The sequence below is a fragment of the Manacus vitellinus genome, unplaced genomic scaffold, assembly GCF_001715985.3.
Source record: "Manacus vitellinus isolate BGI_N305 unplaced genomic scaffold, ASM171598v3 scaffold_7_pilon, whole genome shotgun sequence".
Lineage (NCBI taxonomy): Eukaryota > Metazoa > Chordata > Aves > Passeriformes > Pipridae > Manacus > Manacus vitellinus.
In genome coordinates, this window is record NW_021940813.1 from 17,853,376 (window position 1) to 17,925,464 (window position 72,089).

The 72,089-nt window shown below is 36.3% G+C and overlaps 1 protein-coding gene across 4 annotated transcripts; it reads left to right on the forward strand.

The window, feature by feature from the left end:
- Positions 1 to 8,132: 8,132 nt before the first annotated feature.
- PNPLA4 (patatin like phospholipase domain containing 4) lies at positions 8,133 to 30,191 on the forward strand. 4 transcript variants are annotated; one of them, XM_029964795.1, is made up of 9 exons: positions 8,133 to 8,151; positions 9,231 to 9,532; positions 10,447 to 10,573; positions 15,218 to 15,402; positions 19,348 to 19,442; positions 19,623 to 19,758; positions 22,543 to 22,608; positions 27,342 to 27,494; positions 29,406 to 30,191. In XM_029964795.1, exons 2-9 carry the CDS (start codon positions 9,374 to 9,376, stop codon positions 29,535 to 29,537), a joined length of 1,053 nt encoding a protein of 350 aa, XP_029820655.1. In that variant the 5' UTR covers positions 8,133 to 8,151; positions 9,231 to 9,373; the 3' UTR covers positions 29,538 to 30,191. The 4 variants fall into 4 exon arrangements, with proteins under 4 accessions (XP_029820655.1, XP_017939787.1, XP_008925052.2 ...); XM_018084298.3 differs by lacking the exon at positions 8,133 to 8,151 and adding an exon at positions 8,268 to 8,499; XM_008926804.4 differs by lacking the exon at positions 8,133 to 8,151 and having other exon boundaries at positions 8,944 to 9,532.
- The last annotated feature ends 41,898 nt before the right edge of the window (positions 30,192 to 72,089 follow it).

The following is a 72,089-nucleotide window of genomic DNA, read 5'->3' on the forward strand; positions in this document are numbered from 1 at the left end:
CATGAAGTGCAAAATAGACACTTTGAATGATGTGCTAGGAACTGAAATGAGACAAATTGTGAGCAGATGGAGTGACTTAACAGTACTGTGCCATTCCCCTTCTATAGTGTACATTTTCTGACTGAGTTTTCTATTTAATGGATGGTTTCAGGTTTTGGTCTCTGGCTTCCAGACAGTAATTCATCTCACCTCAGAATCTAAAGTGATGGAGGACTCAGCATTTGGCAGCCAAGTGACTCTACAGCATTGCCAGGAGAGAGGCTGCTTCTGCAAAACTTCAATCATTTACCTCTGAGGTGGTCTTCTTAGACCTTCCTCAACATCAATAAAGAAAAATAAGCAGTTTTAGAGAATGATTCATTTAACATATTTCAAAAGTCTACTCTGTGTTGAAATCAATTCCTATCCAAAAATGCCTATTTCTTTTCACTGACCATTGAAGTAGCTTAGAATGACTAGCTCAAATACCCATGTCTAGACTGTATCCCACGCCTGCATTCCTTTGACAAATCCCACCCAAGATGTCAAAAACTGAGAGGGGAAAGTATCAAACTGTCTGGTTATATGAGATGAAACAAGCAAAAAATTGCTGGGCCTTTTATGAACTGTATGGACATTTATAAAAGATAACTATTAATATAAAACCACACGCATACCTTTGGATGCAAAAAAACCCCCTATATTTGGGGGATGTTAAAGAAGCAAGAGCAACTCTAGATTGCCTGAAAAAAAATATTCATTGTCACTTTGATCTTTGGCTTCATCTATAAAAAAAATCAAGCAAAAACAGAATAGAAAAAAAAAGAGCAAAAATGCAAACCACTACCCTTCCTGTCATTGCTCCCAATTTCAATAACTATTCCCATGTTCTGTTCAATAGGTCATAAGATTACCAGTAAATTTCTAAAGACAATTTTCAACATATGAGAAAAATCTGCTTTATATTTTCAGATTTACAATGATTTCCTGGTTTGTTTTTTCATTGATTTTTTCCCCCTCAAATGAATCCCTTTGGAAATATTGAACTTTTTTCATTTGTTTGGGGTTTGGAGTTTGTTTTTTTTTGTTCAGAAAATATTTTCATTTCAGATTTCTGTTCAACTCCTTGGCTAGATCAAGGTTACTATGGAAGTGGGAACTGAAAAAGGAAAATACCATCATTGTTGATAATATTGATTTATCAAGACTAGACAAATAGCAGTGCCACCTTCTGCTCAGACTTTTTAACTATAGAAACTCCTAAGGGCTAGATTGGTCCATCATTTATGTTTTTTTTACAGTGGAATTACTTTCTGGAACTGACACAGTGTAGCCTAAAAAAAAAGTTTAAAAGCAAAATTATAACCAAATAGCTGTGAATGAGTGAGATCACTATCTTCCATTTCAATCTTATTTTTTCATGCAAACTATTCCCATCATAGAAATGAGAAATTTAAAAATGTTTTAAAGTTAAAGGATTGTCCTAGTTAAGACAGCTGAGACCAGTTCATCACTGGATGGGTGTAACCCAAAACTGTGTATTCTATAGCCTTCCATACCATTTCCCAGAAACTGTTTTCAGTAGACTACTTACACCCTCTGCCCAGAGCAGCCTGATTCCTCAGGCTACAAAGTAGGTGTTAAGAGGTCTGTTAAGAGATAGAAGGGTGCCTCCCTGTTCCTCACACCCATTGTGAAACTCCCCGCCCTGAGGGAAGTACTGAGCATTCCTGCCTGAAATGGAGAATATATAATCTTGGAGTCTTGGAACTTTTTTACCACTCCTGGGATCCAGAGGAAGACTGCAGATCACCACTCACAACCAAACTGCAGACCACCACTCTCGACTGGACTGCAATCACCACTCTTGACCAGACTGCAACAGCACTCTCACCAACAGGTTTTCCCCTCTCCTTCTCCTTTGGACTCAGGGGGCCCAAAGAACACCACTCTGTTCATGCCCCAGGGTGCTGGGTTATATATTTGGGTTTTGTGGGTTAAAACCAATTTTTTGTCTGTATAATCGTACTTATTGTATTATTTTATTAAATTGTTATTCTGATTTATAATCTCTCTTTTGAGTTGAGTCCATTTCCCCTGCTGGTTTACCTTTAAACCAGCACAAGGATAAAGTGGGAAAGCAACTGATTTCAAAGTCCTTTGATTTGTTATATTATATTCGAATGTATCAGTTGCACTTGAGGTTTCTCTATGCACACTCACTCACAACACACATATGAAATGGACTTGAAAACTGAGGTATTCCTGTAATTTATGATTTGTTCTCCTACAGAAAATAATTACAAAATAATTACACATACAGATTAACTACAAATACAGAATAGTTTCAGAAAATAATATTATTTCCAGATGAATTGATAAAGGGCACACAAAATATTAGCATATCTTATTTGGAGGAAATGTTTGTGCTGACATGTTTAGTAATGTATCCAGAAGCTCTTATTGTAGGGATAGTGGGATCCATCTCCACAAGAACTTTATAACCCCTCAGTAAATCTTGAGTCTGATTTCATTCATGTGTCAGGCTGTTGCAGGGCACCTGCTAGGACTGAGCCCACCACCACAGATGTCAGGACAGGAAGGTGCATCTAGCCCACACATAAGGCCCTGGTGAGGACTTCCCTGCTCTACCCGAAGCCCTTGCCCCTGTCAACAAGTGTGGGGCAAATGAGACTGAGAAAGAAAAAGTCAGTATGTCCTTTGGGAAGAAATGGCCATTTGTAAGAGTGGGGATGTATTTCCAACTTATGACAACTTACTTATTACCCAACAGATAACCACTGCTTAAGTCATTTATTCTCTCAAATGTCAGCTGTGTTACACACATGTACACATAGACACACAAGCCTATTACAAAACTTTCTGTTGAGATCATTACCAGTGAAAAAAGCCTTACAGGGCCTCTTGGAGACATTATTCTAGAAAGCTGAAATTTTAGATTCCCCATCCGTCTTGCAAAATGATTACAACATTCCAGCAATATATGAGTCCCTAAATGTAGGATACATGCTAATTGTTGAAGCCACCTGACAGTGAGGCTTCTAATTCAACCACCTCAGGTACCTGAAAGAAGTCATTCAGTGGGTGAGTTGCTTCATCTTAAGATACAATATAAGCTGATTCAGTTTACTGCAAATGAATGTCAATGTTTGCTTACATTAAACAAATAAATGAAAGTGTGATTTTGGCCAAAATTAATAGGTCGGGAAAACCTGATCTTTCAAAAAAAAAAAAATCCAGAAAAAATGGATCTTGCAAAATGAAGAATTTCAATTCTCACTCCAGAGCAATGCTAAAATTTATATTTGCTTTTAACAGAATAAAATATACCTTGACCTGCAATTTTTTGCTTCGGGTAGAAAAATTACCATTCTGATATTTATCATTTTGAACAAACTTCTTAGCACATTTGCTGCGTGTGACAAAGAAAAGCACAGATTAGCTTTCTTTTCCAGTCTGAAGTGGTCAGCTGTATACCACAAATGACTAGCAAACTCTCGTCTTACTTCATGTATCAGCGGTACAATGATAATGAATATTGAATGCAACTTTAGTATTACTAATAGATGATAATATAAATACATAAAGACAGGACATAAACTCTCAGAGGCTGTAGGGAGATGTAAAGCTGCTGAAAGGCTGACCTATACAGTATCTAAGTGACAAAATCTGATCAGTGTGATTTAAATAATGCTGCTCTGTTCAGTTGAAATAGATGAGGTCTTTGGAAACTAAGGAAGAGCTATCCTCTTTTTGATATTTACGTGTAACTTGAATACTTGAAACTGCATTTCACCTTCATACTTATTTACAGCCAAACTGTCTGGTTTTTGGGGTTTTTTGAAGGTATCTTTCACAAAATATATATTTTAAAAAGTACTTTTTCCTGAAAATTCTCTTTGTACACCTTATATGGAAGTACATCTTATAAAGATTCCAGTCATGACTCAGTGATGAACCTTGCTTTTCAACATAGTGAACTTCTTTGTGTTTTTGCTTTTCCCTTTTTGATGGTATATTTCAGTATTCTGTCTATAAAATTTGGAGATCTTTACTAGAGGTTGCTAAATCTAATTTCATAAAATTGGCCATTAGTATCATAGCTGGTTTCCAAGATAGCTGTTGAACTTTGCCTTCTGAAAACCTTGTGCTAATGTTATGCTCTCTCATGAGCCTCAACAAATCTTCAGCTTTGTTAACACCTTTCCCCACAGTTCCAAACTAATCCCACCTGTCTTCCACCTTATGAAGTCGATGGTCTCCCTCCAAAACCAGATGGTTTTTGTCTGGAAGTACCTCTGTTCTTTTGAGCTTACTTTTTTGGGTGACAATTCCCACATTTGCTTTATTTGTGAACTGTAATCAGTCCTCTTTGAGTCCCTGTTTGGGCACCTTAGCCAAAGTGATTCTGTGAGCAGGACACACTCAGCTTAGAAGTATAAAAAAATGTATTGGTTATCATACATAAATGGTCACTATTAGGTTAGACATTAATGTGCTCACCACCTTTATAAGACATAAGCATATACTTTGCCCTGCTAACCAGATAAGCAAAAGTCAGGAAGGAGAAAGGGCAGCTCCTACAGCTCCCTGGAGCACAGCCACAACCATGCCTCCTTCTGACATCCTTTCTTTCTTGATGATTTTATACTTGCACATTTCAGTGTTTTCCCTTGTCTTACCCTGTCTGCAATTGCAGCTTTCTCATCTCACAGGAATGTCCTCTTCAGACATTCTGATGGCTTCACCCCAACTCCCCAACGTAGCAATTTCCTCAAAAGTCTGAGCCATGGTTAAGTACCTGGGTAACTTCAGCAATGGATCTGGTATCCTTAGACACAGACACCTGAATGGACTTCTAGGCAGGAGTCACACTCCTCCTTTTTAGCACTGAGATGAAGAAAATTAATTAGTTTTAAGTGGTCACCAGTCAAATCCTTAGGTTTGAGTATCAGTTGCTCAGCACTAACCTCTATTCTCATGCTTATCCCATAAGAAAAGCTTATCCTTTTCCTTGTGATGCACCATAATACATTTCTGCAGATCTTAATATACTGCCATAAATCATTACATTTTCTTGAACATTTCAATCCATGTATTAGCATTTGGATACAGGCCAATTTGAATTAATGTTACAAAAAACCTGCATTAAATCCTTTAATGACAGCTATCCATAACAAGAATCTTCCATCCTCCCAACTAAAATTTTATTGTGCAGAGTTTATAGAAAAGAGACATATTTTTAAAATATATACTTCTGAATTATACAGATAAAATCTTTCTCAGTAATAAAAGAAGACTCAAATTAAGTTTGACTCGATGATTTTCTTTATATGTCTCATTTTTCATGTGGGCCTTAAATCTGTGAAGTGAGAATTCATTCTTACTGCCAGAGACATGTTACAGTAGTCACAACACTAGCCAAGTTAATTGTGCTGACCAAAAATATAATAAAGTTAAAGTGCTGTTACCAAAAGTGTCTTTTGCTTCTGTAGCTTAGTCTGTTAACGGAAATGATTTTACACACACTTTCAAATGCCTTGTAACTTAACTATACTGGTGCTCCAGAATACCTGTTCTGACAAATACCAATTGTAAAATCATTGAAACATTTATGTAACTCATGTAAGCCTTTTTTGATACATTTTATTCTTAAGAAAATGTCAGAGTATTACAAAGAACTAGAGGAGCAAAGAATGAAATATGTATGTCATTGTCTAAAAATTTTGAATATAGATAAATTTATCTAAATGTGAACATGCAGAAGATGAAATAAGCTTTGACACTTAAAGGATAAGGGTCTGATTGAGTCTACCTATGAGAAAGAGAAAGGATTGAGTTGAGATAGGGAGCCAAAGAATCACAGACTTGCAGAATCAATTAGGTTGGAAAAGACCTCTGAGATTGAGTTCAACCTACGATCAAACACCACCATGTCAAATAGACTATGGCACTAAGTGCCACGTCCAGTCTTTCCTTAAACCCCTCCAAGGGATGGTGACTCCACCACCTCCCTGGCCAGCCCATTCCAATGTTTAACAACCCTTTCCATGAAGAAATTCTTCCTGATATTCAACCTGAACCTTCTCTGGAACAGCTCGAGGCCATTTCCTCTTGTCCTGTCACTGGCTGTCTGGGACAAGAGGCCAACTGTCTCCTGGCTACACCCACCTTTCAGGCAGTTGTAGAGAGCGATTAGGTCACCCTGAGTCTCCTCTTCTGCAGGCTAAACAATGCCAGCTCCCTCAGCTGCTCCTCACAGACCACGTGCTTCAGGCTCTTCACGAGCTTCATTGCCCTTCTCTGGACATGCTCCAGCACCTCAATGTCCTTAAGAAGTCTTTAGGCCAAAGGAGACACAAGTATTTCTTTTTTATGGACATAAACTAAAACACAAGAAGTTTCACCTCAACATGAGGAAGAATTTCTTTACGTTAAGGGTGGCAGAGCACTGGAACAAGCTGCCCGGGGTGGTTGTGGAGTCCCTCTCTCTGGAGACATTCAAAGCCCACCTGGACGTTGTCCCATGTCACCTGCTCTAGGCGACTCTGCCTTGGCAGGGGGTTGGACTACACGATTTCCAGAGGTTCCTTCCAACCCTAATGATTCTATGATTCTGAGTGCCAGCTGCTACATTTGAGATACCATCTCATTTTCTGTCCTTGGCAATGACTTGCTTTGTTTATACTTGTCACTATCCATGATTAAAGGTTTAATTTACACCAACTCAGAAACTCAGAATGCTTAATCCACATTACCCATTTTCCAGTTCATTAATAGATAAGACACAGTACAGAAGGAACAAGAGGCTAACTAATGTACTTGAGTACACATCTGAAAGCATGAGAAAGGTCCTCCTCCCGTGTTTGTGATCTCTGTACTTCCCACAGCTGTCAACCAAGTATTAATTTAGATGCAAGCGTGGTTCTAATGATAATACTGACCACTACAAATTAGAACTCTGGCTATAATTAAGGCAAGATTTTTTTTCACCATTAGGGCTCATCTGGTATTCTCACCTAAAAGCTCATCCTATAAATATAGGGGAAGAGTGCAGGATGATGTAAAAGAGCAGACTAACTCCATGATGAGACCTTGTGGTTTCTGTAAGACAATCCCAGGGCTCTGTTTTGTAACTATTGCTCTTTAGCAGTTGAAAAGCTGGTTAAACTCTGCATCAACGCTTTAGACAACAGAAGCTGCCAGGACAACTGGATGGCACTGGTGAAGGAGTCTAATCTGTGTTAAATCTAACAAAGTGTTTTTTTCCCCAGTTTAGTTTTAACCTGTCAGACTCCAGGGAGAGTTCAGACATGATCACTTCTCTCCCACAGGCATCTTTGTTCTCCCTCAGTAAAGCCTGTGCCTCCTTCATCCGCTGCTGGCTGCAGGATCCACCGCATCTTGAAGCTGTGATCCATGTTTGCTCTGGCTCTTGCCCACCAGAAGGCTGTAATGACACAAACACTCACAAACACTCACAAAATGGAATGGGCTGTCCAGCGAAGCGGTGGATTCTCCGTCTCTGGAAGTTTTTAAGATGAGACTGGATTTGGCACTTAGTGCCCCAGTCTAGTAACCGTGGTGGTAGTGGATCAAGGGTTGGACTTGATGATCTCAGAGGTCTTTTCAACCCAACTGATTCTATGATTCTATTCTATGATTCTATGAAAAAATGGGGAAAAAAAATTAATCTTTATTGCCACCCTGAGGTCACTCCGCCAGCTCCAGAACATTCTCAGACTGCGCTGGGCCCAGCACAGGGGCGGTGCTGGGGGAGCGGACACCCACCCACACGACAGCAGCGACAGCCCCCGGAGGGGCCGGGCCGGGCCCGCCGGCACACCCACAGTCAGCGGCCTCCGGCCGGGCGGCGGGGCCGAGCAGGGGCTTCCTCTGCCGGGTACGGCCCGCCCGCAGCCACCTCCCCGGGCACGGCCCTCCCCGGGCACGGCCCCACCCGCAGCCGCAGCCTCTCTGGCGCTCAGGGCGCCCCGGGGTCCCCGCCGTCCCCGCTCGCGCTGCGCAGGCGCGCGGGGGCGGTGCCAAGGCCGGGGCCGGGCGGCACCCGCCGCGACCTCCGATCCCGACCCCGCCGCTGCGCCGCTGCCCCCGCCGCTGGGGCTGTCTCCGGGGCTGCTGACGGGGGAGGTGGGGACGAGACGGGCAGGGTGCCGCCTCTGCCTTGCGTAGGCCGCGTTAGAACCCCCCCGGAGGGGCTGGGGCAGGAGCCTGCGGGGAGGGAGACAGGGAAAGACCGGGGTTGGGGTTGAGGATGTCGAGTGCGAAGGGACGTGTCCCGCGTAGGGAGCGCCCGCCTGCTCCGAGTTTGACAGGCGCAGGGACTGCCCCTGGCGCTGGGCGCCCGCGGGTGTCGCTGGACGTTCAGTGCTCGTTACCTTTCAAGAACTTGTCTCGCCTTTCAGATCTGTTCTGCCTGTTTGTATCGGCTGTTTGCTGGGCAGGAGTGGGGACAGGAAAAACCCAACTGCGGCGTAGGTCTGATCTCATAGCACACGAGATGAAACAAAACCTCTAAATCGGTTACTTGGTTGGGATGAAGTGGGAAGTTGGCGCAGTTCCGCTCAGACCTGGTCTGCTCAGGGTCACACCGGTTTTGTTTGTACTGGGCTTAGTCGAGAACCTCCTTTTCGTCTAAAAGAGAATATTTCCACACATTATTCTTTATGGTCGAAGTCTTGCTAGGTGTAAACCAGTCTTACACTGGGTTTGTGCGTAAACCCTGCTATATCCTTGTAGCATAGAAGATTACAAGGCTTGCCGTGTACCAGCCAGCCTGCTATGGGTTTTTTCTTACTAGAGTCCTGACATCAGTACTTTGTTTTTTGTGAACAAGTTGGTTGAAGTTGCAGGATCACTCCTTCAGCGTTTTTCAGCAGAAGTTGAAGGGGACACTATATTCGTGTTTGTTTGCTTACTTTTTGCATTATTTTCAGTTTTAATCCTTCCTGTTTCTGAAATGAATGATTGACTTCATGGGCAGCGGTGAACAACAGGGTTCCAGATGGAGGCTGGTGAAAGCAAGAGAGAAGCTGCTGAACAGAAGTTCTCCTTGGAACTGTTCCATTATCTAGTGAATCAGCTGTTAATGCATTTGTGTGTTTTAAGTGAGAGGGGTGTGAAGAGGACCTTGTTACAGTATCAGGGTTTTGATGTGCAACTTACCATTCAACTACACTTTTTTTTTTTCTCTAATGTCTTTTTAACAGGTTATACCTAGAAGAAAGTTTCTGCTATTTGCTTCTATGGAATCCAAGCTCATGTACTGATGCTTCCTTTGTAACTTTATGGTAAAACAAGACTATCAGTTTGGTTACCACATCATCTGGATCCAGACGTCACTTTTAAGAAAATGTGGACTGCTAAAAGTCTTTATAGTGCTCAAATACTGTTGCTCCGGTTGAAAGAAGGCCGACTGTATAGTTGCACCTTTCCCAAAACTCATCACTTCTGGATTGGAATTCCAAACTCTTGCACTGTAAGACCACCACGTGCCAGAGTTAAATTCCAGGTAAGTATTTTTTGTGATGCTCTGTAGATATAAGTGATGTGCATCAATACAGTGAAAAAATAATTTATTTTAGAATCTACAGAACTAAGGTTTTGATCTTGCATGTTATTTATGCAGATGCCTTCAGTTTTATATAAAGGGGCAGGCAGCAACAAGTACTGGAGTACCGTCGTTTCAGAAGAAACTTCTTGTGTCTGATAGTTTTAAGTTGGGGAGAAGTGGTAATTTTCTTCAAATTACACTGCAGGCAATACTGCATGATAACTGACAGGCTGATTAGTTAGAGTGACAGTCGTTTAGATAAAAATAGGACCAGAATTCTCTGGTAAATGACTTACTGATGCAATATTGTGCCACAAAGGTGGGGGGAATGGATTGGTAGGGGAGGATAAAAACATAAGAGTTTGATTGTAGAAAACCGCATATATATATATATATATATGTGTTTATATATGTCTTGCCGATACCATCGAAGGAGTCTTTCTGTTGTGCCTTTTGCAACCAGACTTGTCTATCTCTACAGAGGCATTGGCCTCTTTAGCCACCAGTGCACTTGTAGCAAATGTGGGTAGAGCCCTTCCCAAATCTTCGTTCGCGAAGCCCAGCCATGATAAACAAAAATAGTGGGAAAAGACATAAAACTAATTTTGGACACTCACTGTTCCAAGTGGCAATGTTTTCCCTTTTCAGCGTCTAATGAAATTCATCTTTAAAATATAAATTGCTGCATGTGTAACTAGCAGAACATTGTGGTTTAAACTAGTTTAGTGGGGGCTAAGCAATTGAGAAATTCATCTAGATGATTTTACAACTATTTTATTTGACTTTATTAATCTGTTTAGTGTTAAATAATGTCATCTTATATTTGCTGTTTTTTCTCTTTTTAATAATAATATTTGACTGTATGATTGTAGGTTTCCAAGGTGAATGATAAACAATCAGTAGTTGATAGAAGAACGGCTGCTAGTGCAGAGGGAGCTGAAATACCTGTTGGAAAAAGTTCCAGTGGAGTACATGATGGAAGTCATCATTCATTACAAGGTATTGAACCTTTTGCTGCCCTCTTCTTAAGAAGTCAGCCTTCCCTGCCCAATGTAGACAACTTGTATTAAGGGTCAAGATGGTCTAAAATCTTAATTTGAAAAATATCATGTGATGTGTTTGTTTTTAATTTTAAGGAGATTATATGCAATTTTTATACTCTGTGAAGATGTAGTTTTCCTGTTTCTTAATGGCTGATTAAATTGTGTACTTATTATTTTGTGTTATTATTATTTTAATGTTTTTTACTTCAATTTCATTGAACTATTATATTCACTGAAGACTATAAATGGTTTGTGATGATGCTAGTGAACTTCCTGTTATAAATGTGAAAAAACAGTTAAACATTTCTGTGTCAATGTTGATTTTTGATTCAGGTAAATCAGTAACCCTTATGACCTCTATTTTAGCAATGCTGCCTAGCTAGAGAGTTCTTTCTGTGGCTTTGCTTGTTTTGTCATTCTTCACTAATAACTAATCCTCAGATGTGCTGTTATGCATCATACTTTTTAGCTCCTGTGCTTCAGGGTATTTGGTCATTTGCATTCTATGTATATTTAGTTTTTGTTTGTAAAGGTTTTTTTTATTCAAGTGCTTTGGGCATTTTCAGCTTTTGTTTACAAATGGAATGACAGGGTGGTAGTTAATGACAAGTTAAGACCCTGAGATCATACAATGTAATTATGTTGCTCAGGAAACAGCCACATGAGAAACTGTTGTGCTATTTCTCTTGTATGACAATCAGGAAGACAATACCCGTCCTGAAAAATCTGTATGGTACTGTATCGTAATTCTTCTCTAGTCTTGTCTCCTTACATATGTTCTCTTGAAGGTTTGCATTACAAATGGATGAGATACTGCTGAACAAACAGAAATGCCCCCAACCTCCTGTAGATTTTTAATCATCGGTGAATTTTTTTAATTTATTTTTTCCCTGCAGATGTGGTAGTCTTTTAAAGAGAACTCTGAGGTTTATGTTTATCCCTGAATGCTCCTGCGTTGTCTGTAAAGTAATGAGATTGAACTGCCCCAGTCTTGTTCTCATTTCTTCTTTCACATATCTTGTCTTACGCTTCTGGGTTTTTTTCTTGGAGCCAACAGAAGCATTCCTATTCCCTTAGCCAGTTGAAGTCCTCATAGTCTGAATTTTGTCAATCATGTAAAATGACAGCATTTTTGAAAAGCAGTGGCAAAAGTGTTTGCTATATCCTGTTTATGTCATATCTCTACAGTGTATATACTGTCCAGCTGAAATGTACTTATGCATTTTTTAAGATTCAATGAGTTTTTTTCTTAAGACATGGTAATATGATAATTTTGCATTATAGGTATCAATATCTTTAATGGTCACAATTTATGTGGAACCTTCTAAGAATATTTGTTCTGAAGTTTTGTAGAACAGATGTTTCGTACCATTTCTAAGAAACAAAGCTTTCTGCTCTTTGCGCAGGCAGCTCAAAGAAGTGGTCTGTGTCCAGACATGACTGTGCTCCTATTTCTGTTACTCTGTTAGAAATTGTCAGGGAATAGTCATACTGCAGACTTAATTAAATTTCTCTCTGTTTCCTCTTTGGAATTATTATAACCCTACTATTCTTTTTGATCAAAATAGCAGTGATCTACTAGATCATCAAAGCAAAAGACATTTTAGCATCATTCTGTCTTTAAAATACACCATTATAATTTGCAAATCAAGTAATGCCATGGCATATTTGCAAGAATCAAAAGAAATGGGAAAGTTTATATTCTTATAAAAGTGAGTGTTTTCGAACAGTGTTCCTTGACTTGAAATCTTAGTGCTCTTTTTTCTTCTTGTGTGTTTGTCTCTCACTGAGTGCTTTTGTCAGTCAAATAACTGATGTGAATACTCATTCAGTAATCTCTCTTTTTGTCTCTTGGGTAGGGAAATGAAGGAGGCAGAGAAGTATGGGATCTAAGTGTTAAGAAATTAACTCTCATCAAAGAGTGAATGAATGCCAGGTATCCAGACACTCAAAGAGAACAGTGGTTACTCCCAGTGACTGATAACTAGATAGGACTAAGGCTCATATAAGAAACTACAATTTCCTCATGAAGCCATGTAAGAGAAGGCATGGATATCTGACTTTAGTTTTTGGTCTGAGATTCAAATAGTTTCTTCAGTTCACATGGCCTCCTTTTCTGTTCTTACTTTACACAAAATGTGCCAGCCAGTTCTGTATACAGTGAAGTGGATTTCTGTATTTGTAGAGAATTTTTTCTTTTTGAAAAAAATCAATCTAAAATTTCTTGCTGTAACTATGCTTTAGATACTTCTTAGTTCTCATATTTTTTGATTTGTGAACATTTAATTATTTTCCAGAAGGGAGAGATACTTTTTGGAGTATTAGCCTTGTAGAAGATTTGGATGTGAATATGCATGAACATAATCATCCACATGCTAATTTTTATTTACATAACCCTATTATCTTACACTGTGTTTCTTAGTTATATTTCATAGGTCCCTTAGATGTAGTTATTTGCATTTATGAACTCATACTTCACATTTTTTTGACCAATCAGCAATGTAAATGTAGTCCTTATTTCACAAATGTTTCATATAAATAGTGTCTTGACCTTGAAGTCTGTTTTGGACAGAAATGGGAGTTGATTCTCCCATACTTGCTTTTATACCTACATAATACTGCATTTGCTTTAACCAGATTCACTTTTTGGTCAGAGTGGCCTGTGATGCAAAGGCACCTTTGCTTCTAATTTTTAGAAGTCATGGAGAAAGCTGCAACAGTTGGTTAAACTCCCAAGAGTTTAACTAGACTGAAAAAAAATACATCATGACATCATACTTCAAAGTTCAAAGGCTGTTTTAGTTTTCTTCCACTCTATTTAAAAAAAATAAAGTCAAAGTAGGGTTGTGTTTCTTTATATTCCAGTAACGTCTTGAGTAAACTTTTTTAAATCTTCTATTCAGTACAGTGACTTTTCTTTAAATTAAAAGATCCTTTTTAAAAATAATAAAGAAATTTTCATTTGCATAATTCTAATGCCTTTTTCTCATATTGTCACAGCAAGAGCCAACCTCTAAAACTTTCTATGAGTACAAATGTGTTAGATTTGTTACAAGTATTCCTACTTACAGGTGTATATGCAAGCATTTCCAGTGCAAAGGGGGTAAAGTACAGCTGATAAACTACTTTATGATAGTGTAATGTTTTACTGGAATGACTGATGCACCAAATATTCCTTGGCACTATGATTTTCTCTCTCTATGTCAGTGAAACCTGGTTAGACCATCAGGTCTGATTGTAATCATGCCATGGGTAAAGCAGCTGAGTTGAGCATGTCTTCTTATCTACTGGTTTTGAAAGCTGTTTCTTACCCTTATCTTTCCTGCGCTTCCCATTTCAGAGTTGAAGAGGCATCTTTAACCAAAATATGTTGCTGTACATGTTTGCCTCTCTTCATCAGGACTGATTGTTTCCATATATTGAGATGTACCCAAATATAGTAGCAGTTTATTTTTAATTCAATACTAAGATAATGTGTACAATATCTCATATATCTGTACAATATAATCTGTGGAATACCTTGCTCTCATAATTGTGGTTTTTTGCAGAAAAGAACTAATAAAATGTACAGCATTATATTTTATTTAGTTAGTTAACCATCCCTAATGATCTGAACTAATACTTCCTGTTTGCGTTTTTTTTTTAATTTTAAATTCTACCCTAGACATCTTCATACTATGTGTGTGTTTATACATTTAATGCTTTGTATTTTACTTTGATTATTTTTTATTCCTTCTTATTTAAATAGTAGCAACAATATGTTGTGTGTTTTTCTTTTCTAAACTAGCAATTACTTTAAGAATTTGTCAATAATACTAGTAAGTAAATGAGTTTCAGAGGTGACAGAAAAAAATTCCTTTTTTAGAGAATTATAATGGATTTAAGGCTCTGTGTGTGTAAGGGAAGTATGATCCTGGAATCATAGAATACCCTGCATTGGAAGGGACCTTAGAGGTCATCTAGTTCCAACCCCTCTTCCATGGACAGAAGCACCTTTCACTAGACCAGGTTTTTCAGAGCTCCATCCAACCCGTCTTTGAACACTTCTGGGGATGGAGCATCCACAGTTCTCTGGGCAACCTGTTCCAGTGCCTCACCACCCTCACAGTAAAGAATTTTTTCCTAGTATCTAATCTGAACCTACTGTCTTTCAGTTTGAATCCATCCCTCTTGTCCTGTTCCTACGTGATGAGACAGTAACCAGCAGTTTTATAATTAATTTGACTTTTTTAGTCAAGGTGGCTAGCAATGTTTGCTCTCCAAAGGCATTCTTTTATCACTTTTGACTAGCCACTTTTAGTTTGCATTTCTTTGACAAATTAGATGAAAATGTGTACGTAAAGATATATATTTTTGATTGATTTTAAAAAGGAATTTGTGCTAAGGATTATTTTAGGATTGTTTTCAGTTTTGGAGATACTAAACTAACTGCTGTTTGTTTGATGTATTTAGTAATCAAAAGCTTTTACTGCTTTTAAGTAAACTGCTTTTTGTTACGTAAATACGGTTTGTTATGTGTTCTATGCCAAAAGAATAGATGTATATTACAAGACGAAATGAACACATCCTTTTTGCTTACTGTGACACCTTATTTCCACAGCACAAATGAAACACATCAACCTGTCCTTTGCAGCTTGTGGCTTTCTGGGAATTTACCACTTGGGGGCAGCAGCTGCTTTTTACAGGCATGGTAAGAAGTTACTGACAGATGTGAAAGCTTTTGCGGGAGCTTCTGCGGGATCTCTGACTGCTGCTGTCTTGTTAGCAGTGCCAGAAAATATAGAGGTAAATTAGTAAACTCGTAGGTATAGGCCATGATAATTTTCAAAGGACATTTTTTTATATAATCGTCTTCAGTTAAGTTTATTAAAATATTAAGTTTCTTGTTTTTTTCTTCTTGCTATTTGCTAGGAACAGAACTCTTGTGTGTATTTTCATTAACCACATCTGTGACTTGTGGGCAAAAACATTTATGACAAAAATATTTCATATAAACTTTATATTTTAAGCTACTTTAAGCTACTTCTTTTAAAGTCTTATGTGTGTGAATGTTGAGTTGTAGGCAACCAGGTATAGTTTAATATACCAAAATGTATATCTACTTAATGGTGGTATATTACAAAGTGAATCATTCTTTCCTTGGCTAGAGATAGGCTTTGTTAAGCAAGTGCATAGCACCATCCTTTCATCCTTCTGTGAAAGGACATGAAAATGGTAGATGGAGTCTATCTTCATAAACACCACACACCTGCTCAATTTTTTTCCTTGCTGCCTGTGCTCCATTAGACAGCATAAGAAGTGGCTTGTGCATCTTCTTTAGACTCAGTACAGCCCACTCCTCGCCAGCAGTACCCCCCACTGTTTTCCTGGGGGAACTAACCCTCGCAGCATTCTGTTCTCAGACACTGCATGCATGTGTCTGGGTTGTTTCTCCTCCAGAGATACCACTCCTTTCTCACTGTGCATATGGTGTCACGTAGAGACGCCAGAGTTTTATTTAATGACTGCACCGTTACAGGTTCTGTGGGAGACCATTACTTTTTTTTGCTTTTTGTTTGATTTTTCCCCAGAGGTTAAGGCTGCTTTGCCCTTCTGAAATGCTTTTAGTGACTTTGCATTAATATATGTAGAGGACCAGGTATTAAAAAAACGTTAATATTTCTTAAATGTCTTATTGTGGGGGAAAATAGGCTGTTAGATTTTTGGTCTAGGTACACTTATATTTCAGTTCTGTGAGTGTTGGGTAACTTTCTCCAGGCCTTGCTTATTTCACTGCATTTGATTCAAATAACAATCCCAGCCAAAGCACACTTGGCCACTGACCTCTCTGTTAGTTTGTGTGTTGGTCGTTTCTGCTGGGATATGAATTCAGCTTGCAGCATTAACTATACTTCTGTTGCTTTAATCAGTAGGTTCTTCCCTGGCTTCTTTCCCCCTGCTGACTCCCTCAGGTGCATTCTTTATATGATTTGGTACTAGGCAAGTTACATGGTGTGAAAAGAGCCTTACTCCTATCCTGTTCAGGTGTTACTCCCTTTCTGTCACCTCTGACTGCTGCTTCAATCCCAAGTTTGCCTGGTATAATGGGTACCTCTGACTTTAATTTCTTCTGTGGTGAGCACAGCAGCCCTTTGTTAGCCCAAGGAAATTTTTCTGCTTATTGTAGGCTCTGGGTATGAGCACTTGTTCTCAGCCTGGTCCAACTTACAAAGATATTTCTAAGTAAAAATATTAGAGCAGTTTTTAGTTTTTGTTTGTGGAAACTAAGGCTGTACTATATTGAATCTGATGGATTTTTCCTTTGAAAATTTGTCATTTTATTGCAAACCGAAGAATGCTTCATTAACTTTTTAGTGCCTTCGATTTTTTTATGTATGTTTTAGTTATTCTTTTATATTGTTTAAATGGAAAATTGAGAGCTATTTTATCAGGGGGAATAATTCTTTCTAATTCTCATGGAATTTAAGTAAAGGCAGTGTTGTGTACTGAATAGAATTAACTTTTCCTATCAGGATAATTATATTATTATCTTTCCTACATTTCTATCTTGAAATATTTAATATCCACAGATATAGCTTTTAATCATTTAATTATTTTTTTCTGGTTTTTTCCTCTCTCCCCAGAGATGGCAATGTTAGACAAGCCATAATTAGGACTTTCTGCATCTCCTAGTCTCAAAGCTCTAATGCAAACTGTCCTTATCTTGAAGTGAATATAACATTGAGGATTTATTATTTTGACTGTTGCTGTTTTAATAAGACAGTTTCCAAATATTTTTCTGTCATATCTTGGATTTTTATCACTGCTGAAAAGGCATGGGACTTCAGAATTCCAGGGAGGCATATATAGTTATTGATAAATACCTATTTATTAAAAAAGTACTTTGATCACATTTGATATCAAGTTTACTTAAGTCAATATAGTTACAATTTCTAAACATGTCCTCAGTCACTATTTAAATTTTAGATGTATTGTTTAAAGCTTTTAGCAATAAAATTCTAAAATAATTCATAGTTGTAAGAAGTTGTTCCTTTTGGGAACAGGAATTGAGAGCCTAGGTATGGTCTATTCTTAGCATTTGTAATATGGAATGTAGTTTTCTGTCATTCAACTAGATTTGGGTTCATCCAGCTCCCTGTTACTCTTAGCTCCCCATCGCTTTATTAAAGCTTCTTAGATATAAAGATGGTAGTTTTAAGGTACTTCTTTGTAGGGTTTTGTGAGTTTCTTCTCTGTTTAAAGAGAGATGTGTCTGAATATGCCTCTTTCCAGCAGATTGAGTACAGAAGAAGCCTACCTGCCTACTGTAAAATAAATTAAAGACTTAATAACTGATTTTATATATTTTAATTGGCTTGAAGCTCGCAGTGGCAAGTACCTCATGGGCTAAAGGTGCAAATCTAACCTATGTGAAATTAATTAGCACAAATATTTATGATGATCACTTCTTTAAGAGATATGAACTTCATAGTGAACTTCTTTAATACATTTATTCAAATGCCATGTAAAGAAAGTGGATGCAAGAACTACATTTCTGTCTTTCACTTAGATGAGTGCTCTGTTGTTCAAGTGATGTGAGGAAGTTAAAATGCGTCAGTCAGCCTGATCCTGATCTCATGCTAATCCTCCCCCCAACTCCTTCCTGGTTTTCCTTCCATCAAATCCTTTATCCTGCTCCCCAGTAGGACACATTCGCTTCTCTTTTTTTTTTCTTACCTTTCTTCAGTCACTCAATAATTTATCTTGCTACTAGCAACATATTTCTTCTTCATGCAGGGAGCTAATAATCCAGGAAACCCAAACTATCTTTTTTTCGTGTGGTTATGTAGGTGAATATGAGTGTAATATATTTATAGAGTACCAATTTCATAAGGCTGCATAAGACTGAATTTAGTTTTTTCCCAAGTCCTTAAAATCATTAGGGAAATCTTCATGAAAGGATAAAAAAAGGATTGCAAATACTGAATACTGAGTCTTAAGCACTTGGGATCACAATTCATTGTTTTAGCATGTTATGACTAAAAAATAAATTTTACCAATTCCATTGCTCTCCTTTGAGAGTTCTTATGGATCACACTTCAAGCTGTTTTTCTGTAGCCATTAATGATGGGCATTTCAACTTTTATAAAAGAGATTCCCTGTGCAGGACTTTTATCTGGTGTCTTTTCTTCCTATGTCATCCATCATAGTGTTCCGTTCATTAAATAGTTCCATAGTATTGTATTCATGTGTACACTTCTTAGTAGCTTGGTTTTTCCATTGGTGAGAAGAAATGGTAGTAATTTTAGTTTTTTTAATGCTTATAAGCATCTTAAGGTAATTGTGTCTGGTTTTAGTACTGAAATATTAAAATAAAAGGTAGCTTTAGAATTGAATTATAAATTATTGTTTTTGTAAGGGCATGGTTTAGACAGCTGATTATTTATCAGTGCTAGTGTGTAGAAAAATAACCTTTAACTTTCCTTGATTGTTAAAGTAATATACTTGTGAAAGTTTATAATTTTTTTTTAATTAGGGATTTTTTTTCTTACTAATTAGTCCTTATAAAAGTATCAATATTTTGTTATGCATATCTTGTTACAAACCAAGCACATATGGGAACGTATTTCAGTTGGCTCTTTTAGCTCTCTCTTGATTAAAGCTTTAGCCTCTAGTATGTTTTAGGTACTACACTTGAACATGCTTCCCATCACTGAAACATCCTTAATGGTTAATGTTTTTCATTTCCAGCAATGTAAGCACTTTGCCTATGGATTTGCAGAGGAAGTCAGAAAACTGAACTTCGGTGCTGTAACACCTGGTTATGATTTTATGAAAACACTTAGGTACCTTTCTTAATACTTCTATAAGATCACTTTTGTGTTGGGCTCTCCAAATGCAAATGAAGAGTGTGCATGTTTCTTCTATACTGTGGAGTGCTCACCACTCTTTCTTTCACCACTAATGTATTTGCAACATTTTTATATAATGATGATGAGTAATGTTGAGCATTTTCTTTCCTCTAGGGAGGGCATAGAGTCTATTCTTCCTGCTAATGTTCATGAGATAGCTGAGAACCGGCTCTATGTGTCAGTCACTAACTCAAAAAGTGGGGAAAATCGCTTGGTTTCAAATTTTTCCTCCAGGGAGGACCTCATTAAGGTAATGAAGTTGAATAGTGCTACATTAAATAAAAATGCTTGAGTTTCTTCAAGACTTAAGAGTATGTTATTAGCTGTACAGTGAATCACTGTTTTACTCAAATAACCACTTACACTATCAGTGGTGCTACAACCATAACATAAACAATGGAAGCAGAATTTGATCCTACAGTTTCACAAATTTTGGTAAAATTCATTTTTTGCTTGTGTGTGTTTCCTTAATCTGTTATTATTAAGGTATATTCTACCTTGTAGGCAAAATATTTCTAAAAAGTAATAGGGTAACTCATGGTTGCAGTATATGAGAATATAATAATATCGAAATTTTATAATAATTTTTGCATCTCTTACTTCACTGACACTGTTTATATTAAGTTTCATCACAAAAGAAAGTGAAAGAAGTTTTAAAAAAAACTCAACACTTCCTATAGGTCTTTGTGGGGAATAGATATCATTAAGTCCTGTATGTAATCTGTATTTTATCTGGTACTGGAAAGTATATCTTTTGTGCCCTTCTCTTAATTTTAATGTCACTTTTTAAATTTGGATTAGGATTGTATACATAAGCTGATATGAAATCGTAGGAGGAAGTCAGATGTATGTAAAGCATGTTCTTTCTAGTAATCGATTGTATCTTAGTGGAGATTATCATAAGATATAACAGAATAAAGGAGGAAAAAGAATAAGGAGGAATTCCTTTTGCTATCATTGTGGATGCTTAGAGCAAATAAGAGTTTCTTTACAGTTATCCCTTTAAAAAAATCACACTTGTTTACAGAATCTCAAACTATACATGGGGAGTTTGCCTTTAAAGTATTTTAAAAAATCTTGATCCTATTGTGTTAGTTCTCATAATTTTTAAGACTTCCTCATGCAAAGATAATTATGCAAAAAGTTTATTATCTCAAATTATGCACTGTAATTTCTAGCTATAGAAAGAGCTAGCAGTGACAAGCATGGAGATTATTATTCTGTAGGTATATGTGTTTTTGCAGTGAAAACTTCTAACCCGAAGAGAATTAGAAGCATTGGGATGACCTCGGAAGTTTGAACATATTAGTATTTCCATAGTTCTCTCGTTGATTTAGCCATTTCTATTCTATTCTTTTGTTCTCTATGGTAGCAGTAAAATGGATTGGAATAATAGCAATAAAATTACAAATAATTGCTCTCTGGAATACATTCATATTGTCTGATTTTTCAATGCAGCTGATAATACATGTTTTTGTGCATACCTTCATCTCTGTGTGTGTCGTGTGTACAGCTGTCTGAGTGTTGGTGGCTGCTGCAGTAGCTTGGAGGGTAGAATTTGTTTGGTTATTTGATTGTATTAGGCCTAGACATGACTTGCTACATCCAAGGCTGGATAAAAGTACTACTGAGCAAACTGTTTTACAAACAGCAAAACTTCTGTACCCTCTGTCAGAAATCTTTCAACTTCCATATGCATTTGGTTTCAATGCTTAACAAGCCTCATGGTTTCCAAAATTTTTCAAAATGGCTGAACTGAGTATATGTTGCTACAGTTTTAAACTTTTATCTTTTTTGCTATTCCCAGTGGACATGGAAGGTCAGTTAATAATCTCCCACATTTGAAACAGTCTTTATGTATGTGAAGACAGTGATCTTGTATCAGCATTCCTAGACTTGCAGTTCTTAAACTGGAGGTGACAGGGAAGAGGCATGATTTGTGTGTTTGTGAGGGAGCAGGGCACTGAAGACTGTTGTATTTAGTTTGGAAAGGTGGGAGCAGTGTATTGAAGTCCACAGTGGTCTGTTAGTGGTAGAGAAGTACTGAAAGTGTTTTTCAAATTGTGCTTCCTCTCCTCACTCTTGAGATCTAAGTGACTTTAGAAGGAAAAACAACTGCTTTCTTCAGTCCTCTTGAAAAGAATTCAAGTTTTGCAGAGGTCACCTGGTTTTGACTCTGTTCTTTCACTAAACCTTTTTCCCTTTAGAAGGGCCAAAGTTACTGAGGTGGAGTTGAAGGAGAGAGGAGAAAGGGAGTTGGGCAGGGGAAGATGCTGATGTTGGGAACTTGGGAGTCCTATGTTATGCTTTTGTGAGGGAAAGGAAAGAGAAATAGCTGCAGTTTTCATAAGGAAAGTGAGAAGGCCTTTTTATCTGAGCTCAGACAAAGCTCTGGTCCTCTACATCACTGGGAAGAGAAATAGGCAAGAGAAGAGTTCTCAAAGTGAAAGTTGAAGACTTCATCTACATATGCAGTCTTAATTAAAATTTTCGGGGAGCAGAGATGCTTAATACTGAAAGTAGCTTAATTTTTTTGTAAAAGTAAGTGTAATTCCACCCAAAAAAACTCAGGCATTTTATTCCATAATCTCCATGGATTGTGGGGTTTTCTGCATCTGATCTTTCACATAGTATATACACCAGTTTGGGACCCTCTTCTGTTCCCCATATTGCTTTTTTTCCAGCATATGCATATTTAGTTTCTGCAAAACTATAAACATACTTTACATTGTGCAAAACTAAGCTCATATTCTTTTGAATCACATAAGTCAATGAGTTAATTTTTGATATTTTGTTTTAAGAGCTGTCACTGTCAAGTCATAAAAAAAGGCCAACCATACTGAATAATTTTGACATACCACAACAAGAAGACATTTTGAGATGACAGTGGGTTTATGTAAAACTAATATATTGAGTGGTTACTGCTGTATTATTTAATATATATAAATAGGTATAAAGATATGTATTCATTTAAAATTACTTTGATGCCTTTCTTTCATTTTTTTCTCTATTCTTTCTGCTTTCTTCTCTCTAGGTCCTGCTAGCAAGTAGCTTTATACCACTATATGCAGGAATTAAGCCAGTGGAATATAAAGGAGAGGTAATTTTTCATCAACTACCAACTTTCTTTTTATATGTTCTTTACTTATGATGTAACTATTTGATATTAAGGGAAAGCAACTGCAGTGCTGTATTTTGTAAGATAGTTATTGTTTCTGTTGATGTTGCAGATTAACACCAGGAAAGTTAATACGAGTTTGCTCGTGTGTTGTTTCAGAAATTGTGGGTGCTGAGACTGAAATGATCTCTGTAACATGAAGCTGTTTCTAAAGATAGTGTCTGACACTTACTGTCAGAAGAAGCTTGTTTTACTAAAGATTCTTCTCACCACAACCTGTGTTACCAGCTTTAAAATGGTTTATTTTGCAGTTTAGAGGACCACCAATGTTTTTTCTGTTTGATGGAGGGAATGATAGGGGAGGTTCTTGGCAAGTTGGATGCTGCTGGAGTCCATGTGTTTTCATGCATGTTGTTCTCATGTTCTGTATAGAATTACATGCTTACCAGGTACCTTCAAATCCCTTACATTTGGAAAAGCATTTAAAGAATAAACTTTTCAGGAGTGTACACTATTATAAGAAAACCTTTTCACAGTTTTCTTAATTTAACTCCAAGAACATTTTTGTCTATCTTACATAAATATATTAACACTCTAAGAATAATTTTAGAAGCATGAAAACAGCTATTTCTTTCTGAGAAAAACTACATGATACTTCTCCCTTTATTTCCTTGTATTCATACAAACAATTCTTCTCAAACCTCTGTAATCCTCACAGCCACCCTGCCAAAAAGCCGCACAAAACCATATATATTTGCCCCTAGCTAATAGTTGTTGTGTCAGAAAGCTTTTCAGCTTGAGAATTATATATATGACAATACATATCAGCTGAAATATTTGAAGGGTTTAAATCAGTATTGTTTGACTGCTTGAGTTAAATGGAGACTGCTTACAGCTTCCCAGGGTCTGGAATTTTTTGTTGATTGGAGTCTCTGTGTTGCTTGTGCCATTTCAGAGGGGATCTTTGGATTTTTAGGTTCATTCTGCCATTAGTTAAAGGGAAAAAAGTGTCATTGTTAATTTTTTTTTGTAGTATCCTTTCAATTAAGAAATTGAAAAGTTGGCCCAGAGTTTTGTCCAAAACTTATTTAAACCCCATTGTATTGGATGAACAGTTCTATTATGATTGAATAGGTATTGTAATATTTACTTAAGCCTTTTTAGACCTTTTTTAACCCTGTAGTATTTACTGCAGCCTTTTTTTCTAGGAGACAGTTCTCATTGCTGCCTATGTTTATTTTTTGCATTCAAAAGTTAAATCAATGAAAGTTTCACAGAAACTGATTCTTTCTCTTAGTTGAAAGCTTCTTTTCATTCCCAAAGCTTCTTATTGCTCTCCTTTAGTGAGATGCAGAAAAGACAGTTTCTGGGAATGAGGTTGCTTTCATTTATTGTTATTTTTTGGAATGATTAGTTCTGCATGTCTGTACTGACTTTTCTCATATTCTGTGAAACAGTGCATTTGTGGATTTTTTTTTTTTTTTGAAAAAACTGTTGCCTGTAGATGCTTGTGACTTCCATTCTTTAGTCCCAAGTGCTTAGAGCGGGATAAGAGCAAAACCTTGGGATCTCTGTTGCAGTAGTATTTTCTTGGTTTGGAATGAGGATATGTGGGTGTGTAGTAGGGCCCAGAAGCACACATGGTAGAACCAGATACATGGCATGTAACATCATGTTCCAGGCATGGTAAGCACTAAGTCAATAAGATAGATTGGATATTGATTTGGCTCTGCACAGTTACCTATCATATAGAATCATATTTCAAGCTTCCTGAAAGCTTTACTGTAACAGGCCAGAGTTCTGTCTGTCTGCATTGACATCGGTTTCAGGAGGTAAATTCCTTAGGCCATAGGTCCCATGGAATTCAGATTACTGCCTGCTAGGTGCCTGAATCTACAGGCCTTATCTGTGCTTTAGAACAGTTGATCTGGATCTTCTCTGAGCTACATATATCACCTGCACACATAGCACCACATCATCTGGGAGTGTTTTTGAAATGTATTTCACTATGTTACCTCTGCTATGTTACTACTACCATTATGCATCGTAAGTAAGTAAGTAAGCAAGCAGGTATGGTGCACTTTTGCTGAAATAGTATCAGAAAATAACCAAATCTTTTGCTAGCCTGCCCATAGTGCCTACAGAGACTGAACCCTAAGATTCAGTTTACGGTTCATGGCACTTTAGTTTTCTTTTTAGGAAGAATACTTTCTAGGGAGCATTTGACTTCACTTTGGGTTTAGCTAGTTTACCTGTAAGTGTGCATGCCTGCAGGCTACACTCTTGAGATGGATAAGCTAAATTTCATGTTATGGTGAACATAACATTAATCTCTTCATGTTATATTTTCTTCTGATTTGATGAGCCTAAAAATAATATGACAAAGAAAGAAGTGTCAGATAACATCTGAGAACTTATTGTCTGTTTGTGGCCTTAACAACTTATTACCTGGGTTGGGTTTTTCAGGTACCCTTGGACTAGACTTCCAGTAACACAAGTGCAAACCCGCTCCGTGTGAAATTATCTTTCTTTGACTTAGTTTGGTGTCCTTTGACATGACAAGGTTAATTTTAAGACAGATAAAGATGAGCAGATGATTGAGTTGACTGTATTTGATGATGAGTCTGTAGTTTGTGTGACTGTAGTTAATATGGAACAGCTTTGTAAAAACCAAACTGATAAACGGGTAGATTGTGTTAGGTCAAGCCCACATCCTTGTTCTCATTGACTGGTTTGGTTTTCATCGCACGTTATTTCAAAACTTTCTCTGTCTTTACACTGTACTAGATATTAGTGACACTAATTCAGAAGTTACCAGGAATTTGTCTCATCAGCTAAGAAGCATCTTTCAAGAACTGATTAATGAAATTAAAAGAAGCTGGGACATCACTTTTCTTTGTCTGCAGCAAATAAATGTTTTATAACTATGAAACACAAGGGACTGTGGAGATAAAGTATTTTTGACTGAAAAGCAGTTTCTCCGAAATGCTTGAAAGAAAATAAAACTACAGAATCTATAGAAATTAGCACTAAATAAAAATTACTGAGATGCCCTGGTAAATGTTTTTGTTTTCAAATAAATATTGAAGTTACATAAGAGGAGAGGGGAGAAAAATAAATAATCAAAATTTTTAAAAGTGTGAGAACTTTTAAGTTGTAGCAGTGCTAAGCTAGACTTGTGAAAAACATTAATAATGTCATCTGTTACGTTTTCTTTGACATGGCTTAGACAGGGCATCCACTGTACTTTTCACACTAGGAAATACAACAAAAAACCACTTGCTACTACAAGGAACATGGCATATGAATCAATAATAAACTACTATTTATAGATACACACAAAAAAGCTGTGGTGTTAGAAATGTTATGTTATATTGCAACTCTGCTCACAGCTATCACAGCAGTGCTGTAATAGAAGTTTGAGAAATCTGAAAGATAGCTGTTGTTCTGGAATTTTATTCTTTTTTTGCCTTATTTTCTAAGACAAAACAATCTCAATCCTAAGCATTGAGAAATATGATGTTTGTGCAAAGTGAAGGAATTCAGTGGTGGATTGTGGGTGCTGACATGAGGTAATGTCAAGAGTCAAGTGCTAAAGCATACAATGAGGTAACAGGATGGAAAGGGCCATAGAAACTGTTGAATGTTAATATTTATAGCTTATATTTTGAAATCAGGAACATAAACTTCATCTGAGATAGTGAAGAAGAGGGTGGTGTGGGGAGACTGTGCAAACATTTAAATGTCATAAAAAACTTCCTAATCATATACTTTTTGTGAGAGCTTTTTGTTGATTTGGGTTTTTTTAAACTTTTGTTACTGTTTTCTCTCCCTTGGATGATAAAAGAAGTGTAGAATTACTAGCTGAATTTAGATGTGTAAAGTTCAGTGAGATGCTTTTGGTCATCAGACCTCATGTATGATTTTAGTGAATGCATCTAGCCAGCCGAGGGCTGTTGGGTTTTGGGTTATGCATGTAAGCATAGAAAGAAATATGAAGATATAAAATATATTAGCCAGAAATATCACAGCTGTCCTGCTTATACTGGAATGGAATTTGGCCGTGGTCCTTCTAAAGATCAGATTTGTACCTCTAGATCTCATTCTTCACTATGCTTAACTCCTCTCTGCTCCCTCCTATGTCATAGCTGTTCAGCTCCTTCCCACCTTTACCCTCCACTTTCCAACTGCTGCTGTCTTGTGTAGTGTATGTAAGACATGAGGCTCTGGAAGAAGAATCACAGAAGAGGGTAGGAGTGATGTGTGGTTTTGCTTGTGCAGTCAGTTTACCTGCACCTACAGATTGTGCAACTCCTCGTTTCAATCAGAATAATGTTCTAGAGGAATATACAGCATTTAATGTGATTCATGTGTAATATTAAAAGTCTTATATTTTCATGTGTGTGTTGAGAAAAATTCTGTAGGGGGCATTTTATTATTAGATTAATCAACGAGCCTTATCAGAGCTTGATAAATACATTACACACAAATATGCACATTATGTCAAATGGTCATTGATTCATAACTCTGTGTGTACATTGTCAGTTCTTTGATATTTATGCCACGTATTCGATATTATCCATTGTATTCTTAGAAGGAAACCTGTATATTTTCTTAAGTGTGGACTGGAGGAGGCAAGGTCAAGAAGGAAAAAGTATTCCATTATGATCATACTGTACTAGAGTAACTTGGAAAATACTTCTGTTTCCCAATAGAAGTGGGTTGATGGTGGCCTTACCAATGGCCTTCCTATCTTGCCTTTTGGAAGAACTGTGACGATTTCTCCTTTCAGCGGTCGATTGGATATCTGTCCACAAGATAAAGGACGTGTGGATCTTTATGTTAAATTAGCAAAACAAGATATGATGGTGAGTTACTTGTTTATTAATTACCTTAAAAAGAATAAAAGGTACTTCTGCAGTTAAGTTTATGTTTATATTTAAGTGTCTATTTTGTGTTATATATCAACTTATGTAAAGTTTTGGCATTTTCTGGTTTGCAAATGGAGGTTAAACCTTTTCTTAGACACAAGGGAAGGAAAATGTAGAATAAAGAAGGAAGTTCGAAAATCATTGATCTAGTACAAAATTGAGCACATTATAACAGGCTGTTAAGTGTAAATAATATTAGGCTTGCTTTACATATCATCAGTCTATGGTTAGGTGCAGTGTTTATAGGAAAAAAACCAAATTGAATACCTCAGTAAAGGAGAACTCCAGAACATTTCTTCATACTTATTGAACTCTATTGCTCCAACTGAATTTAAAATACAAGTTTAAGTTCTACATTTGAAGTGGTATGCAGTGACTTGTCACCGCATTGCTCAAGAGAGCTTGTGAACACCTGTGACCACAAGACTTTTGCAGAAGTCTTGTTAGAAGTTTCAGAAACATTTCTGTATGTTGAGATATAAGATAAGACTATTTTTTATTGCCTCCTTTTCATTGTTGACATTTCTGTCTTTGCAACCTTTGTCTCATACACTTTAACTAGTCTTGCTTCTTTTGACATGATGAAAGAAAATATTGAATAATGATAGACCTAGTGGTCAACAATATTCCATTAGAAAGAAACAATAAAGATTAACAATAATTGGTACTTTAGGTTTCTTTTTAGACGGTTTTTAATGTTTTCTTAATTTTAGTAAAATTAGTGTTATGTAATGTCATTCTAAATTGGACCAGTTTCTGAATCTTTATAATGTTTCGCAGAGAGATTTTAAGCATGGTAGTGCTTGGCAAAAGGTCATAAAGTATATATCGAAAATATACACAATCACTTACTGTGTATTTCTTGGTCATATTTTGTATCTAATATCTAATGTATCTAGAGGAGGAAAAATTACTTGGTGATTAGTTTAGTTTAGAGTAGAAAATTAATTGCTTCTGGGGTCATGCATGTGCAGACTTGTGCAGAATCTCAGAAACATTTTAAACTATTTGACTTGAAGCATCTCTATCTCTTAAAACTGTAAGAATGATCACTAAGAACCATTTTTTTCAGCAATATTGTAATCCTCATAAAATGAAGAATTGTATATCTTCATTTATCTATATTGGAATGTTAACAATTTTTTGTCTCTTTGAATCTCCTCCATCTTCTAGAATGAATTTGAATAATTGCTTATTTTAAATAATGAAGATGATGTTGATATTGTTTAGCAAAATTGTGTATAATAAAGTATGTGCTAAAATATCAAGTTAATTTTATAAACAAATTGTTCAGAACATTATTGAATTTAATTATATTTTTTATTTGACCATAATTTAATAAAGTCTGTTTTCAAGAATAAAGCTCCAAAATGTTTATACATGATGGAGTGACCACTTAAAAAGCTGAGTAGTCCTTAATTGTTGGTAATACAAGCTACGTTTATACTCATATGTAAACATTGCCTGGGAATGTTCCCAAGGATGTGGTTGTTTGCACTAGTAAGTTGTCAAAATATTATTCCTTGCACAAGTTTAGCATGTGCCAGCTACCACTCTGCCAGACAGTTTTGGGATTGTTTCCAGACTTAAAGTGTTTCAAAAACTTTGGGCAGTTTTACAGGCAGACAGTCTGTTTTGGATGCTGTGAGTTTAATAGTGTGTATGTGGTGTTTGTGCCAGTTTGTCTTGGCGCTCAGCAGTGAACCTGGACGTGGGTAATTTCCTGGTGTAGGCACAGCCTTGCTGCTCTTTTGGTTTTGCATATGCTACATGAAACACGTGACAGAACAGTCACATCTAGATAAGTTGCTTTAACAAACTAATTTGTACCTTCTTGCTCTATTGCAGCTGTCACTGGCTAACCTGGTAAGACTTAATCAAGCTTTGTTCCCACCAGACCAGGAGAAAATGGAATCATTGTACCAAAATGGCTTTGACGATGCTGTACGTTTTTTATTGAAGGAAAACTGGTTTGAATAGATGGCACATAAAAAAGTAGTGAGACATGATGGCTGTCAAAACACAGCTACAGGCTTCATGGAGAATCTCAGGGATTGCTGCCTCGGTTGCTGTTTGTGAAAATAAAAATCCTAATGGACTTGAATCTGCTTCTGCTGAGAAGGTATCAGTTGCACTCCAAAGAACTGTATAAACATGTCAGAATGGAAATAGCGCTTGCCTGGTGGATGTCTTGTTTTGAGGAGGTTCCACTTAGATTCGTTTTGCTTCAGCTGGGGATTTCAGTGGGGGATTTGTAAAATTATCATAATAACAGAAATTTGGAAAAGTCTTTTTCAGTGTTATTTCAGAAACAAATTGATGTCATATCATGAAAAATTACAGTCTATATTATTCACTTAACATACTTATGAGTAGTAATTGGATGCTCTCGATGTTACTGATCTAAAGCATTTCCTGCAGTGTTCTAAAGGACTTGAAGATTAAGCACTAGCCACAAAAAATAAAACATTTGCACTCTTATTTTGTGTATTTTTTCACATTAAAAGTTCTTAATTTTTCAGTGAATGTGTTCTTTTAAAATTTGAAACACTGAAATTTGTAGCAGAAGTGTGATATAAAAATAACTTGTAAAGAAGGGTTTAAGAAATTGTCATATTTATTACGTTTTCTTCCTCTGCCAAAATTGAATAAATATATTTTCTTGAATCTTTTGTCAAGAGTTCATTTATAAGTTTCTTGGAATGCTATACCTTAAGTTCAGGATTTTCAGTCTTAATGTCTAAATGCTAAAATTCACAACTATTTATTTAAAAACAAAGAGTGTTTGGTTTATAAGTATGGATTTTAAGTTGGTTTAGTAATATGTAAAAAATTTAAAAAAAATGAAGGTTGAATTAAGCATGTATGAAATTTTAGAATTCCTAAGAACAACTGAAAAACCTGTGGCTAAGGAAAAAAAAAAACCTTCTATAGCTGTTTGAAAGCCTCTTCAGCATGCAACCACCAGATTTATATTCATATGTAGATTGCATCAAATTAGGATTCATGAGCAGGGATTGAATTATTTTATTACTGTTTTTGATAATGAAAGAAATTAAAAAAAGGAAAAGGCTGATGTAAGGCCCCTTACTTTCATTTTAGAACAGCAACTCTTTCTGGATGCGTGAGATTCTGTATACAGTGAACACAGGATAGCTTGTGGGATTTTCAGATCTGTAGGACAGCATTTTTGCATGTAAAGCTGCAATAAGTTACCTTCAGTCTACCAAGGCACCTGTGCCTCACTCACTTGCATTCTCATTTATAGAGGATAACTTTCAGCATGAATAGCAATCGTAGATAACACTACTAAAAATTTCTCTTATTTCGTGTTGCTCTGCTATGGTTGAAGTCTGATTCAATGGAATCAGACTGTTTTGGAATTCTGGTGGAATCTTTAAACAACTCTTTTTCACTGAGGGAAACAGTGAGAAATCCAACAAGATTAAAGTTTCTTAGGCTTTGTTTCAACAGTAGTTATATTCTTCAGGGAGTGAATATTAGCCTTTTTGAATGGACAAAGTTCTGGGGGTTTTTACAACTTTGCAAGTCCTTCAGTTGCTATGGCTCTTTTCTAGCTAGTTATGCTGACTAGTAACTAGAATTTTCTGTTAGAACATCATAAATCAGTTGCGCTGAAAAAGAATCCATGCTACCTTATGTTTCTCACAAAAGCCTAAGGTATTAGGAAGTCCTTTTTAACAAGTCCTAAATAAGTGGAGTTGAAAATCAGTTAGTGATCTCTTTTGTCAAAATATACCCCAATGAAATAAATGAATTTTTAATTTCAAGAATACTTCTTAAATAGATTCTGTTGCTTCTTTTAGATTCATTTTAGGTGTGGTCCTTGTGTGGCTGAAAGCAGAACCTGCACTCATCAGAATTTTCTGGTGGACTTGCTACACAAATAGGCTGCATAACTATTTTTCAAAAATATGTTACTAATATCTTAGAAGATTGAGGGAAATGAAATTTGCAAAAATTCATTCATAAGTGTTGCAAACAATACTTATAATTTGAACAGAAGGTTCTGTTTCTGCTGAAACATTACTAGCTCTTCTAGCTATGTTGTCTGGGAAACCATTGCTTTGGTTTATTTGGGGTTTTGATTCAGATTTTATGAATACTTTTGAAAATCATTAGTACAAATAGTCAAATCTAGAAAATGAGATGGGCTAAGGTAATATTTTATCATGAGAATGAATGTATTTTTAATGACAAAGCATGATGTTAATATCTGTTCTGATATTACTTCAGATAATGCTAAGGACATGCTAAGACACTTTTTCTTGTTTAATTATTCTGTGCTGAAGTATGCTTAGGTAAGATGTACAAATCCTAAGAGACTATTAAGAATATATAATTTCTGTGCTGCATCTGTATATTTCTCTCTTGATCTATAAAGATTGTTTTAGGCAGCAAAGATCCTTCTATGCTGAAATACATTTATTGATTTTAGGAAGCTAGTCTGAAATCCTGTTATACTCCAGAGATGTGTCTCACATGATTTAGGTATTATTTGGTCAGGGAGTAATTTTTTTTCTTAGAGAATTTCTTACCTTCTTAAAGAAAGACTTGTGTTCAAGAATGCAAGCTATATGGCAACCCTGTTTCTCCTCTAGACAGATCAGTTACCACCATTTTTTTTTCATAGGCAATGAAGGAACAGCAAATTTGAAAAAGATTTTTTGTATACTGACAAAGGAGAGAACTTGTGCAATTATAATTGTACTAGGGAAAGATGGAGAAGCATTAAGAAAATGGTTTTCCAGATTTATGAACTGGACAGCTGTGTAGGACTTGGTGCCTTACATTTTAATTATAATTTTGATAAGGATAGACAGCATGACACCTTCTGAGACTAGAAAATTGGCATTTCAATGTGAGAATAGAAAAATACAATAGTTTTCCATCTCTCCTCATGAAGCTGCAAGTAAATTCTAGAAAAACTTACTATGAAAGGAAAAAAACATAGAAGTAATCTAAAGACCATGTAAGTCTGTCTTTAGCCATTAGTGTTGTCCATAACTGATGAAGTTAATTTAGGCTCTTTTTCATGACACAAGGTAAAGAAGGCATGCCCAGGTGTACTAAGCCCAAGTCTTCAGTTAAAACTTCACTCTCTGCATGCTGAGGCAAACAGAACAGCTTCACCTCTTTTTAGAGCTATTGAGGAAGATCACTTCAGTCCTTGAAATGAAAGAAACTCACTCCTGTGTGAAAATTGGATAGTGGTTGGGATGTAGCATTCAATTAATGCTTGTATTCTTGGATTTCATAATTTTCATGTTTCAGAAATGCCATGAATTTTTATGTGAACATATCAGTGCTCTGTATAGGATATTCAGGAGTAGTCTGTTTTCCTAAAAAGACTCAACTCTGAACTGTGCTCTGACCTTGAAAAATTTGGTCACCTTTGTGTGTAGAGATTGGAAATGAAGATCACTGTAAATATGCAACAGTTGTTTTGTTAGCTAATACAAATGGCAATTGGCTGTGAGTACTGGGCTAAACAATGATGCTCATCATCCAGATGTAGGTACTTCTAGAAATATCTGATACCTAGACAAGTACTTTATTTCAAGAGCAGTTCTTCATATGAACTTCAATACTCATCCTTTCTCCTACCTCCCTCTTCATATGAAGATGAATTTCAGTCCTTTTTCCCACCTTCTTTCATTTCTCTAGGGAAACTTTATGGCATGCATGCTATTATCATATATATTTTTCTGAGGTCCAATAAGTCTGTGAAGTGTTTTCTGTCCAGTTTTCCACACTCTAATGTAATTTGTACACAATGCATCCTGAAATCTGTAATTACGGTTAAACTCCTAGCTCAGGATGTATTAAATAATCCTTAATATCAGATGAAGTAATTGGAAGTGACTGCTTCAATTACTATTTTCCTTTAGCTTTTCTACATGTTTCCTATCAGAGTATATATTTAAGAGATTTGAAGGTAAACTTGAGTCCTACTAAGATTATCATCTCCAACAGTATCTGCCCTGCCTTGGGCAGAGTGTTGCCAGCAGTTCAAAGGTGGTGATCCTTCCTCTCTACACGGAAGAGGCTAAACCACATCTGGAGTGCTTTGTCCCGTCCTGCGTTCCCCAGTACAAGAATGTTATGGAGTTTCTGGAGTGAGTCCACTGCAGGCCCATGAAGATGATTAAGGGCTGGAGCGTCTGATATGTGAGAGGCTGGGAGAGCTGTGATTGTGTGTCCTGGAGAAGAGAAGGATCAAGAGGATCTTACCAATTTGTATAAATACCTGAAGAAGATGGAGCCAGGTTCTTTTCAGTGGTGCTCAGGGACAGGATCAGAGGCAGTGGGCACAACATGGAACGCAAGAGAGAGTCCGTCAAAACATCAGGAAACACTTTAGTGTGAGAGTAACTGGGTAGGTTGCCCACAAAGGCTGTGGAATCTCCTTCCTTGTAGATATTCAAAAACCTGAGCAAGGTCTTGGACAACCTACTCTATCTTCAGTAGGGGTGTTGGAATACATGATCTGCATAGGTCCCCTATAACCAGTAGTTCTGTGATTTTTGACTTACTGCAGGATCCACATTTCATATAAATATTAGTTTTCTTAACACTACAATGTGCACTTAAAGTGTAAATAAAAAAAAAAAGGATATTTCACACATCTAATATTAAGAATTTTTGTGTTCTAAACTCATTCTGAATTTGGTCCTATTGTTTCATTCTGTGCTAGGCTTCCATAAAAATCCATAGCATTGCTGACTGGAACATGACAAATAATGTCTTCATGCTGTTGGTGTTAGGTGGTAGAACATATTACATAATATGTCTTTTCAGTTCCCCCGAACTGTCTGAATCTTTAACCTTTCGGAGTAGAAGTTTATGTCCAATTTCTTTGGAAGCAGCTTTCAGCTGCTTCTGAGAAGTGTGTGAAAAACTGCAGAAATCCCATTGACCTTCATTTGAAGGACCATTGATCTGAAGTGGAGGCAGTGTTATAAAGTGGAAAGAAAAGAACTAAATCTAAGTATATATGTTATCTGAATTTAGATGGTTTTTAAATGCACCTTCTAGCTGTACCTGCTAGATTAGGTGTGAATTCTTCTTGTTTTTTTGACAAAAGGTCAGAGCTGAAGGGTTTTACTGAATACATTGACCTCTTTGTGCTTCATGTACTTGGAGGTGACTTTGGTTCAGTGACTGTTGCCTTTAGTTCTTCACAGAACTGCATCTGTGGCTCAGATGGAGTTCACACCTCACATTTAAAAGGATGGAATGTCTGTATCTTTGCCCTCTAAAACTCTATGTTAAATATATAAACATTCCCTGTATTTAACCCCTTAATATTTAACCCAATTTATACTTCTACCTTTAAAATTAAGAGACATGTATGGATGCAGTAAGGATTTTATTTTTAAAAGAGTTTCAAAGGAGGAAATTTCAAGTGCTTCTTTTTGCTGGAAAAGAAATGAACTATGTATTTACACCCACAATTAAAGTTTGATTTACTCACTCTGGAAACCTAAATATGTATGACTGCAGATGGAGTTAGTTCCCAGTTTAGGTAGAGGAGGAGGGAAGACCATTGTTTAGGTCTCAATGTCCAAATAATAATAAAAATAATAATAATAATTAAAAAAAAAATCTTCATAACTTTCCCTCTATCCAGATGTTCAAACACAGCCTATCTGTCCCTTTGAAAGTCATATTTCACTCTAAGCATAGTAGCCAGCATTTTCACCGAAAGCAATCAAATGGTCAGATCAATTTATTGTAATTAGTTGGCATCTTTACTGATGGGGAAAGGAAATATTTAACAAAAATGGCTACTGATGAAGTTGAATCCAGTGAGCAGTGTGTACCCAGTTCATACTACACAATTAATGTATAAGGCTGTAACTTTTGTAATTTTATTCTATGAACTGTTTCCGTTCACAAAATATAATTACAGTGATAAGCAAATTTGAAACACAGTATTCAGCTTGAAATATTTGACTGGGGAAAAAATGCAGTAATTTAAATATTTTGTCAAAGTATTCATTTCCTTCAAGTCACACATACATAACTATACCAAGGTTGCATCTCCTCAAGTAGTACTTAATTACTATGCAAATTATGGTAATCTCCTTCTATGCAATTTAGTTGTATTGTTGTTATTTACTTAGATTCCACAACTATTCTAAGCACTGTAAGTCAAGTTTAGAAGACACATTTTGGATCCAAGTAATTTCTATTACAGTCTTAGATATGGCACATAAGCAATAAACTTAAACCCTATAGCAGTAAACTATGTAGCCTATCTACCTGTCAAGATTATTTTGGTAATTAATATTTCTTTAAAAACATGTAAGTTACGACTTTTAAAACCACATTAGGTATTTTCATTCTGTTGGAACATGCATTACAAGGTGGCATAGCTGGCTAAATAGCTAAGAGTAGAAGGAGTTGTAGGGGTTTGTAAATGTGGGGGATATGAAAGGAGTTAGAAATAAACCAGACAGTGCACTGGGAGCATGTGAGGAATTCCTCTCTGTCAATCTGTCATTACAGTGGGCAGATACTGTGTTACGGAACTGCATTTTTAAATCAAAGAAGCTGCCTTAACCTGGGTAAAAATAAAATTGTGACTGTGTTCTTGTGTTTGAAATAGAAAAAACCCCAATGTATAAGGTCAGATATGTTGGTATTGACAAGAGGTTTGAATACCTTTAGCATTTTCAGTATTTTGATGATAGTTACATACACTAAAGACTATTTCAGTTGTAGCTGCGTGGAGTGAAAACTTCTTTAACTTGAAAAAATACATGAACAAAAAACATTCCATGTTACTGAAGAGATTTGTGTGTATTTTCTTTTCTACCTTGATAGTAGCACACACCACACATGCTCATATCTTGGTTACTGCACACACCTTCTTTTTCATATCATTTTCCTTCCAGTGTCTCTTAAAGTTCTTATTATTGACATATCTTCATATTCTTGATTAAACCCATTATTAACTGGTCTTGGTGGCTGTTCATAAATCCATTCACTTTGCAGGGTAGCACTGCTCTCTGTATTTCTTGACTCATTCTTGCACTTTGTACAGCATTGATGAATCTGTTGCAATAGTCCACAACAACATATATTGTTAGGCAGTTTAGAGAACAGATGGCTACCTTTACTGGTATAGCAGTCCATTGCTTATTCTGAATTGGTTTAAAAGTTGTTATCCATATTGCAGTCAAAATGAAATGTGAAAACAGTAACTTCAACTACACCTTCATAAATTGTCAGGCTATTAATTACTATTATTAGTAGTAGTAAAAATGTTAGTGATATGTAAACTAAGTTACTAATACCTTATTGGTTTATAGTTTATTTGGTTCTAACTTAATAAACAAGTGGAATATGGTCAGATGTGTGCCATTATGATACAGAAGAGTAATTATGGTACATTTTGGTTTAAAATTATTAAGAACAAATACCTAACAGCATTAGATTAATTAATTTCAGTGAATTACAATCTTATATGATGAATTCTAAGCCTTTACAGGCATCACAGTAAGGGCAATTCATATTGTACTCAAGAAACAAGCTAAAAGTATGTCTAACTGTGTACCAGTGGTTTCATGTAATGCTTGTCCAATTCCCAGTAGGGAATAGGAGTGCTGTGTAGGGTAAACATGCTCAGGTATTCTTCCCAAGAATGCCAAGGAAGTGGAAGGATTGAAAAAAAGCTTTATTTCAGATGCAAGGACCACTTTTTTACGATGGGATGCCGTGCACTGGGCCTCCAGGGGAAAAAAAGGAAGTTCCTGCCCCCTCAGGGCCTCTTTTATCCTCTGTTTCTCCCCCTCCTTCCCAAGACCTCTGTGCATGTCTGTTGGGGCTATCTTTCTCCTCTCACATATCAGACAGAGAGGCTGAGAGCTTCTCTTGCTATGTGGGGAGGGGGGAGGGAAGCATTGAAACTGCTTTCGAGAAAGAGTTACTGTTTAGGCAGAAAGCCTTCCTAGCGAAAACAGAGTTCCTAACTTTCCATTACAAATTCTCCCAAAATTGTGTCTATTCCTACAGCTGGGAGAGACATTTTCATTCATTTTTAATTCTTAGGTAGTATAGACAGGGTTTTTTGGAGATAGATGTCTTCTTTGGGGAGGATCCCCAAGTGCCACTGTAATGACACAGTTACCAGGCACAGGTTTCGTTGGGATAGTGCCTTGCTGTGCCCTAGTCTGAACTTGAAAGCCCTGAGAAAGTTTGGCAGAATTAAGAAACAAGGCAACAGCTGAGTGGATTTTAGACTAAGAAAAGGCAAGTCAGACTTCTTCCTGAGGTCTGTACAGAAGCTCCCTGAAGGCTTTAACCAGCCATGACACGCTGGATTTAAGCAGTGGACTGTAAGGGCCAAAGGACCTTTGAGTCGTCTAGTCCCACTTTCATTAGTTTATGCTCTGATTTTGACACAATGTACATTTTCATGACAGGACACATTTGTCATTTAGTAAAGAAATGACCTTTAAAAGTTATAAACTTCCTAACTTTACGAATTTCAGTGTTGGTCTACGTGGTAGGTTGAGCCCAGCCAGCAGCCAAACATCTGCAGAGCTGGTTACTTGCTCACTTCTCCATCCCAAGAGTGGGACTGGGGAGAGAATATGAGGAACAAAACCAAAAAACCTAATTTGTCAATATGAAGACAATTTAACAGGTGGAGAGAGCTGAAAAAAATAAGAAAACAACAAAACAAAACAACAAAAAACCCACAAGTTGTGCAGGGGAAATCACTCACCCCCTCCACTGAGCAAAAATTGCCCAGACGGTCTATGAGCAATGGGCAACTCAAAAGCAAAATAATCCATTTGTTCTTCTTCCCCTACCCCAGCTTTTATTGCTGAGCATGACATTATATGGTATGGGATATCCTTGGGTCATTTGGAGTCTGCTGTCTCATCTGTGTCCCCTTCCAGCCTCTTGCCCACCCACGACCTCCTCTCTGGAGCAGCAGAGTGAGAAAGAGAAAGCCTTGATGCCATGCGAGCACTGTTCAGCCAAATCACTGCTGTGATAGCAATTGTTTTAACCACAAATCCAAAACAAAGCACCATACAGACTATGAAGAAAGTTAAACTCCATCCCAGTTTACTGCTACTGCTGCTACCACTTGCTAATTGTGCTCACAGTGACTCATTTTAGGAGAGACTCACTTGTCTCACTTTGTATGTTCAGATGCAATACAGCTTCCGGCAGGCTTCCACTGCTATTGTGTTTTAGGAAGATTTGACTGTTTACCACATCTCTCTCTCATATCTTGTCTCCTACTGCCTGAACTCTTGAACATTTCTGGTTTTGTTGTGGCTTTGAGGTAACAGTACTTAAAAACTGGTTGTTAAGGAAAACAAAACCCAAACCTTATTTGACCTAGAAGGGCAATCAGATACCGTAAATGTCTTTGTAATCTTGTAACTTATGTCACTGGTGCTGAGTCTTATCTGATAATGAATTCCTTGGCTGTGCATCAGTAACAGCAGAGAGGGAGCTGTTGCCGTAATGCCAGGTTCAGTGCCACTGAAGTAGCCCCTTTAAGTAGTACCTTTAACTAGCACAAGCTGAGGAAGACAGAACAAGGTGAAGGAAATCATTGGTTCCCTGAAAGATCCATCTTTCTAGACATAGAAGAGCTAATGGTTTAAAACTGTGTTGATTCCTTAAGAGCTAAGTTTTCTTCCCCTAAGCCTGTTAAGTTTGGTACCTATTGCCTCTTAGTCCAATGTAGCCCATGTTTGTTAACTTATAAGGGACTCTTCTATAGTAGCTTTAAAGAGAGACACTGTCGGTGAAGCAGAAGGAGTTTTTGAGGTATCATATAAATTATAATCTTGGAATTACACTTGCAAGTACTTACATTTACAAGTAAATGTAAGTAAAGCACATTGTACTGGTGAGGATTAGGCAGGAATGCAGTGCCATCCATGGTTTCAAAGACTTGTGATGCTGATTTGCCTTGAGTTCTGGGCACAGCTCAGATTGCTTCAGCACAGATTTATTTTCTTCCAAATGGTTTCATTTACATGAGGGATATTCCCAAGTAGGATCAAAGTAGAGCTATTCATTAATAACTGGCTTTTTAGGTTTTGATTCCATAAAAAGTTCTTGATTAAAATGATTATGAAGTTTTTTCCTGAAGTAGGGAACAGAGCCACAAATAGAAAAGAGAGAAGGATTTTTAAAATACTGTGGAAGTGTAAGAACTTTCTATGGGTTTAGACAATTTTGAACACAAACATTTTCTTTTTCTTTTGCAAAACTATTTTCAAGTTTTCAAGTTGTCAGGGTGCTGCACTGCTGGACAGGTAAATGTCCATCAGTGGCCCATACCAATTAGTGAGTGGAAGTGGGCGTGAAACCCTTGCATGACTGGTTGGTTGGTCAGAACATGAGTAAGACAAAAGATGAGCAGACATTGCTGTGTGCCCGGGGAGCCCATGAAATTAGGAGCTGGAGCCCAGAAATAAGAAAGGAGCAGGATGTCTTTCAAACTGCTAATCATTTAGGTGTTTGTTTTCTCTTTTGTTTGCAGGTTAAAGTAAGAAGATCAGCCAGCAACATAGAAAATAGCTTCCCAATTTTCAGCAAGCTCAGAAAAAAAACCATATAATTTCTCTATGTGTCACAGCTTTATCTTTTTTTACTTTAGGCTGTGTCCTCAAAACATTCATAGGGTGTGGACTATACCTCTAACACTTTAGTTAACATAAAATGAAGCATGCATATTCAGGCTAATCTGCTTATCATTTCTTTCCATCAGAGGATGCTACCCATCTTTATGTTTGTATTATTTGTTTCTGAAGTTATTACTTACACCAAAAGTTATGATAACTGTGGTGACAAAGATGGTGTATCCAAGAAGAAGGAACCAACCCCACCAGATCTCATTCGATCTTATACAGTCTTTGCATTTGATATCTGGAAGAAAGAGAAAGAAAATTAAGTACTTGAAACAGAATAAAAAAGTTGCTTTTCTGATAAGATTTCATTTGAAGGATTAGTGAAAATTGACTAAAAAAGCACTGTTGCCTTTGTTTTCATCACATTTTCTTATGCTGTTTTTTCAGCCTTGTTAAGCTTCTCTAGAGAGATCTCTTTTCTTCTTTTTAGTCCAGACATGAAATTTTTGGATCTGTTGTAAATTAATTATACAATGAAAAGTAAACAAAATTCCCAGTTTAGTAGAAGTGGGAAAATATTATGTAGGAGAAGCAAGGTAAATGATGGTTATCTTACTAAGTCTCAGACTTTTTTTTTCCTTTTGTTTTTTAAGCTAAAACAAACATATGGTACAATAGCAATAGAATTTCCTTGATTCCTTTGGTTTTTTAGGGACTCTGAAGAATTGCATTAGGTGATTGTTAAACACATCTGGAATGAGAGAGATGTTGTGTGGCATTTAGGACTTGCTAGACCCTTTTGTCTGGAAGGTCCATGTGAAGAAAGTTTGGCTCATGTGAAATGGTGTATCTTGGTCACTGAGGTCATATGCCCATCAAGATTGTGGGAATTGCATTCATAATTAGAAGATGGGGAAAAGTTATAAGCTGTTGAAAATAATTTTACAATCAAACAGAAAGAAAATTCTGCTTCCACATATCCCTACTGTCATGTACACTCTTTCTAAAAACACTCACACTGCTGTGTGAGTTTACTGTACAGCTTTTGAGTAACTGGAAGAGAAAGCACAAACTGCATTTTTTCAAGAGACCATTTACCTATAAATACTGAAGAAAATGATAAAAATTATTATAATGGGCTTGATTTGGGTGTTTTTAAATATGGTGTAAAAACTCAGCAAATGTCTGTGGAGGAGACTAAGTATTTAAAATAAACACATAATTTTAACAAATGCCATATATTTTGATATGTGAACATTTAGAATTCTATAAAATATATAGTCAGAGTTCTACTTCACAGTGAACTGGTTTAGATCCACAGAAACTCACTGTCTGTCCAGCAGTATAAATAGTTCAAACAAAAGGCATACCTACCCTCCCCTACTCATATGACTGTAGACTGGTCTTTCACACCCTTCCTCTGGCAGAGGCAAGCAGTGGGAGAGAAGAGGGTAAGGCTGAATGAAAATTTAATTCACCTTGCACACATCAAGACTTTTTCTATCATTCCCAAACACTCCTTACCATGCACTGTTAGCTTGGTGCCATTTCCACGTTTTCCCTGGATTTTCTGTGTTAGCATCACATCACAAAAATAGGAGTTACTGGCGTTCTGGTCAACGTTGCTCAGTTTCAAGATGGAGAATCCCCTGACGATGTTTTTTGTAATGTGTACCCGTGGCCCACCTGTGCTGGGGCTCGTCTGGAGGTTTTGCTGGTTGTGGAAGTCAAGGCCTTTCCTCCAGTACACGACTGGCTCCTCGTCCTCCTCACTGGGGTACTCAAATACACACAGCATCCACACTGTGGAGTTAAGGAGCACGCTGGCATCTTCGGGGTATTGCATGACCAAAAGCTCTGGCCCACTTCTAGCTGTAATTTGAACATGTATACTAAGAAATGTGTTTTCAGAAATCACTGGTCTGTGTTGAAAGAGATTCCTGAAAGCTAACATGAAACACTTTTTAAAATGGTAATAATCCAGAAGAGTTTCTAGGCCATACTTTTTAATCTGGGTGAGAAATAAATATCTTAAAAAATCTGTACATTGCATCAATGATGATATTTCTCTACCCACAGAAAACAGGTCTCACCTCAGTTGAATGAAGGAGAGGTAGCTAACTTTTTGAAGAGAAAGAGGTGGCTCATATCTGAAATACCTTGTGCATTTTTATCGGGCTATAAAAAAAAATTAATCCTACATAACTTTTTTCTTTTAAGTTTGTTGGTGTAAGAGAATATATACACTTTTACAAGTGCTCCGAGATGCAGTTTTATAAAAATCCTGAAATAATACATTGTCCAGCTCAACTCCATATAAAAATATCAGCATAGATATGAATGCATATTTTTCTGCTTTTCTACTCAGATATAACTTTAATTTTCTGTCATATTAAATTTTAATTTCTATCTACTACTTTAAGTAATTTTATACTTTCTTTTCCCTCATTTTTGCTTTCCTTCATAAAACAGCAGCTTGAAGAGTTTATGATTTAAAACTGAGCAAATGACACTTTCATCCTTGATCAATAATTTAGCATTACCTTCCTTGATCAATTAGGGTTTGGAGAATTCTGAGATAAAATAAATAAACAACAAAAAAACCCCTACTTACCTGCAGAGTGAGTGAAGTAAATTGTAATAATTTCTAATATACCAAGTGGCATCATTTTCTTGGGATTTCTAATGCAAGGTTTTAAAACATCAGCCAAGACTACTGATACCACAGCTTTCAGGAAGTAGTTGAAAAGTAAATTAAACTCTCGTAAAAACATGTTTTTAATCTTGTTTCTAAGGGGAGGTTCTTGTGGTTTCATTTGCTGTAACTATTTTCCTTTGTACCTTCAGACATCCTGGACATCGCAACATATTAACTTCTAACAGTTTCAAATTTAACTCCACTGGGATTATTTTTCCAATCTGAGAATTTTCTTGAGATGACTAGAAGTAGGATCAGATATCCTCAAAGATGTCCATCCCCCAAAAAATGCTTAAACCCCCCAAGACTCAGAGCAGTGCCTGTGATGTAATACAGCAAAGTTTGCAATAGAGGCCCAACTCTGATGCTTTTGCCAAAAGTTCCATTTGTGCCTTAAACACCACACGGATGAAGATGGCTTTGCTTTATCTAGTGTTGATCCAATTACACAAATCATCAAATGATTCAGAGGAAGCGCTATTTCTCTTTGCTGAAATGATACTGAATGTCTAATTATCATCCTGCAGTCTATGACGCGTGAACATTACCTGCCAAAAACTATAAAATGATGAAGAGGGCAATGTATTTAAGCTCCTAATATATACCATCCAAATATACAGGAGTCCGCTAGGTTAGTTAACATTGTGGTAGAATCTTCTACAGACTACTAAATTTCATCCAACAAAGTTACCCCTAGGCTTAGCTAAAACTTCTTGTCATCTTGCCTCACTGCCTGCAGACTTGAATGTCTGGTTTTGACAAAGAGATAACTTCCACGGAAATATCCAGTTTTGATCTGAAGGCTTTGAGAGAGACAGTCAACAAACTAAATGGTTAGCTGCTGTGATGACTAGTCACTGCAACTGTGAAGGGCTGTGTCTTCATTTGTATTCTGAGCACTGTCTTCAGCTTATCATCACTGAAACAGCTCTGACATCTTCTCTGTAGCCCTTTAGTACCTCCTTTTTCTTTAATATTATACTTATGCATTATATATGATAATCTCCTGATATTCTTTAAAAAATCCCCAAATGCATGCAAGTCTCCTATTTGAAGACATCTTCATCCTGGTATAACTGATTCTGTTTCTTGCAACTGGTATGCTTTTTAAAGCTGGATTCCTTAAATCCCCTTTATTCAGGGTTAAAATCTAATTTCTATTCTTCTGTCCCTCTGTCTTGTTTACAGGTACAGGAATATTCCTCCGCAGAGTCCTACTGGGAATTCACTGTCAACTGATTTTCTACTTGAAATGTGTCTTTTCAGAGTCACTGCTTTCTTATGGGGTACAGATATGTCACATGTTCCTTAAATAACAATCAAACCCTCCAACTTTCCAACATATGCTATTTAATGATGTCTCCTTAGTGATAACTTTCAGAGGTGTTTTCTTAAGCTGATCTTAAATTACTGATTGTGTGCTCTAAAAAGAACTTGCACTTATGTCTCAAAGAATCCCATTCTCTTAATTTATACTCATTCAAAGGCACAGGGAAAAAACACTCTCTGTGTTACCTCATTTTGCTATCAGCAGATAAACAAATTTATTTAATTATTTTACCAACATCTGAATATAAGAATATCTAATTGGATGTGCTTGTTATTGATCATATCTAAAACTAAAGAGAGAAACAAACAAAAAAGAGTGCAAACTAGAAAATTTCCTGGTTTTTGATAGTAACTTCTCAGATAATGCTCTATTTTTATCTATAACATTTTGAAAAACAGTGATAAAATCCCTTTAAGATACTGACTTGAAAAGGAAAGAACTGATTCAGAGAAAACTGATCAAAGACAAGAATAAGTAAATTAATGCAGCTAGTCAAGGATTCACATGCGCACTTAAGCAGCTACCCAGTATCAAAACAAACAGGGTGTTTTGTTTTGTTTTATTTTTCCTAAAAATTAATTTAATGAATAAAGTTTAACCTGGTTTTAATAATATGTAATTACAATAGTACAGAACTATACTACTAATTAGAATTTGATGCTGTAAATAAGCATTGATTTATTGGCTGAGTATTCAGGAAAGAGAAAGGCTTGCCTACAATTTTGACTAACTAAACCATGACAAATTTCTTATTTAATTGTCTTGAGGTTTATGTGTTATTGGTATACAAGGCAAAAATATGTATTATCTTTCTAAAATTTCTAATGAATGAAATCCTTCCAGAGCCTTGAGTTTCCGCTAACCAAAAGATTTATGTTCATACTTAAAGACAGGCATCTGCCTAAGTCTTTTTCTATTCATTAAAGATATTTGAGAAGAAACTACGTCCTATAGGAGTGATGAGCATGTGACATAAGAACTTTCATGAGGAGAAATACGATGACTTTTGTACTTAACTATGCCAGTGAAACTTGTAGCTGAGAAAACATGATGAAAGATTCTAAATCATTAAGAGTTTAAATAAGATGAAATCCAAAATGCTCTTTTATGGCATAGAATAGAAGCTATTAAAATGTGCTTGCCTAAAAGGTGTGTTTACTCTCTAACACTGGAGAGATAACAATTTTAAAATATTTTATATTCTCTCTGTGCATGGAATCGCTGTCAGAGAAGAATTTTAAGGTTTGAAACTTCAGACAAGTTAAGAAATGGGCGATGACTTTATAAATCTTAAAAAAAAAATGCATAACTTTGAGATACTTAAGGATCAGGGGATCAGTCTGTAGACCTGTTTCAGGACTATCTCATGGTGATGAAAATAAGAATCGGGTCTATGAAGATATTAGAGAGATACCAACAGACAAGTACAATCACATTTAGATTTTCTGTCATATCAGTCCTGTGTACTTTCTCATTGCTAGCTTCAACTGTAATTTCAGGGAATTTAGAAACTTGAGTCTGATAATTTGAAAAGTATCTTTTTTATTTTCTGCTGAAATAAGGATTAGATATAGGCCTATAAAAATGACAATACATAATATAAAGGCCTTCATTCCAGCTAAATATTGTCCTCCCATAGTACTGGAAAAAAAGATGGATGGATGTAATGAATAGACTGTAGCTCCTCCATTATCAGCATTATTTTCCACTATGCTAAGACTTTTGTAAGTTGAAAGTGTAACTGAATGGCTGCCTCACTGCTCTGTGGTTGCAGCCTGGAGGAGTGGCATGGTTAAGTAATGTCTAAATGAAAAGCAAATACATAATTTGTCTTGAAAACACATAACAGTATCACCAAGAGATGAGCAAATAATTGTGCCAATTTACAAGTGAAGCATTGAGAAAGGATAACAAGACATGAGGGATGAATCAAACAGTCTCAGACAGTAATATCCTTCACCAATTCTCATTTTGAGGTATTTGTCTGTGAGAAGCAATCAAGCATTTTATGAAGTGGAGGTGAATGTGGCTGTATGAAATAAAACAGTGCCTTATAGTTTGACAACTACCCCAAAATAGCTACTTTACAATATGGAACAACTTAAAATAGGCATCTCCTTGGCATATGTTGAACAAGTAGCGCAACTTGCTTTCAGTTTATTGTTGAGGTTTATTCAGCATAAATTTATAGTCGAACAAAGCAGTCAAACACAGTAAAAGCTTCCTAATGGTGAAAAACAGTAGACCTCTGGAGAGGCTGGAAACCTTTGAGAAAGATGAGACAAGCATGTGTCAAGAGTGACACAGATGTTGTGGATCCTGCACTGGCTAATGATGGAGGATGTGATTTGTTGCTGCTGAGTGCATATGGCCTCAGGATTTCTCTGTTTTCTACTCAAGTGTACTCAGTGAGAGAGAGCTGCCACAATAGCACAGACTGAGAGAACCTACCTGACCTCCTAAGCTGCTTTATGACCAGTGATTCTTCCTGAAAATTCAGAGAAAATATGCAGGTTCCCCATTAAAGCAGAGGATGTAAGTTTCTGCTGGGTGTCTCCATAATTTAGCATTTTCTATCCTAGTAGAAGGTTAAAGGCACTGCAGAATCCTTTTTAATGAAAACAAAACAGGAGTACAAATGAAATTCAGACAGGAGAAGCAGATACTTTTATGGGATCTTACATTCCAAACAAGGAGAGAAAATGGATGAAATCAAAGATGAAATATGGAAGAACATGTAGTCTCATTTGACCAAATTTACAAACTTATTTTAGTTATTGAGCAGTTCCTAATTGTTATAGCCAAGAGAGGAAATGCCATCAATACCAGAACATTTACCATGTGTACATATCTCTTTACTAACCACTATGAATTAAAAATGCCTTAGTAATTTGAAATCCAGAGACCAAATTTGTGCAGTGTTCCCTTCAATAAGTTGCTCCATCCCTGGAAGTGTTTAGGCCAGGTTGGACGGAGCTCTCAGCAACCTGGTCTAGTGAAAAGTGTCCCTGTCCACGGGAGGGTGGTTGGAACTAGATGATCTTTAAAGTTTCTTCCAGCCCAGACCATTCTCTGATTCTATCATAAGCAGGTATGGTTATAGATGCCAAAAGTGCTTGTCAGTAGTGGATCTGTAGCTTGGAAACTGGAGTTAGAGCAAGTTGTTTATGAAGTCATCTGATTTCAGACCCCAGGATTGTTGTGTGTTACTACTAAATAAAAAATTAATTACTTTTTAAACAAAGATCATCAGAGGAAAATAGCTTGATTTAATTTTAAAAACAAGTGTTATGCAACTAAGAAAACTGTCTTTTAATGAACATTACTGGGTGGAATCTTAGCTTCTGGTTTAATCAAAATAGTTTGAGATAAGGAATATGATACTTTCCACACAGAGGAATGTGGAACCTGTTACCAGTTCATTTCTCTCCATGGACACATCTACATGCAGACCTGCTTTTCCCTCTATAGAGGAAGCATGCTTCCACATTCTGGAGGCTTCTTCCATGTTCTTTGTGTAGGCATGGAATAAGCTTGAGACTAAAACATCTCCATTTAACTATCTGCATGTGTAAAGGGTATTTGAGCTGCCACCATAGTCAATGGAGGTGCAGTCAGTATCTGCAAAGGAGTCTATGAGACATTTCAGCTTGTAGGAGTCTGCAATATATTGAGATGACTTAGTGTTCCTGGGGGTTCTTTTCTTGAATCCAGTACAGAGAGATCCAAAATGGTTGTTAAATCCTTAACAAATCACTCAAGCAAGCTAGTAACATTAAATTCTAGCAGACTTCATGAATCAAAATATTTGTCCCAAAACCAATATAGTAGTTCAATATTCTGGTCCTGGAGATACCCAAAAGTGGTAATTCCATAGCTTCAGTAATCATATATGATCCTCTGAGATTTCATGTATAGATGCACCCCAGTCCTTCATATGTGCTCAGAGGATTCTTAATGTGTGTGGTCAGCTCTGAACAGTCTCAAAAATGCTGTAATGAACAAGTTTTTTCATGATGTTGAACAGCACTTAAGAAATGAAAGCTGCAGTCTTTCCTCAGTTTATCAAGGAGAAATTTTGCATTACACAAAGTATCAGACCACAGTACAAATCGAGCTAATATAGAGTGAAAAAAACACCCTTTCTTTGTTTTTTCCCCCATTTTCATTCCCTTGGCTCTCTTCTGCATTGAAAGTGGATACCACTTTGAGGGTGGCCCCCTGATCTGGAAGTATTATTTACTATGCTAGACTGAAGAAAGTTTACTACAGTGCTTTTCACTGTCTCCTGCTGCACCATAGAAGGGAAATAGTTTATCAAATAGCCAGAAACCAAAATATTTTGGGTTTTATAGATCCGTATTAAACCTTTAAAATCTACACAGAGGTCTCAAGGCAGCTCGTGCAAAGCACAAAATTGTCATGTTATGTTTTTCCACTGAGAAATCAATTCAATAAAGAAGCCATAGATTTTTATGTTGGCTTGGTTTCTAAGCTGGCTTGAGCTGTAACTCAAGCCATTTACCCAAACCCTACATTTAGGGTACCCTCTGATACGATCTCAAAACTGTAAACACAGGAGTCCCAGAAAACCAATGAGAATATCTCTTGAGATAAGGGTTACCATATTCAGGTCATAGGACACTGTCACATAGAAAACAGAAAAAGAAGAAAAAGAAAAATACCTTCTTACACATCTTGTTTGCACAATGATGCTGTGATGTACTACTTGACTGCAAAGAAACCTGGCAACTATCACTCCCAGAGAAATCTTTGCATTTCATTATGTTTCGAAGCATCTAGCCTACCAATTACCGTGTGAAGTTATCTGGACTGAGCTTCATCTGCCCAGCTGTTACCTTTTCCTTGGTTCAGTGTGTGGTAGCTCTTGTAAGAGTCTCTCAATCTTATGAATGCCACCACCACAGTGAACACTCTGGAGCAGATGCTTTTACACTTCACAGTCCTGCTGGCCTGATAAAAGACTAAGTCGGGCATAAGTCAATCCTTACATGAGATACAAAAGAACTTTTTATCTGAACTGTCACTTGAAACCTCGAACAGAAAAGATAAAGCCTTCTCAAGAGCAGCTCTGTTCACTGCCAAATCAACAACTTTGTGCTTTCTCATATCAAAAGCAAGCAACAGACTTATCAAGCCTAATGTAAGTCTTCTTCATCCATTGGCAGAAAGAGCAAAAATACTATGACATCTTTCTACACTGTATATCAGTTTCAACTTGAGACATATTCACTCTCTGTCGAGCAATTCCTTTGACAGAATATGATAATTTTCCCCTTTAAAGAAAGCATCAGTTCAGTACCCAGCAATGACTAAAAAGCTTACTTAATTTTTCCTTTTTTTAATTGTTGTTAACTTTAAAAACAACTTGAGGTGAAGGATGTAAGTCTGAAATATGACTGTTCCTTGAAGTATAGATAGTTTCTCTAGTGCTTATGTCAGTGTTGATGGACTTTTATTGAACCAGACAACCACTCTGATTTAGCACTGTGTTTGTGGACTTCGAAGCCCACTCTTGTTATCACAATATTTAAACATTCTACCACTTGCATATCAAGCCATAAACCTCTATCTATACAAAAGTGTATTTCATGCATGGAAATAGAAAATCCAAAGAGGGGAGATAGAGGAAGAAAACGTTAAACGCAGTATGAGAAAGAGGAAGAGAGCATTCTAAAGATAAATGTCAAATCACAAACCTATTTACATATCTTTAGATCAGAGGACCCCAACCTACGACTCCCAGACAGAATGTTTCCTGATCATTTCCAAGAATCATCGATGTTCTTCGCAGCTGCACGAGTGAAATTACCTGGTGAGGATTGCTTTACTATATGAGATTAAAGGCTCTGATTCCTAACAATATTTTTTATATTGACAGGGTGATATATGAAAGCTCATATTATCATTGAATCTTAGAATAGTTAGGGTTGGAAGAGACATTAAAGATTATCTAGTTCCAATCCCCAGCCTGCCTTTGTCTCTTACTTTAATAAATTTATCTAGAGTTTCCAGTGCTGGCCACCTTCCACCTTTGTCCAGCATTAAATGACCATCTAAGACTAAGGATCTGAAAGCTACTATGGCTTTTTCACCAACGCAGCATATTTGCTCTCAGCCAGCAAAAATCACAAGTGTTAACAATGATGCAACTAAATTACTGTTTTCTATCCCTGTGAAGAAGCCAGCAGCAATTAGAGAAACAGATGGGATAGCAAGAGCGGTAATTCAGATTCTTATACATACATGAGATTAAACTGCAAAATAGTTGGCTCTTATGTTAATCAGCAAATGTTTTATGTGTTACACTTTCAAACTAAAACAGTGAAAATGCTGTATGTGGTAAAACACCAATAATGACTGGAGAGATAAAAGTTCCTCTTTTTAATTTGCTTTCTTGTGTTTTCTTTAAGGCTAGAAAGAACCCACAGAAAAACAGATGCTTTCTATTGCTAATCTGGTGGGTTTTCCATGCACCAGAAATTTGAAGCCAGTTTTCTGTTATGTGATATTAATTTGTTATAGAGTAGGTAGACAGTTTCAGAGTTCATGCAACTTTTGAGCCTTTGAGGGCAGTCATACTGTAGTCCTAAAGGGGTGAACCTGGAAGAAGTAATGATGATTTGACATGTCTGTTGTGGGATCTCTTTGTTTTGTCTGTGATGAGCACACATACATTTTCCACAAGTAGAAAATCACTATCAGCATCAGCTTTTCTCTTTATGCTTCAGAAAAGATTCTTCTGATGTTTGCAAATCCTGCTTTTCAAAAGACGGTTTGGGTATTATTGAAATTCTCTTCAACAGCATTTAATAATAGAAGGCGGCTGAACAATTCAATAGAAAGTAAGGTAATCGTGTGAAGGATGATTTAAAAGGTTGAGAAAGATAAATGTGGACAACCTTACATTTCTGTTTTCTTCATCTTTCCCCCCTGTTTCATTTCCATTCTGTATTTTGTAGAGGATCCTTGTGTCCAGTTTGAGTAATTGAATGTGGGGAAAGTGGAATTGACGTAGTTCTCTTGTTCTGGTGTCTGACATCATTAGCTTTTTAATTATACTGATTTTTGAAAATATAACCAAACCTCGTATTAATGACATGCAATTTCAATTTACATTATCAGGTATAGTACATTATGTTGTTATTAAATGTATCCAGTTCTGTCACCTATACCACATTTAGATTGCATTGCTTAATCTGCTTTTGTTTACTATGTATATTGAACTAGATCTAGATGTCTATAATTATTGAAACATCTAATTATTTTGTTGTTGGTTTAATCAGGCTTGTATTGTAGAAATGGGGATTATTTGCTGTGGAAGGTATATAGAAATATTTCATCATAAGCAAGTAATTAAGGCATAAATTAGTACATAACCTTTACTCATCCATATTAACTTTTGAGTCTCAGTTTACCTTTTGTAAAGGTGGAGGAGTTATAATTTTGGTTTCTATTTTCATTCTATAGATTTCTAGCAACTGCATATTATCAATTACTTATACAGTGTCAGAGAGAAACACTTTTGTCTTCTTGACGTGTTGTCTTTTTAGTGTTATGATGACATCTGAAGATCATGGGTAGCCTACATTTGAACAAAGTTGTTCATGTGGTCGGGCAGAAAAAGGTTAAGTCTGGCTTTTTCCAAAAGTCTGTGCTCTAATAGACCTAAAACTGTCATTAAGTCGTTTAGCTATGTAAAACTGGAGATTTCTCAGGGTTTTCTGTTTGGTTGGTCTTATGTGGGTATTTTGGTTTGTGTTTTTGTTTTGTTTTGTTTGGGGTTTTTTTGTGGGATGGAAGGAGACTGTTAAATTAGCAATTATAACACTGGGCAGTTTAGATCTGTTAACATTACAGTAAACTTGCAATGTTCAAGCTCCCAAAAGAGCACTGCTGAAAGCCGAAGGACTCTATTTAAGAAATGCCCATTTACTTAGAGTAGTAAAGGTGAAACAGTAAAATCACAGATGTCCATGCTGTAAGACAGAGCACTGGAGGTAAGGGAAAAGGCTGGTAATTTTGGGAAGTTACTTGCAGGAATTACAAGAAATTCTTAAAAGTCTTCAGTTGATAATCATGAGTCCGTAGTACTTTAATTTATCACTGTTGTGATAAATGTAACAGTTCCATTTTTGTATTTGAAACTTGAATTAAATATTCTTCTGACATGAGAAATATTTTAGGAACTTTTACTTTATATAACCAGTCAAGTTAGGAGCCAAGTTTTCTGCAGCAGGTGTAGTAGCTGAATGATTTTATCATTCAAGTTCTGCCTGTATTTGCTGAACCATAAGTATTGTATAAATGGCAGCAATTTGCCATCATGATGCATCAGTAACGTAACTCTCAGGTGCCATCCCTAAAGGATGGCAGATGGTATCAAACCCAGCTGTCAGATCCTAATAAGTAGAGGTCAGATCAGCATCTGTCAGCATCAGTGCATTCCTGCTGACATGCAACAAAGCTCATTTAAGTTCTGTTGTTAGTTAAGTATGGAAGGGTCTTTTAATGAAAATATAAGATGATAAATTAAAAGTAATTCAGCAAACTATCTTTCTGTGTGGTTTGTGCATTTTAAAGTCAATTTGTAGGTACTGTTCATAATTGTTTTCTTTTAGTATATGCCCAAAAATCTTTATCAGCAGAATGATAATGACTACAGTTGGTCTCGAGATGAGAGTATCAGTTTCTAGTCAAAGGGAATGAACCCTAGTGAATCTGACGGCAGGTGTGTTGAAGTGTCAATGAGGAATGATGATTTCCATGTAAATAAAAATAGTTCAGAGGCATAGTACATCCAGATGGATTTAGTGACTTCTGAATGTCAAATTCTTGAACACTTTTCCTGTTATGTGATTGTGTTTGTCCCTTAATATTAAAGGGTTTTGTTGCCTGAGATTCTTTAGTTTTAGAGTTTGTTGCAGATGTATGTACACTGAAAAAGTGGAAGCTTAATTAAAGTGTGAAAAATTATTTCTACATGGTAAATTCATGCTTCTTTTTTTTGGTTGTGAGTTTGTCTTTGCAGTCTGTTTATCAATGGGGGTAAAGGAAGTGAGATCGGAAGAGGGAGAAGGAAAAGGAGAGGGAGAGGGGACAGAAGCAGAGGTAGAGAGGGAAGGGAAAGGGAAGAAAATGTTGGGAAAGGAGAAGGAGAAGCAAAGAGAGGTGAGGAGATTGTAAAGTGTGTTATGCATGATGGAGAATTGATGGGAAATTTTGAAGCTACCAAGGCCTGCTGCTGAGGAAACAAGTAGCAAGTTCAGTTTTATTTGTCTATGCAGTGTAATAAGGGTAAGCTTAATGTTTTAGAGTGTATTTTTATGTTTTCTTTCTCTGCAATGATAACAACGGAAAAGTGTTAACGAATTTTTCAAATATTGTTAGGTATATGCAGTCTTTTATTAGAGAACTGTGATTCAGCTTTGAGAGCTAGAAAGACTGGGTTAATTGATCAAAATTTGGCGTGTCTTAAGAAAGTTTCTCCTTTTGAGAAAGGAGTTTTAGGAGGGTGACTTGTCGGAGCTACTCAGCAGGTGGTAAAACATTTTGGGAACACTTCCTTTTGAAGAAATCTGCGCTACCCATCATTTCAGTTTATCCCTTTACCCTCTTCCCATTACCATCCTTAGTGTAATGTTATTGTCATCAGTTATAAATAATTGTTAGGGTATTTTGTAAATTTTATTTTAGTATTTCTTGTCTTCATCACCACCACAACTGCCCTGAAGTTTTTTAACACAGTGTGTTACTGCCTTATTCAGTTGACAGCCTGCCCCCAGCTGTGTTGTTTTATTACTAGTAGCAGTTGAGATATGAGAGGTACATAGTTCCCAATGGCGACAAATGTAAACAGAAAGCAAATAGACCTGTCTGGGAAACCCTCAAAAGTAACAGAGTGCTAACCAAAGAAACCACAACGTTCATGGGGCCCTAAATGAGTCTGCCTTCCTTTGATCATTTAGCTAGGCTAAATTGTTTTTATGGTTGGCTGGACAGGCTCTTTTAGAAAGAGTCTTGGAGAAGGATTTATCTTTTCCGAAGATGGAACATTGGTTTTGTGGCTACTTTATCATAATGGGTAATATCACAAAAGCTTGCATTGTGTCATGTGGCGGAATACTATTACAAGGGGAATCATGTTATGTTTTTTAACATCAATATAATATCTGCTCTACTTTATGTAATAGCTCTTTTATCAGTGAAGACATTCAGTTATCAGTTATGAACTGTAATATTTTGTGGAAAATACCATAGCAAATTAATCTCCCGTTTCTTGTTGTTTGTAAGAACAGTTTCAGACATAGGTGCCTTCTAAGATCTGTACATCCTTGCACCTCTGCTGCATCATTTGCAATGTCGCTTTCCTATGAGGTTGCTGTTTGCTCTGCAAGTTGCTTCAGGGTGAGATTCTGATTGTGGAGAAACTATGAAGAGACCTTACTGCTTTGGTCTAATGTCGGGGCAAAGCAGTGTGTGTGGTTTTGTGTCTTCACAGAGATCAGTTCTCATGCTGTAATCCTGGCTTGTTTCAGAAACATCAGCAAAACTGGATATGCATTCCCAGGGACAATAAAAACCCTGACAGAGTTCTTGTTACCCACCTCTAGGCCTGAAAGATATCCTACCTCGATACTTGGTTTTGAGGGAGGATGCCATTGTTTTGTAACCTCTCCTAGTCTTTCTCCCTAGCACTTTCTATGTAGCTGAAGGCCAGCCTTGGTCCTGCAGCTGAACTTGGCACAGGACTGAGATTAAAGTAGGTTAATGCTAGGAAAGGAAGTACTCTTTTGGAGCTGCTGACAAGGAAGCTCTGGACATACACACTGAGGCATGCATGTTGTCTACAATGCCAGAGCAGGGAAGCAGCAGGACCTCACTGCAAAAGTACCAAGGACAAAGGATTATAAGCACTTAGAACTGGAAACTAAGTCTTGCTGCAAGATTACTAAAAGTAAGGGAGAAATCTGGCACCTGTAAATTGCCCTATGAATTATGTCACCTCTGATTTTCAGATCCAGACCTAATAATAAATTTCCTTTCCTGTGCTATGAAATTGCATATTGAAAGTATTTGTGAACTACCTTTGGATAAAAGCTTTTCATTTTAATGTGTTCTATACTGTAGTTTAGAGAGCTGTTTCTGTAGGAATCACTCATGACTGGCAATTTGTGGGTCTGTGGAAAAGACATGCGACAGCTAAGCTGTTGTGTTGAATATGATTTTTAATGTTGCTGAGCCATTCAGTGAGACTCTTGCCTTCTACAGCTTCACTCACCTGACTTATTTCTTCATCTGTCTTTATACTTTCTTCTCTAGGTGTGTTCACGTTTGCCATTTATTCATTAGGTACTTTTCAGAGCAAACCCAGTCTGTCATTTAAAGACTTAGACTTCATCAAGTGTAGATATTTTCTGCTTTTTTGGATTCCTTCCGGAATACAGATTTATGCCTTATCCTGAGTTAACATTTGTTCACAAAACAGAAAGGTTTGGTTAAAGTTTCTGAAGCTTATACATCTTGCTAAATTAACGCAAGTTTTTTCAGCCATTAGGCCTTCAGCATACAAGAGGGTCACTGCAGAATTAATGAAAAAGGAGTTTGCTTATTGAGCAGTGAGAATGAAAATAAATATTATTCTTTTCTTCAGTTTATAGTGTACTATCCATCTTAGATTTTGTTGGCTTTTTGTTTTTGAATGCTGATCTTTGCATTTAGCTGTAATTTAATTTCACAGTTATATTAAAGAATGCTGGTAGGATAGTCAATATTTTAAAATTGTATAGCAACTAGAACCTTAAGATCAAAGTTTAAAGCCTATTCATTACTCAGTTTGGTATTTTAAGGTAGTTTAGCATTTTAACTTTCCTTGCAGAACTATCAAGTAACAGAACTCCAAAAACTCCAGACAAATTTTTCAAGAATTATGGAATAGGTACTTTTGTATCTCTTTTCTAGCTGCATTATACTATTGTTAAGATATGACTAGCTAGAGGTTGGATTAAGGTGCCTGAATTAAGGAGCAAACAAGACCATATGCTGAAGTCAATAATACAGATTTTATTTAACAGTAAAATGTGAACTGGAGAGAGAGAAAGAAACCGAAAAGAGAGGAGGGAGAGAGAGAGGCAGAGAGAGAGAGATTAAAAAGAGAGACAGCACCCATGGATCCAGCAGTGTCCCGTCGGTACTTCTTCATGGGGATCTCAAGGTTGTTCAAAACTTTTCACTATTTCTACTTTTTTGCAAACAAAGAAATTATCGCATTGACTACACAGAGATTTTCAAGAAATTTTCTGTGATGATGGCTGGCCTGAAAAAAAGATAGGGACATTTGGAAAAGTTTCAGAAATGAGATATTCCAAAACATTTTCATTTTGACACATTTTTTTATGTATATCTATTTTTATATATAGATATAGATTTGGATTTAGATGTATGTATTTAGGTTCAGATTTATGTTTTAAGTGTTTCATACTATTTCAGGAAAATATTTATGAAGATTCAATGCCACCTTTGTTCTAGCTTCTTTTTTGCTTGAACTGATTGTACAGCTCCTCCTGGTTTACTCACACTGAGCATAACTACCTGAACGAATGTAAAATGCAAAACAGTGTGTGGAGAATTTCAGAGGTGAACCATAAGTGCTAACTGAATGCCTAAAATACCTTGCTGTAGACTGAACGTTTCTGTGTATATTGGAAGTAGAATTAATTATAATTTATCTGCTTGACATTTTCTCAATCAATTTTATTTGTACATTTTCACTTTGAGAAAGCTGGATTAGTCTTCTTATAAAAGTGATGTTTCTGAAATGCAGTGTTAGAAGAAGCTACCCTCCAGGGTCCCCATTAGCTAACTTATTTATTTGCTTGCTTAGTTACTTATTTTAGTTGAAGACATCATAGCCTTTAATGATGGGCTTTGTATTGTAGTATTATTAAAAGTACCAAATCCCTCAGTTGACAAGTGGCTAAGTGGAGAAAGAGGTCAAACTTCCCTTTCCAGTGGTTTGCAGTCTCAGTAATACAGTGCATACATATATTTATTTTGCAATGTCATCAAAAAATGTCTTGGCTATTAAGTACTATAATTTTCAGCCCATAATTTTCAGTGGTTTCTTTCTTTTTCATTTATCAGAATATACAGTGACATAATTAGTTTTATAAAATATTTTATATGTAAGATAAATATGTAAACATAAATATGTAAAATATTGTATATGTATATGTGACACTTTGAGAACAAGGGCATGTGTTTTTCTTAAAAAAAATTGTTACTTTTACTGGCTGCACTAGTATGGCTTTGACAAATATATCTGCACATATGGTAACTTATTTTTGTCTTTGCTACTTCAATTAAGCAAATCCAAAACTATTACATGTGCATCAATTTTGTTCACCAGTTAAATGCCTTTAACAATATTTTTCCCACAGGTTCCTTCTGTTTACCAAGTCCTGATGTGCTTTTTATGCATCTAAAGGGCCGAGCATCTGTTTCTACAGGAAAGTTCCATTAGACCATAATAATCTCCGGTTAATTGCATAGCAAATATTTATTTCTCACACATCAAATTAATGAAACAAGCTCAGTGAGAGAAAAATAATATCAGCTTGGAGAACAACACCTATCCAGCTAAGTAAGACTCCTAAGGCATTCTTGGCAGAAATCCTGTATCCTGAAGGACTGTGTACCCTTGGGAATACTGTCATCATTTAATTACTAGTTGATAAAGTTATTACAGCTTCATTTATTGTTGTTTTGTTTTTCACCTAGAACAAATATAATAAAAAATTGGGTTTCTGTGTTACTAATGTGCCATGCAATGGCTACAACAGTATAATTGAAGAATGGTCATTTTCAAGCTACTAAAACCACCACTCAATGTTAGTATTCAATAAGATTAATAGTATATTAGTATTCAATATTCATAGAGCACTTACTCCTCTTCATATATAAATGTGAAAGGAGCTTTAAAAGTCAATTTTCAAAACCCCCACTTTGATTACTCTACTGATTACTCCACAATAATGACTTTCTTTCCTGCCGAAGAGCAATGTGGATGCTTTTCATGTGTCTTGCAACAATGATTGCTTCACATCCCACACATTTTTTTGTATTCCCTTCTACCAGTGCTAATATCCCCTGTGCTGTGTTGTGTGTGAAGGTGATGACATTATATGCAACTTGTAGCAGCAAAGGACAATGATGCATGGAGTCATAAAATCTTTTTGAACAGAGGAAACAGGAAGCCTAAATTGTTCTCTGACTGTCTAGGTTCATTTTGATACTATAAAATTTATACCATTTTTCTTAACATAATTGTCTGAGAACTTTCATAAATATTTATTTTTGCTTGCACAATCTTTGCTTTTTATGCCATCTACTTCTTCTGAAGCTGACCCAAAAATAGGTGCATGGGGCTTGTATGACACGTAACAGCTCATAGCCTGTCCCTAGAGGTTTAACTTTAATTACTAGGAATTAACTTAACATTTAAAGTTAACTGAATTTAATGTCAACTACCTGGACTCACTAACCCTGTTTATTGAAACATGGATGAAAACAATGACATACTGTTGGTTTGTTTTCTTTTTTTTTCCCTTGAAACTGTTTAAATCTCAATTAAAGATGTGCCTTTATCCAATAATTATTCACTTGTTATTTATTATGTGAAGGACACATAGAACTGTGTCCACAAAGGTGGAAAATTTCTTCTAAGATCTCCCTGGCTTTACATAAAAATGTAACCATTTTCACTAGGAAATATGGTCATTATAAATAAGAAGAGAAACCTTGAGAAATGTAAAATTCTTTAAATATTTAAATAAAATCTGTATTTCTTCTGAAATGTGGATAAGAAATGTTTTCTGAAAATAGATGAATTATAACTTTTATGCCTTGTAATTTGGAAGAATTTGGATAAGTTAAGATTTCAGGTCTCTGGTCCATGGGTGAGATAGTTTATTTAGAAGTGAGAATTAGACAAAAGGTATTTCTAAATAAAATCTAAACTCCGATTTCTTACAGTTGTATCAAAGTTTCAGGAAGAAATATTCCTTCTTTGAGCTCAAAACTTTTTTAATACTGAAAAATTCAATTAATAAATGGATTTAACAAATCATGAAAAATAACACAAATAAAAGCTTCCTATATTTTTAAGTATATACTTAGAGTTATTGCATATGAAATTGTATATTGAAATACTATCACACTAAAGAGATGTAATGTGAAGGAGTCAATCTTAAAGCTGTTGTTTCCAGTGGGAATGCTCCTTGAATACATTATCAGTCTTCAAATCTCCCTGTCTTTTGTAATGATTCATTTTGGGGCACACACATCAAGCAGACTAAAATCAGATAGAATTTTTTATATCTCTGAAAAAAAACCCCACCAAACCTCCAAAAAACCAACAAAGCCCACTCAGAAATATTGCAAATCTGTGTTATCATTCCAAATTTTACATTGAAATTATGGGTAGAAATACACAACCCAAGAGATAATACCCTGTAATATATGGAATCATCTGCTCCTCAAATAGCCTTTCTATAGTATATGTATTACTGCAGAATGGGATAAGGAAATGTGGTGTGAAATTTTCTTCTGATTTCCTTAGGGGATGCCTTGTTGCATTGCTCTTACTAAGGATTAAAGTGACTATTGCAAACTCCTATGGAGTAAAATCTTAATATTACACCACTGAATATTCTATAGGTAAAGAACAAAGATAGCGTTAGAGATTTGGTAACAATCAGTAAATGCAAAGAGGAAATAGATATCATACCTCAGTGCAGAAAAAGATATTCTTGAATCCCTCCTCACTTTTCCCTCTCTGTCCTTTCTGCTCCTGTGTTTTACCTATGTTATCTGCTGTTATGGAAAAATATTCATGAGGGCTGATGACCTGGTGTAAGTCAGATCTATGAAGAAGAAAAACAAACAAAAAACCCCAAACAAATAAACCACAAAAAATACCCCAAAACAAAACCAAAAACCAAAAACTAAAAAAACCCAGCACATGAAATAAAAGCAATCTGTAAAAAATCAACTTAAATTTCAATATCCTTATTGTAAAAAGTTTGTCACTGGCATTACACAAACCAGTAGACTGTTAGTCATTAGTAGCAATATAGAATCACTGTTTGTTTCCTTTGTGCATTTTAGAAACCGTAGTACTGTAATCTTGAAAGCAGAAAGTTCTCAACTGGCTAGAACTGTGTAATATCAAACATATTGCAATAGTATTGTGTATTTGCTAAAGTGTATGGATAAAGAAGATCAGATGCTGCAGAGGAAGAAAGAGATAGGGAGAGAGGAGGAGAGAGAGAGAGAGAGAAAAAAAAAATTACAGTTTTCCAGGGAGAAGAGGATAGAGAGGTTTTATACAGAAAATTATTTCAGTCTCCAGTTCTGGCTACAACCAACTCAGTTTCTGCTCACTCTTTCTGGCCTGATTGGAAAGGCTGAGATTCTCCAGACTGTGAAGAAAACTCATGAATGAAAAGAGAGAGTGGACAGAAGAGAGTGGGCTTTTGAGTGGCTTCAGTGAGAACTTTCTCCAAATTTTTCTATTGGGTCTGTTATGCTCCAAAACAAGACTACTGAGTGGTCTTTTTGAAAATACTTTAGTGGAATAGATAATTTCCTTACTTCCACTGGGTGAAAGAACAGCAAATTTGCCTGAATACATCAGTCCTCACTATCTTATTATACCAACAGAAATCTCATAAATCATTTTGCAAAATCCATCCTCTTTCCATAGTTTTTAGTTTGAAGTGGTATTTATCCAATGCCTGTTAGCAGAGCTAAATCCTTCATTAACAAAATTCTAACACCATAGAAAAACAAGAAGAATGAAATATTTGCCAAGTTTTTATTGAAAAATCAGATTCAACTTGACACAATTCTTAAATCCCCAGAGTATCCCATCTCAGTCATTGAAAGGTCTTTTTCAGTTTGCCTGACAAAAGATGCCTCGATATTAAGACTTGAATTCAGTAGCTAAGTGAATATAGAAAATGTATCACTTCATTGTTATGTTTCAATAATTCTCAGTCACACAATGACTTAAATTCAAATGCAGATCTCCTGCACTTACAGTTTCCTCCTTATCTCGGTTTCATATGAGAAGTACAACTGTGCATCATGCTTGTTGAAGAGATTTCTATTTTTCAAGTGACACAAAGAAAATACAGTTACTATTCTTATTTCTTAGATGTGTACAAAACCTGAACTGAATCACCTTTCTACTATGAGGCACAGGATATTTTATTTTCTGTTATCAGGTGGATACTGAATGCAAATTTCCTCAGTTCACTTACAAAGAAGTTTTCATTGTATGGAAGGACTTTCCGGTGTCAGAAAACATTAAGAAAATGGTAAGGTTTCTCCCTGAGTTATTCAGTAGAAATATTTCTTCTGCTTTTGACAAGACTAGGATTTAAGTCTTAATTTCCAATCAGTTTTTATATATGTGTATCTATAGTATTTAAGAAATGGTAAAGATCTTTTTGAAATCAGCCTAACAAAATCCTTAACCTAGTGAAATTTGTCTTCTGAGGCTTTGTATTCTCTCTCTTTCTTTGTATTGTTTTGGGTTTTTTTTACTTTTAAATTTTAAAATATTAGGGGTTAGCACTTCAGTTCCTGTGAGATGTGCTGGATAAGTAAATGTTGAGAATGAGCAGTTATATCTTATAGACCTCCTTAGATCACAAACTGAAGTAAGTTCAGCAAATCTGAGGTCTTTCAGCACTTTTCTATCATCATGCCTTTAAGCTTTTTTTTGTGACTATCAAATATGTTGGAGTTAAAAGCTGTGTTCTGAATTGGAACACAAAATATAAAGAGTAAAATAAAAGTAGCACAGCATTAAAAGCAAGCAAGCAAACAAACAAACAAACACAAAAATAGAAACAAAAGCAAAACAATTTGAAGCCCCAGAAATATTTTATCAAATGCAAGATTTGTTCCTAAGTCAGTTGCAATGTACAGATCTAACAGGAAATAGTTCTTTTTCTTTTCTCAAATTTGTCAAAGGTTTTCATTAATTTTCACCTATGAAGAGAAAACTTGCATAAGCAATTTTCTGTGTCCCTTTCCTCCATCTGGAATAAAATAACAGATCTTTCAACTGAAACCATAAGGCAAATAATTTCTCTGTATTATGTTATATACTCAAATTTATTTGGAAAATAAAAATATTAAATGAATAATATAATCATTCATGTAGCTTTTCTATTAATATTTCCTTTGTGGTCATTGAAAATTACCTTCTTCTCCATATGTGTTTGTCTGATGAGAGCATGATGCTGAAAAGCAGAGGAGAAATCTAAGAGTGACTTAAAAGGAGATATCTACCTCTTAAAGAAAGTTCTGGGAAGCGCTGACTTACACATTGAGCTGAATTCTGTCTTAACTGAAAATACCAACTAGGAATTATCACCTTTTGTAACAAATGTGTTAATCAATTGTTTTCTTCACCGGTTGTGAAGAACAGAATTCCAGAACACCAGAAGAACACACCTTGGGCCCAAAGAAGATAAAGAGACCCTGTGTGTTTGCAGGGGGTATTGTACAGCAGGAAAAGCAACTCAGAAAACACACATGATAAGAGAAGCTTCACGTCAACTGTTTTATCTTTTCCTGCTATACAGATATCTCTTCCAGCTAACTCGCATTCTCACATGTGCATCTAGTGAAACCTGTGCAAAACAATTATTTTCTACATAGCCACATTATCAGTTTATGACACAAATGTTGTTGATTTACCAGGAGGCAGTTCTCACAGATTCAGACTTGTCAATGTGGAAATGAGAACAGAAGACAGTCTTTTGTGTTAAAAGGAAAAGGCTCCCTTATAATACAGCTGTGGGAAAGATTCTTTTAAAGTGAGCAATCCCCTCTGGAGTTTTTTGCTCAGTGAAAAAAAAGAGTTCTAAGGTTAAAAAAAAATGCACTGTCTGGGTTTTTTGTTGTTTTAGTGGGTTTTTTTTGTTTGCTTGTTTATTTGTTTAATTTGTGGGGTATTTTGTTTGTTTGTTTGTTTGTTTGTTTGTTTGTTTTTAAATTAGGATTTGACAAGCCATGCATTCATGAACTTGTGAATTTCAAGGTGTTTGCTTATCTCTCCCTCTTGGCAGGATTAATTTATAGTGGCACCTACATTTCTGTACTGTAGAGAGAAGATGCCAGTATTTTACTGTACATGTGAAAGATCACAGAATATGCTGAGTTGGAAGGGACCACAAGGATCATTAAGTCCAACCCTTAACCCTGCACAGGACCATCCCCACAAGTCACACCATGTGCCTGAGAGTATCATCCAAATGCTTCTTAAATCTGTCAGACCACTTCCCTGGGAGCATATAGCAGTGCCCAACCACACTCTGGGGTAAGACACGCGCCATAAAAAAAAATTTTAATAGATTTGCATTATTTAATATTTGGGAACCCTGGTTTACTTCAGCTGGTGCGAAATCTTTCCATTTTGACAAAAGGATTTAAACGGTACCATGCAAAATACATTGCAGCTACTATTACTGACGAGTAGGTTTTGTTAGCAGTCTGTTCTGGTTTTTTACAGTGAGATGAGATAAAAGCTTTTTATAGGATGCAGAAACATGCTGTAGGTTAGATTAGAACACAGTCAGACATGATTTCCTATCAGGAGAGTGATGCTATAGACCCACCTGAGCACTTCCCTGGGTACAGGAGTATGAGAAGTAACATTATTATTTATGATGATAAAAGTTGGAAAAATGTGAACAGTTGTAATAAATGTCTCCTTATCTTAATTTTAAAATTGAGATTACTTTTGTGCTGAAAATGAAAAATACTGTAAGAATAATGCGAATTTTTGTCTAAAATTAGAAAAGACAAAGGAAGTTAAATGTTCTTGTCCTTTTACACCTTCTTTTGTTGTTAAGGGAGAGGCAGGTTATGAAATTAAGTAGGTTTTCCAGACTCTCTTTGTTCCTATAGAGGTCACAAAATCCATTCCAATGTATCTGTTATGTGAAAAGACTGAGTCTTCTCTTTGATACAAATATCCTAAATACGATAGGCTGCTATTTTTGCAGTTTCCAATTTTACATTTTCAGTAGCCAGAACTCTCTGAGCTCAGCCTTACCTTCCAGGAAGAGTTGTTTTGTCCTTAGTGGGGGTTTTGTAAGGAAAAGTACATAATTAGACTATAATTATTAAATATATTATTAAATATGTTTCCTGTATCACCATGTAAAGAGACACTCTGCTAATTGCTTAACATCTGTCAGAAGGCTTTTGGTGCCCTACCATTTCTGTTGCCTAAATATATAGTTTCATTTTTTCTTCCTTTTGTCTTTTTCAAACACATTTTCACTCTTAATTTCACTATTTCACTATTTTACAGGGATAATTTACTGCAATACAACCAGAATTTTGATTTTATCTTGCATTTTTACATGTAGGAACAAATGTCTCAAATGTACACAAATGATATGAATCATCTTCCATTTTGAACAATATTCTGGAATTTATGTACAAAAAGAACAAGATGGAAAGAAAAACAGAATCTTAGGGAATGGAGCCAATATATCTTTTTATTTTACGGGGGGATAGGTAATTCAGCATAATTCTGTGCGAAGATATAACATTAATCCCATCAAGTATAAGAAAGTGATATTCTGTGTGCTCTGAAGAGGCTTTTCTTTTAAAGGTTATGCAATAATTGGGTTCACAAGGAAATAAAAAAAACAAACAAACAAAAAAAAGTGATAAATTGGCAGAGCTACAATTAATGAATCCCTCTTTTGTTTTTCATTTCATTGCAGTAGCCACGGTACCTTCAAAAGGGTTTAACTAGATTTTCCCTTGCCTGCCAAAGAAAAGAATTTCTCCCATGCCAGGAACAACCAATTCAGTTCACAAACACACAGCATGTATGTACTCTGAATTCCTGAGAGTACAGAGGATATACTATTTTTTTGACAGAAAAAATCTGACAGCAGGAAATCAGTTTTGAAAACATCTCTGGCCCTTAATATTTAAAGAACTTTCCCATTTAGATAAGTCAAACTGGAAATATCTGAGTCTGGACTGTTGAGGGTTTGTTTCTCCCCCCTTTCCCAACCACAAAGATCAGGAGTACCTTAGAGGAAATATTTTGATAAAGAGCCTGTCGTTTGTTATGTTTTGCAAAAGGAATCAAGGAAACAGGTGAGGAACTAGGAGCATACTCTGTCTCAGTTTATCCCAGCTGTTGTTCTGAGTGCTGGTAAATACTGTCAATGAAAAAGCATTAAAGAATATGATAAACTTTAGTCCTAGTTGCAGATTAAAATTCAGGAATCTGTTTTTGTGTTCTCAATATTGTCTCAAAGATTTACTTGCTCTTGGTGCAGCAGTCATTCATGTATACTCTCTGGAGATGTCCACACTGCTATCAGTGGGATGAAGACATCTTTGACTGCATGAATTGAGTGCCAAAGAGATGGTTTGCTTGCCAACTTTTTTCTGTATAGTACTCTGGAACCTTCATGCCAGTAGCTAACTGATAAGAATCTTACAGGATAAATACTGATTTTGAATTCAGAAGTGCTTTTTCTATATCAGAAAATTCATAAACAGTGCTAAGCATTGGTGAAAACAAAATGTTCCAAGAAAATTCTATTTGAAATGTACACTGGACTAGTTATTTGTCAAATATAATAATATGCTTGTGAATTATTTAACAGTCCTCTAAAGGCAGTATTATAGAACTGCTCCAGAATATCTGTACTTTCTTTAGATAACTGTAAACTTAGATAGAAAATTTTATTTTATTATTTATTTTATTTTTTATTTTATTTTATAATAAACATCTTTGTGTGTGTCTGGTTTTGATAGCTGATAAACATTGCAACTGGCAGTGAGATCATAGATTTTGTACATTACCATCAATTAAGTGTATGTAAGAACTGATTCTTATTCCATTTCATTCATTGTGGTATTTTCTCCATTGGTACATTTTGTCAAGATTTCTTTTGTCACAATTGCTAGTATGTGGTTATCAGGAGTATCATATTAAGATTTACATTCCTTTCTTGTTAAAATACACAGTAAAATGCTTATCTCTAGTCCTTAAATTTAAATGCACATCACACACAGAGCCAACACTTCTTTTTTGTATCAGATGGAGGACAATGCTTCCATTTAAATTGATGGTTTCTAAGAGGAATTGTAACTTGAAGAAGAAAGTAAGATATATTTATGCTATGCTGTTGCTTGTGTGATACCGTATTTAAATACTGATTTGGCAGCTGACAAATCGGGAACATTGCATGAAATACATACTTAATTTCTCTCTACAGTGTAAGAGGGGAACTAATTGTCCCAGCAGGGACATGTTTAGAACCATCTGGCCAATATGGAAACTTATGATTCTGCATTGGAAATCACAGTTCTTTGTGATCACCCTTCTCAGAGTTGCTCCTCTGTCCACAGACAGAATTGTTTCCTGAGGAAAAGTACTCAGAAGCATTTTTGGAAAATGGAGTAGAACTGGACTTCATTTTCCCATCAAAAGTCACAAGTGTCTCAGAGAACTTCCTAGTCTCAGAACATGCTCTCTTTCTGGTCTTTTAGGACTGGACTACACTGAAAATTCAGAAGTTGCCATCAATCTCTCTTTCCTAATTTTGAAATCGTTAGACAACTGACAGCTAGTGGGGCATGCAAAGAAGCTGTGCCATTGTGCTCTCCTATGGAAAAAACATTTGTTGAGCAGACAGGCTGAGATCTGTTTGAATACTTTCAGTGTGGAGGTGGCAAGTGCACAGCTAGACCTTGTTTTTTTGTCAGCTGTCCAACCACATCCATAACTCCCTGCTCCTCTTCCTGTTCTGAAATATGCCTTCAACTTGATATCTCTTTTTGGAGTGTAGGAGCACAGAAGCACTAGATACTAAATACTTGTATGTGAGGTGTAAGCACTGTTCACCATTTCTTTCCTTCATGTATTGCTTCAATGATAAATGACCATGAATGGGTGAAGCATCTGTCAATCAAAGATAAAAAAAAATAAAATTAACAGGTTTTGAAGGTTAGAATTCACTAATTGTACTGCTGATGTAACAGAAACACAGTAGTATCTAATTTACTTGTACTTGGCCTTTGTAGCAATCATAGAATATCCTGAGTTGTAAGTGACACACAAAGACCATTGTATTCCAGCTTCTGGCCCTGCACAAAACCCCAAGAATCATGTGTCTGAAAGTAGTACAGAAGTAAAAAGCTATTATTATTACACATATCTCTATTTTACAGACTGACATACAAAATTACTTCCACAAAATGGCATCATACCCAAGAAATAAGGGGGAGGAAATAGTTTTTCTTTTGCTTTTAATCCCATACTTCTTACAGTACAGCTGACAGATATTTTAAAACTTCTGTGTCCCTGAGGGCACCACCACCAGCCCTCCAAGGCTCCCCTTGCCCTCCCCAGGGCCCAGGACCCCACATCAGCTCCCTGGGACCATCATTCCCGCCCAGTGATGTAGCATCAGGGCGGGTCTCCGGATCCCTGCAGCCCCACCCTGCCCTGCTGAGCCCGGCCCACCCTTGCGCTGATGACCCTGCCCGGCCTCTGCCCCTCCCTATCCCCAAGGAGGTGCCCAATGCCAGGGGCTGGGGCTGCCCTGATGTCCCTGGCTGCCCTGATCCTGGTGCTTTTACACCAATATCCAGTAGCTTTTATACCGACATCTAAAGAGAGGCGAGTATTGTCTAGGTGTCTACAGCATCTCAGCAAGCATTTCCAGTTCTTTTGTAGAACTTCAAAAGGAATTAAAAGGCTTTTTTCTATTTTACTGAATTGCTTCATACCTACAGGCCATAGCAGTAAAGCCCCACCAGATTACTAATTATCCTCTAATCACTAATTGTTCTGCTTTGGAGACTCCGTTTAGCATTGGATAATGATGTTCCAGGCAGAAAAGACTATCAAATAGTATATTCTACTTGGTTTATATAGTAAATATATCACAACTGTTACTTCTAATGGCATTTTTGAAAAATTATTCCCAACAAGAGATGTGGTGGTTAAAATTATTCTGGAAGAGTGGCATATAGGTCCTGGTGCACCAAAGGACCACTGACAGAGCATCGTGCTGCCTTTTGATTTGTGCAGCCTTGCCAGGGATAGACTTACAAATATTTATGCTCAAGGCACAGAGAAAACATAGAAAGTGAAAAAAAAAAAGGAGGCGTTGAGGTATTTGCAGGGGGAAAAGAGGTTGTTTTCTGTTTTTCCAGCAAATCTGCAGAGTGCAAAACGAACAAATTGGAGGTCATGAGAGGCAGAAATCTGATAAATAGGAGTCATCTTTTTCTAGCGGATCAATTTCTTTCAATTTCGACTGCCTTTCTATCAGACATATAAAAGCTAAAAATCATTACTGTGAAACATAATTCAAGATAAAAGAGAGCCAGTAAGGAAAGTGTTCTTCCTTTCCAGAGAGAGGGGAACAACAGGAGTGAAAAAGCACTGGGATAGATATTTGAATTCGGATGGGTAGTTTGACTTAAAAACCATAGAAAAGCTCATTATATACCTCCTGTGAAAACAAGTGAGGAGATATTTCTTTTCAAGGAAAAGATGAATTGCGTTCTGATAATAATGAATATATAATTAGGTAATTAGCAGAAAAGACCAAAGACGAGAACTTTATGATTCATCTTATCTAGTGGTCCTGAGGCAATTTAGTTGTTAATATAATGATAGTTTCTGTTTCTACTATGATTTTAATGAACCTGAATATTTGTAATGATACCGCAATTGTTTTCAAATTTGAAGTTTCATTTTATTCAGGAGAGAAAACCTGTTCACAAAATTATGAGAAACATAAATAGTAATAACAGTGCTACAGTCTTACATTAGAAATACATCCAAGTTCTTGAGGCTTAATTTAATAATTAGGAACTGTAGACTCAGTTACTGTTGAAAATTATTGAAGCAATACTTTACCTTTTTTTCAGTTTATTAAAAAATACATTACAATATCTAAATTTTGTAAGTACATACATTTAGTATTTAATAAAAATAAATTAAAAAATAAATAATCTGGCTTTATACACTTCACAGCAAAAGATAAAAGCAAGAAAATCTATTGTCATTCAGAAATGACCAGCAAGTGTCCTCTTTATTATCCCCAGAGCAGAAAATAGTCAAGGGAAAGCCATTCTTGTGCTGAACCAGGAGAGTAAAACATGTCTCACTAAAGTTTGTCTGGGTATTTCCATGTTCTTGCCTATCTTGGCTTCACCCAAAAGTGATAGATGATCTGGATTTCCTAGTTTAGTTAGGATCTACTGAAAGATGTTATTTTTTGCCAATAACAAGTTTTTAGTTTATAGTACATATATGCTAGAGTAACTACCAGTTCAACTCTTGTTTAAAACTGTGACTTTTTCCCCCCTCATTGAAATAAGAATACAGGGGAACACCTCAAACATTAAAAAATCTCCCAAACTTGAAATAAACCTGCTAAATTATAAGATAGAAATTAGAATAAAACCAGTATTTTTTCTTAGCACAATAGTTTCCAGATATTAATCCACTGCCATCAGAGTACTCTGCTAATCTGATATGCACAGAAATTTACTGAGCATGTTCACACAGTCATCAGTTAATGGCTATCCTCAGGTTTTGCCATGTTAGCACATACATTTACAGTTTGCATAATGTTTAACTAGACCATCTATATTTTAAATGGTACACACTGAATTTTCCAAAATGTAAGAGGATTTCAGATAACTGTATCTCTTTTACCATCATCTTATAATTTGCTGCCTACAACCCAGCAGTGCCTCCCTGCGCCGTATAATATTTCTGCAGAATCTGCCTTCATACTCAGATTCTTATGTAAAAGCATGTTCAAAAGTCCTCTAATTTCAAATATTCAGTTGGATGCAAAATTATGTGTATCAATTTAGCAAAGAAATACAGTTTCTGTATGCAATTCTCAAATTACTATAATTCATAATTTATCACACTGTCATCTTTACCATGTTTTTGTTTGCAGGGCCTCTTTCGCATTCACTGTTCTGCTTCTTGTTTGCATAAATTATGTTTGTGTTTGTAAACATATAGTCCTAAACTGTGATGGCCTATTGAACATGACCAAGCATAGTACTCAATTCCTTTTTATACACCGAAACAAACAAACAAACAAACAAAAACAAAAAAACCCTGGTGATATATAATTGAAAACCTTTACTCTTTGACTTGAATTATTTGCAGAAATATTGTATCAGAAATCATAACAAGTCTTGAGCATGCACTAGATTCCACTAGACCAGGTTTCTCAGAGACCCATTCCGCCTGGTTTTGGACACCTCCAGGGATGGGGAGTCCACAAACTCTCTTTGCAACCTGTTCCAGTGCCTCATCACCCTAACAACAAAGAATTTATTCCTAATATCTAATCTAAGCCTACCTTCCTTTATCTTAAGGCTGTTCCCCTTGTTCAATCACTGCATTGCCTTGTGAAAAGTCTCTCTCCAGTTCCGTTGTAGGCCCCATTTAGGTACTTGAAGGCTGCTATAAGATCCCCCTGGAGCCCTCTCTTCTCCAGGCTGAGCAGTCCCAGACCTCTCAGTCTTTCCTCATAGAAGAGATGCTCCAGCGTCCTGATGATCTTAGTGGCCCTCTGGTCTCACTCCAACAGATCCTCATCTTTCCTGTGTTGGGAGTGCCAGCACATCTTGTTCATTCACATATTTTTGATTTATAGCAGTAAAAAAAAAGGCAACTAAAACAAAATTTATTTTAAAGAATTTTTTGGTATTTTTTCACTTTTGTTGCTCATTTCAGTGTGGCCTTTTCTTTTTTCCTAAAATTACTGTCAGAGCATTTATAAATTTCTTACCACAAAAATGTATCTTTAGGACCAGCATAATAAAACCTGAGGATATTAAAGCAGGTGCTCACAATTACAATGCATAGAAGGTGTACATACTCCTTTTAAGGACTGTATCCATCTGACCATTAAATGTATATATTGGACAAGCTTCTGAACTGCATGCATATTGCTGAATACTGGCTACTGGTTGAAGCCAAATGTGAATGTAATTAACCACTTTGGGATGGCCATGGATTTGAGGTGAGACATTCTCAGCCTCTTTTTCTTAAATACACCACAGAATTCAGATATATACCCTTGATTCCTGGAAGGATTGTATCAGTGTACCAGAGAGGATGTAAGTAAGAACAGATGGTATGGCAATGCAAGAAGAGAAAGAGGATGAGCAGAGCTTTTCCAGGCCTCAGCATAACCATCACCACTATTTCTCATATAGATACCTCATGTATTTTTAATTGCTTTTCTTTTGCCCTTACCCCTCACATTTATCTGTTTCTGAACGGATTTGCCATGTGTTGTTCTTGAGTTTACATATTTTTAGCTGAGTATTCAATTGCTTTTTGGAGGAGTGGTGGGAAATCCAGTATCACCACATGTTTTTTTTTCCTGTTTGGTTTGTCATAGCTGTATTAGATTATTTACAATTATATGGTTGGTTTGTTCACTTTTTTTTTTCCCATGTATGGGTTTTATTTCTTGGTGTGTACCTCTTGCTTTGCTATGCTCTAACTGGTAGCTATTGCATGGTCTTTTTCCTTGGTGGGAACTAAGGGGATTATTCAAAGCCTTTCTCCCACACAAGCTGTAGTTGTGGGGGTAGATGGGCTGCCCCTTAGAAGAAAAGGGGCATAGAAAAATAACAGTAATTTATGCCAAGGTAAAAAATGCATGAAGAAAACCACTGGCATCTTACAGAAGTTCATCTGTTGGGTTTGATAGAGGCTTCTTTTGGCATGTGCC

Bases quoted from the DNA above. Each gene is read 5' to 3' on its own strand.
- PNPLA4 (XM_029964795.1), top strand. From the start codon at position 9,374: ATGTGGACTGCTAAAAGTCTTTATAGTGCTCAAATACTGTTGCTCCGG. The intron at 9,533-10,446 runs GTAAGTATTTTT...GTATGATTGTAG, and splicing joins GTGCCAGAGTTAAATTCCAG to GTTTCCAAGGTGAATGATAA. The intron at 10,574-15,217 runs GTATTGAACCTT...TTATTTCCACAG, and splicing joins AAGTCATCATTCATTACAAG to CACAAATGAAACACATCAAC.